Consider the following 60,000-nt stretch of genomic DNA (forward strand, 5'->3'; position numbering starts at 1 on the left):
GGATCTTGTTATATAATATATATGATCTCTAAAGAAGACTTGTTGATTGTTTATTTTGGCATCTGTTAGGAAATTCCTATTTAATTAGATAAATCTCCTTAGCTAACTCTTAAATAAAAATAGATGCAAATATAGTATGTTTCATATCATTCATTTTAGACCTCTAAGAGTTGGAAAAGCTCAACCTGGAGAAGAAACTAGTTTTATTGAGGGAAGAAACTACTTTCCAGTTTAGAAGAGGAGGGATTATCCCATTTCTGTAGAGGAAGCAATCAGGAAGATACAAAAAGAATGGTCCTTGCCTAGTGCTAAGGCCAGAACTACTGTGAATATTGTACCAGATCTTGTAAAAACAGCCACTGTGCTGGCACTCACAGGCCCGGGTCATGGTGTGTTCAACGATAAAGCTTTGTTCCAAAGGATGGAACTCCTTTGGGCCAAAAAGCTTTCACCTGCATTATTCCATTAACCTCACTGTTTTGTTATGGGAAATGTGTTTATTTTTTGAAATGACATTGAAATATATCCTTAAAAGAACACTTTAGGTCTCAACAAGATTCTCTTCTCTTTCAGCCAACATAATGTACCTTTTAGAAATCAGCAGTCTACTTCTTTCTTTAAATCATCACATTTCAAAGCTGTAGCAGCTAATAAATGTTAATATAATTTTTCTAAAACTGCAATCTCCCTAAATTTCTATGCTGTCTTCTTTATCCTGTCTTTTCAAGGTAAAGGTATCTTTCCAGTTTTCTTAGCATTATCAGGATTATGGATTTTGTTCATTGTTAAAGTTCGTTATTTATGGACATAAGTTAATGTAAATGCAAAAATATCTTGTATTATTCACAAGCTGGCTGACTTAAATCACTCGCTCTTAAAACAAGTTTACTGCTCTCCGCTCTGTTCAAATGCACGGAAATATAAATTCAGGATGATGTGGCTTTTCTGCAATGCTTTCTTTTCAGGCTGCAGTCTACATGACAGCGTTATATTTTATCCTTGCTGCTGTTGTTGTTCAATCTATAAAATCTCTCTTGAAGACCCCCAAAACAGCTTGTAATTTACTTTTACTTTTGGTGATTCACTGTTTTCAAATTGCCATCTCTGACCATATCCCCCTTCCAGGGGAATTTATGCAGACTCTTTTTTTTTTTTTTCTTCTACATACTGATTTACGCTAACCTGAGCAATTTACCACTTCTACATCCATGTAGTAGCTCAAATAAAATGAGTTCCTGTGTTAATCCCACGGTAAACCTCGGTAATTCTCACATCACAGGAGTTGTAAACGTTTGTTAACAGAAAAAGAATGTTTTTCCCAAAATAGCTACATAACTCTTAAGACTACTCAAATTCCTAAATAATCCTTTTTACAAGACTCCCGCCAACCTTATTTTGATACATAAAACATGTGAAGCCTATTTTAAAAGGTATTTAACAGTGACTTCATCAAAACAGCTTCCTAGTTGTTCTCATAATGTCTTTTTTCTAAAGTTTTCAAACTGTTTTTAAGCCAACTTGAATAGTGATGAATGTGAGCCGCTATCAAAACGCTTAAGAAGCATTCTGCCAGACAAGATGGGCAAAAATGTTCTAGATCTGCTCAATCTGACATTAGAGGTCATGCAACTTGAAAAAATGAAATAACTATTTCCAACACTCATTGAGCCCTTCATTTTAAAAATAACTTCAGGGCTATTTCCACACTCTACATTTAATAATACAATTTTTTAAAAAGGATGTTAGGCTCGGTGAAATCAGAAACTGATCTGCCACTTAAAGCTGGTGAGTCTATTCTTAATGGGCCTCTGGTAGATTTGGGATACTGACGATAGCAGTTTCATTTAAGAACTTCACTAAAAAGAATGACATCCGAAAAGGACTGCTGGGGAAGACAGGGAAGAGAAGACCGGAGTCTCCTGAGAAGAAAAAGAGAAACGATTTAAATAAAGTCGCTAAGGAGGAAGGAGGTGGTGAGACGCGTAGACAGAAGAGCGAGAAAGAAGACTGAACGAAGAAGTGAAATGGAGCGCAGAGGAAGGCAGAAGCTAATGAGGAAACAAATGGGAAAAGGTAGTGTTTTCAAACAGGCATGCACCAGGAAGGGACGAGTTACGGCCTGGAGTAGCCCGAGTGCTTTCAGGTGAAAGAGATGCTCGCAGAGAACAGGGACAAGCAGTTTACTTCCAGGCTTTGGAGCAAACTAAAATTCCCTGCCCCGAGCCTCTCCCAGCCTCGGCTGAGCGCGGAGGCGGCGGCTGGGGAAGGGGCCTAGCCAGGAGCCAGGCCCGGCGTCCCGCTCCTCTGGGCTCCGCGGCCGAGGGAAAGAGGCGAGGATTAAGCGGGAAGAGGTCCCGGCCGCAGCTCGGCGGCACCCCGAAAACGGTCCGGGGCCTCGGAGGTGCCCGCGAGCCGTACCCCCTGCGGCGGGGCGCCCAGCGGCCTTACCTGGGGCGAGGGAGGGAGGCGAGGTCTAGGGCGTCCGCTCGCGCCCGCCGCAGAACCCCTCTGCTGCACTCAGCCCAGGCTTCCAAAGGAGGCGCGACCCTGGCTCAGCCGCCGCTTTCCCCTCGGGGTCTTGGCCACCGCCTCCGCCGCCTCCGGGGCTGTTTACACCGTTGGGCCCCGCACGCCGCCGCCGCTGCCGCCTTCTCTCCACCCTAGCGCCGTTGCCGATTCGGCCGCCGCCACCTCCTCCGCCGCAGCCTCGTCACTCTGGAGCATCTTCCAGCCACCGAACCCTGAGAAACAAGAGACTCCAGCCGCGCCGGCAGGAAACTCCCCCGCAACTGCTAGGGGGACGAAGCGGTCAGAACACCGGCGGCTTTTCCGCCATTGAGCAGCAGCCGCTCCGCTCCTTCTGCCTATGCAGACTCTTAACCCATAATTGCTTTACTCTTTACCTCCATTTCTGGGTTCTTAAATTAACTGTTACATCAGTGTTCTTCATTACTCAAATTATTTTTTCTTAGGAACTTTTCCTGGAAGTAAGTTCATGCTATTTTTGACAAGCAAACATTTGACTTCTGAAAGAATTCTTACAGAAATGGGTTTATATCCCAAATGCACCACCAAAAATCTCTGTGACCTTGCATAAACGTCCCTTACCATTTCAGGTGCTATCTTTGCTTGACTCCAAAGTGAACTGATTAAAACTATGAGCATCTAGCTGTTATGTACTTTTGTCTCAGTTTGGTCAATGAAACTCTCAAAAATCCATCAGATTTTCATTATTTTTATCATTAGCCTGTTTGTATAAAATAAGTTACCATTTATGGAGCCAGTGTTCTCCTTTATTCCGGCATCCAATCATTGTAAATATTTCTCATGGACACATTCTTAGAAGGCCTATGAATAACCTGGCCTCTTACTGACTCTCCCTTTTGGAGTCTTACTAGCCAGACTTCCCCAATAACTTTCAGAGAGAGTTTTCCCCCTTTCCGGGTCTTCTTTTTGACTTCTATACGCCATAGAACTTTGAAAAGTCATCACACCAATACTAATATTACCACATACCCTCCAAAAAGCTCCAAGCTGTTTATGCCTATTCATTAATACTTTATCAAAACTTGTCCAATTGAGTAGTTTTAGCACAGATATTTTACACATTTTAGCACAGACATGCTCTGTTTAAGGCTGACAGATCCATTAGGAATTAACTTTCTGGTACATTTTCCCTCTGACATTTTCCTCACAACTGCGTTTCCTCATAACTGAGCCATCAGTTATCTCTTGCCTATAGAAAGGCAGATAAGAGAAAAGAAAGCTAAGTGAGAAAAGATATGTAAATAGACTAGCACAATATTGGACACATAATAAGTATTCAATAAATGATAGCAAGTATTCTTACCCTCATCCTCACATTAGTTTATATGTATTAAAAACTGATTACTGGACTCAACTCTTACTTCCATTTCTCATTAGATCCTCACAGAAACCTTGGAGGAAGCGAGGTTTTATCCCCATTTGACAGGTTGGGAGACTGCAGCCTAGAGGGCTTAAGTACCTTAACTGAAGTCATATAGTCAAGAAATAAGCCTATATTTGTCACAATCACTTGCCCATGCTTTGACGTGACACCGCCACCCATCATTTACCCAGCTTCACCAAGGTACTACTAAATTTTTTACTCTTATTCTCCTCTCTTTGCTTCATACTACCATTGCCACCAACCCAGTCAAATTCACTTTTAATTTTCCAATGTTAGTGAAGGGAGTAGAAGGTGGAAATTGAGGTTAAAGGAGGAAACTTTAATGTTATTCAAGGATGACTTCATCTTAACTTCCAGCCTTCGTCTACCCATTCTCTGCTCCAGTCACACGCAGAGTATTTGCTATCTCTTCTGTAAGTCTTGACTTTTCTTGTCTTTATGCCACTTTTCTTTTCTCCATTTGCAATGAATCTCCCTTTCCCTTGGTTCTTCACCATTCCTTACTCCATACTCTCCATTAAAATTCAAATCTACCTTTAAAGCCCAACTCATATACCAGTTCTGTCCTGCAGTCTCCTGGATCTGCCAAGTCAGAACTAACCACTTGCTCCTCCGTGCTCCTGCAATGGCAATGATGTTAGAAGGGCGAGTGATTTTACAGCTCGCTCACCACCTGCGGGAAATACGTCCTATTTGCCCTTCCACATCCTTTCTCCACCCAACTCTATATGGATGGCTTGCACGGCCTGTCTTAGTAAGTGTCCTTGCTCTGGCTTCCGTTTGGCTCACCAATGAAGAGTACCAATAGAAGATTGTAGGGAACGAAGGAGGGGAGTGAAGTTAGGGTATTAATTCTTGCCAAATTGTTGGGAGTTGGCTGCATCCCCCAACTAACATACAGTGCTTCTCTGTGGGGCGTCACAGCATCTTTGGGGAGGACTCTCTCTCCAGCAAGCCTTCCTTTCTCTTTCATCTCCTATAAAGTAGCCACACTTTTACTGAACCCAGGGCACTACACTATCTCTTGATTCTCTACATTGGGCTCAATTTATCCTTATTGATGTACCCCTGATTTCCTGCTGAGACCCTGTCTGATGAACTTCACAATATGCTCTTCTAAGCTGTTAATTTCACAAACCACATTATTACACTTATTAGAAGAATGTCTTCAGGATGTGTCAGTAAGCTCTGATTGGTGATAATGGTAAACAGCTAGAATTTATGGAACATAAAGCATGCTTTGGTTACTCTCTTGAGTACACCGTGTGCATTATTCTAATTAATTTAAATCACTATTAGCTAAGCAAGGCACACAGATGCTAAGAGGTTCCCAGAAGTAACTTGCTCATGGTCACTCCAGTGTCTCAGTAGTGTTTAGGACTCAGATCTGTCCAAAGCCTAAACCTTAAGTTCTAGGTCTAAGCAGTGGGTCTCAAACTTGAGTATGCATCAGCGTCACCAAGAGAGCTTGCTGAAACAGGTAGTGGGCCCCACCCCCAGAGTGTCCGAGTCTGTAGGTCTGGAGCAGGGCCCAAGACTTTCACTTCTAAAAATTCCTACGTGCAGCTGATGTGCTGGTCTGGGTACCAGACTTTGAGAACCACTAGTCCAGGCATTTTAGGTCCAGAATTTCAGGTGTTAGAATAATTTTCTGGTGATAAATGTCGAAAAAAAAAGCACTGCATTTTCCTGTTTGTAAGGAGGTAATAAGTTCAATCTTAAAGAGTCAATAATGGGGCTAAGTGTTTAAGAAAGAAGAGTTATTCTCCAGGAAGATGGGAGGAGATGGACATTCTAAGGACAGGAATGCCCTTTCAGGAAACTTGCAAAGGGAACAGAAAAATAACATAGTAAGATTCTGCTATCCAGTGTTCACAGAACATGAGTGGGCTACTCTTGACTGTAAAATGGGAAGCCAACTTTTGCTCACCATATACATACCTTATTCAGTACAAATGTTTATTAAGAATCTCCAAAAGCTAGACACTAGGCATCAGGGCTACACTGATAGAGCAGATAAAGTGCCTGGCCTCAGGGAGCTTGTGCTTCAGATGATGTACATCAGCTAGACAGACTGAATGATGGATACTATATTGGGTTCACACTTCGTCTCAAGAAAAAAATATATCCATAGACGTGATCCAGGAGTCAAATGGCAAAAGAGCTAGCCTCAAAGTGAGTGTTAATTTCATTAAATGGTAGGTAAAAATTATTTTATATGCCGAGATAGGCTCTGCTTAAAAGACACACTATTCCTCCAAACGTATTATACAAGCCAGCTTATGAACCTGTGACTTTTTCTAGGAGAAATGTTGCCTTCTTTCCCAAGAAGGGAGCGGTAGGGGTCGGGGTGGAAATAGTTTCATCATCAGAGGCACAGTCTCACTGCTACTGCTCAGCTCCAATTCGCAACCTTCTGAATGGTTTCCAGACTAAGTCATTTAGCAAAGTGATGAAGAAAAAATGGCCCATTAATCTTATGATGCGTGTTATAACTTAACTCTGGGTTTAGCATAGGAAAAATATTATTTGCATTGATTAGAAATATGCTTTACCGCTGCATATATTATTCACTCTGAACATTCTAAAATTATTAGCTGGGTTGACATGATGAACTGCACAGGAGTACTTCTAGATGACATCTCAATGTCATCTGTTACTCACATCATATAGGTCTAGGAATCAATATGTATTTTACTCAATATGAGATCTTATTCCAAACACCAAAATATGCCTGTTTTTATTCGATGGTTATCATCATGAAACTACCAGCTAAACATCATTTAGAAAATTCAAAGCAAGTAAATTACTGTATTAACTCTCCAACTATGATTATGACTTTTCTCCACTTATAGCTGAACCTAATATAATGATCTGGTCAGTCTGACTAGGAGGATTTATTCATTAATTTACTCAAATGTTCTGAGGTATATTTTGAAGGACTTAAATTATGGTCTGCTTTGTAGGATCCAACAGTAAGGGTGCAGGTTTATCTCTTACAAGCTCTGTGACCTTGCCCAAGTGACTTAGCATCTCTGAGCCTCACTTTCCTAATCTGTAAAATGGAAACAATAATAGAACCCAAGTTGTAAAGCTGAAGGAAAAAAAAAGTAATATGGTAATGTATTTTGGCACAAAAGAGCAGTTACGCTGATGGTCATTATTTGTGAATACTGTTGCTAAGATTATTGAAAACCTGTTGTGTGTTAGGTGCTGTTCAAGGACTAGAATTTTAAGCCTGTTCTTCACCTTTATCCCAGTTTTACCTGCAAAGTTCTGCCATGCACTGGAAAAACATACTGGTATTTCTAGGGAAGGGGACCACTCAGGTGACATTTTTGTTTCACCAGGTATATAAAGTATACAAAGGTTATAGTGTATCTTTCAAGTCCTTTGGACGTCTAGTTACCTTTCACTAGAATGATTCTAGTAGATCCTGATAGATAACCTGAGACAAGGTCAGGTCAGTGATGTTGGTACCTTTTCTGGCTTAAGAGCATAGGGCAGAAACACAAGAAGAGAGGTCTTCCTTTTCCACTCCTGTTACTAAGAACCCTCTCGAATAATGACAATCTGAAACAGATCACTACATTGTTGCATGTTGTAGAATCAAAGCAGCGTACAAAGCAAAGAGCACTGGCCTCCATTATACTTGCATTTCACTCGAGATTCACTTTTCTAGACCGTGGAGAAAGCAGATGTTCCAACACTTTCCAGGTACTGGAATATTACAATCTGGCAATCTCCACCACTGCATGTTTGATCACACTATTCCCTGCACATGGAATGCTGTTCCATCAAGGTCAGATTGACCAGTGCAAATACCTGATTTTATCGTACGGTCAGAACCAAATTAACTTACTGAAATTCTGCCCAGCTCAGGGTCTACCTTCTCTGTGAAACCTCCTGTGAGATCCCAAGTTACAAACAACTCTATCTTCTTCAGAAGACATTGTATACTATATAAATAGTAATTTACATATATATATGTATATGTGTGTGTATTTCTTTGTTACATTAAGTTATAACTGCTGTGGTTTCTCTTCTTAACTAAACTGGACCCCCTTATCATCACAGTGGCCATGTACTTCATTGAATCCTCCAAAAAATCCAGATAATAATATCATGGATTCAGTATATAGTTGTTTAATAGAAAACAATTAACTAACCACTGCAGAATACTAGTGTCTCTCAAGGTGTGTTCAGTGGATCATAAATCCTATGAGACAGTCCATGAAGGAAAAGATTTCAAATAAATTTGGGATCTGTTGTCCACTACATCTCCTTATCAGAGACTCATAATTCACAAGACTCGTAAAAAGCTCTGTAGCAAAGAAACTGTTGACTTAGTTTGACCCAGTATTTCTCTTACAAGAGTATCAGTTCTGGAGGTCAAGGACATTTTCCACCTCTAATACAACATCTCTACTGCCTAGTAGAGTGCCTGGCACTTAGTAGACACCTAATAAATATTTGAATAAGTTTCCACATACATTCCCCTTTTAAGCTATAGAAGAAAAACACAGTATATAGTAGATTTTGATTTACTTGGGGAGAATAATAATATGAATAGATAAATTTACACAAATCATTTTAAAGTATATCTATTTGATAATACTTTTTTCCACAAATCTACACAATTGCACATTTAGTGGTGATAGTAAACGAACTACATTTGCTTCTGAAAACTTGCTAAGAAGGATGGCTACTAAAAACTACAACTTGAACCCAGAACAATTGATTTAGTTCATTGGTCCCCACTCCTTAGCACTTTTAATATAGAAGAAAATAGACGCATATATTTCTTTTCTGCCATAATATGACATCATATAAGGAATGTGATTTTATTAGCTAGAAATAAGATTTGCTTTTGTTATTTTAGTACATTTGATCACATAAGAATAATTCTAGATTTTTTCCCCTCCTGTGACTCTCATAGCATCCCCATCTAAAATAGACTTTGGAGATTTAGATCAAATGTCATATCAATTGTCCTAGACTGCTTACTATGTGCTTTCACTATAGATTTTAATGTCAATAGAGAAAGGAGAAGGAAAAGTCAGAGGGAAATGAAACAGGTGTATGCAACACCCCTCTCTACTACCGACATTTCTCAGAATTCTGGGGGAAGTTGCAGCTATAAGTGGAAAGTTTTTCACCATGGAACTCACGGTGGTTGAACTTCTCATGAAGAATTTTTTTTTTCACTACTGAAGAAAAATATGTTTGATTTTACCATAACTGAAAAGTTCTCCTGTTTCTACTTCTGAGGTTTGCCCTCAAGACTACTGTTTACCTAATGGAAGGGACTCCTATGCATGGAGGAAAAAGTGCACCATTTGAAGGAAAAGCCAAAGGAGTGGTATTCAGGTAGCTCCTCATTCCACCAATGAAAACATACACATAGATTTTCCACTTTACACCTCATTTTCCACCTTATTTTCATGATTTTGAAATGAATATGTAGGGTCTGATGAGTTTGTCAATAGTCTATAATTATTAGTGTTATTAAAATAGAATACAAATGATAAGCCATATGTAAAAATGCTGTGTGAATAAACTGCTATACCCCAAATAATACAAATGAGTGGATGGCAGTAAATGCTAAGAGGGATTAACAACATAAAGGATATTAAAAAAATGATGACCGTATTTCATATTTATGTGTCTTTTTCTCTCTCACTCTTTTTTTTTTTTTTTTTTTTTTGCGGTCCGCGGGCCTCTCACTGTTGTGGCCTCTCCCGTTGCGGAGCACAGGCTCCGGACGCGCAAGCTCAGTGGCCATGGCTCACGGGCCCAGCCGCTCCGTGGCATGTGGGATCTTCCCGGACCGGGGCACGAACCCGCGTCCCCTGCATCGGCAGGCAGAACACTCAACCACTGCGCCACCAGGGAAGCCCTTCTCTCTCACTCTTACTCAACTCCTAAATAACTAAGAGAATATGCTCACAAATGGTAAGCATGTTTTGGATGTTCGATGTGTGTTTGTGGGAAAGAACAAAAAAAAACTGCCTCAATTAGGTCAAATATCATACAAGAGATGAATGAGATTAGAGATGGGATTGGGATTTGTGTTAGTTACTCAATAGCTAACCAATCACAGATATGACAGTGTAGTGCAATATGCAAATATACTTTTAAACAACTTCTCTTAAGTTATCTACTGTCTGTAAAGACAATCACACTCAACTGCTCTGCACTTAACCCCAGAGCTTCTGAGTTAGAATCTGTTAGAAATAGGTACACGTTTCATTGCTTTGGCAACATTTACATGGCTCTGCATCAGGCAATACAACTGCTAAGATCACACTCTGGGAATTCAGGAAAGGCTAGTGTCCAGTTCTGGTCGTTCTACCACCCAACTGTGATCTAGGGTAAATTCCTGATGAAAAAAAAAAGAAAAAGAAAAACCCTGAAGATGCTGAAACAGTATTTCCTACTTCACAGGGTCGTCATGGGGATAAAAGGTCATTAGGATAAAGTGCCTCTCACCCAGGAAACACTGATAAATGCTACTGATGCTACCATCATCATCATCATGACTGATCAAGAACATATTGCCACATGGAAATTCAACATTCCCTGGGCCATTCACAACTCTCCTTTAAAGGACTCATATTCTATGTGGGGTCTTAACACCTTCAAATAACAGAAAATACAAGTCGTTACGCCTTTTTTTCTGTAGCTAATTTTGGCATCTTTCACCTCTGTCCACTTAAGTGTTGGTTTAGCATATTCTTGTCACACAAAGAAGCTACTTCCCAAAGAGAGGAACAATGTGTCAAGTGACAAAGACATTGAGTGAAGTCTTTCACATCCTAGACTGTCCACGGTACAGCTCAGCTGGTCTCTGGGTTGGAAGGCCTGGGTCTACTTTGCTCGTCTGTTACAGGGGAAGGGACATGGTCCTTAGCATGTGGTCTGTGAAACAGAGGCAGCTGCGGGTAGAATTATAACACAAGCAGAACTGGCTTCAATTCTTCCTTCTTAGGTCTTTTTCTTCTTGTTCAGCTGTTCAAGGAACTTGCCTGCCCTCTGTCCCTGCCAGGACGATGTTACATCTGCCTGGATAAGTAGGTCACCATTGTGTATCAGGAAAGGTCTTATTTGTAATCATCAGGAACCAGATACGGCTAATTTGAGCAGAAAAGGAAACTTCTGGAAGTTTATGGTTAGGTCTCAGTAACTAGAAGCAGACTAAACAACCGAAAGCCAAGGCTATGCTATTGCAATTATAGGATCAGGCCAAAGTGATGTTATAAGTCCTAGCTGGCCTTGCTACCAAGCAGGAACAGGAAACAGGAGGTTGACCCAGCACTGCTGGCCTTGCTTCTTTACATCATTTATTTGTAATTCAAAATCCAAGAGAGGGGTGCAGTTGGCCAACCTGAGGTCGCCCGACTGTTTTCCATCTGTAAGGGAGACTGAGCATGTGAGTAAACAGTGTATCTGACATGTTCAGCTTGTATAACGAGAGGAAGGCTCTGTTTCTCACCAAGACCCACAAAGTGGAAAATTCCCCAAAGAGAAAGGAATTTCAGATCAGATGCTTGGAAAGTTAAAAACAACAACAACAAACAAATGCAGATGTGGAATTAAAGACATGGAGTCATTAAGAACCTATATGTGGAGTGATTCAGACCTGAGTTCACATCTGGAGCAAGCTACTCTATCTTGTTGAGCTTCAATTTTCTTTAAAGGAAACAACGTGGAAGATGATATCCACATGTAACCTGTGGTACACATGAAGGAGGGTAGTACAGTATATGATGCCTGGCACATCCTATGCATTTTCTAAAACTACTAGTAGTACTATTATTATTGTTACTTATTATACAATTTATTGTAGAAATTAACAGGGAGAGTATTAATAAATGTTAATACAGTGCTAAGTGTCACATTATTTGTTGATTCAACAAACATTCCACATATCAGAAAATAACCTGTTAGTATATATACATATATATATATATTTTTTTTTTACAGAAGAAAAGAAACCCTGAGGCTTAGAAAATGTAAACAATGTACCAAAAGTCACTCATTTAAGAAGTAATGGAATATTATTCAGCCTTAAAAAAAATGAAGGAGATCCTTTCATTTGTGACAATATAGAGGAAACAGGAGTGCATTATGCTGATGAAATAAGCCAGACAGGATAAATACGAATGATATCATTTATATATGGAATCTAAAAAGAAAAAAAGCCACACTCATAGAAACAGAGTAGAAAACTGGTTGCCAGGGGCTGGGGTGTGGGTGGGGAAAAGGGGGGAAGACTGGTAAAAGGGTACAAACTTTCAGCTGCAGGATGAATAAGGTCTGAGGATCTACTGTATAACATAGTTACTACAGTCAATAATACTGTATTGTATAACTAACATTTTCTGAGAGAATAGAACTTAAGTGTTCTCACCAAAAAAAGAAAAAAAGGAAAAAGGTGTCATGAGCTGTTAGATGTATTAATTAACGTGATGGGAAGGATCCTTTTACAACAGATATGTATATCAAATCATCATGATATACTCTTTGACTATCTTACAATTTTGTCAATTATACCTCAATAAAACAGAAAAAAAAGAGGTAATAAAGATGAGACTCCAATCCAGGATTATCCAGCTCAAAAAACTACACTCCTAACCATTACAATATAGTATCCATCCATATGTTGTAACCGTAAAATGCTTAACACAAAGGAAACGTTAAATAAATGGTATTTATTCTAACTCTAATGCTTACTAGATATTAGTTATGTGGTATGCTTTACATCTAACTACAAGGGTATAAGGTGCAAATTCTTGCTACAGAACATAAAAGCCCCTGTGGTACCCTGCAGGATAAACACAGTACCTGTAAATCTCTCATCTCTCAACCCAGAGTCTCCTCAAGTTGGAGGTCTTTACCCCCTTTATAATGTGGGAATAATGCCTTTCCCACATTTGCACTGGGCATGAAAATCCATACTTCCAGGTGTATACTGAACCTCCACTTAGCTCCCCGTCACCTTGGAATCACCAGACCAAAGACCATTTATTCCATTAATATAAATGATGTAGGGATAGAAGTACAGAATATACAGAGAGTGTTGGAGGAATCCAAACAACAAGTCCTCCACTCTCAAAACCAATTTTAGAGTTCCAAAAGTAAAGAGCAATGTTTGGAAATAAAACTAAAAATGAAACTAACATCTACAATTAGCCAAGTATTTATTATGGGCCAGGCTACTTACTAGGCACTTGATAAACATTACAGCTCATCTTCCTGCAGTCCTTCAAAGCATATAATATTGTTTCTATTTCATAGAGAAGAAAATTGTATCTAAGCAGGTTAGTGATTAGCCCAAGACCACAGGGCTAGGCTGTAAGAAAAGAAGGCCAAGTTTCAGTGGTCAAAATGGTGATGGATGTTATAACTAGAAGATTACGGCTAATCAAATAAAAATATTCAAAACGGTCCTAATGTATTATTAGGATTTCTTTAGAATAACTTGGGTGCCTTAGTGAATACAGTAGTGGTAGGCACTACAGTCTCTTTAATTTGCTAATCATACAAATCTACTTTAACATTCTTGGTGACAAGGAGCTAACTACTGATAAGACAGCTTCTTCAGTTTTGGGGCTACTCCAGGGTGAAATGCCGGAACGTCTTACTGCCTGCAATGTTACCTAGTTCTACCAGGGGGAATAAAGCAGAACAAGTAGCCACTGTTCTTGACAAATGGATACAGTTTCAGTTTTTCAAAATATGCGTGTCAGATTCATTCACTGTATCAGATAGATCTGTCAAATGGCTTTGCCCCTTTACTAATGGATGGCACACTGCAGACACACGTTGGGTCAAAGGACTCAATGTCACCACCTCATTGATACTGTCATCAATATAATTTGTATTGGCATTTTGTCTCACCCTGACTTTAAGGACTATGTGAGAAGATCCAAGTCTCCAGACCATGGACTGATCACCTCTGCTTGACACAGTATTCTCTGCTCATTTCCAGAGGGGACCAAGGATGAGCTCTTGTACTTCTGAGTCTATTCACCCTACCTGGCAACACATACTACCTGGGCTGATTGGATCAAGCAGGAGCCCCAGAGTTTAAATTTCCAGCTCCATTGGAGGAAACAGAGGCTATGCCCCAATCCCATAACCCCTCACTTCTTACTGCTAGCCTATCCTAGGCTGTTCTTGCTGATAGGAGTACTTCATGCTAAAAATTAATTTTGCTTACCTGATGGCAGTCACACAACCTCAAATGCCATTTTTATAAATAAGGCAACCACCAATGGAGTGTGATTTAGGGTTTTTTCTTCTGTAGACCCTGCCCACCCTATAAAATCTCCCATTACTGCATCATGGAGACTATAATCCCTTTCCGAGGGAAGAGATTCTTTCCAACCATAAGATGAAATAAGAACTTACATTTCTGTACTGCCCAAAAGGAAATAAATTGATTACAAAATGCAGGAGAATGACTGATTTTCCACATTTGTTGTGTTCATTAAAGGGTTTTTGAATAGACTTGACAGTATTAAAGAAGTTCAACACACACAAAATAAAAATTAATAAATGAAGAGAAAAAAATTGCATTTACAACAAACAAAATAAACACATTGATATATAAAAGGTTGTTATACATCGATGAAAAATGGATGTCATAAAGTCACAAACTAAAAAGTATTAACAGCCAATAAAGATATGAAAATATGTTCAACCTTGCTATTATTAATCAAAGAAATACAAATAAAATAATTCAGGTGCCATATTTTACTGACTAGAATGACAAAATTTTAAAAAACTTGATAATACTGGTATTGTTATTGATAATACTGGTACTGATGAGTGTGTGTAAGAAACCACACTGGATGTTAAATTCTTGGTAGAAATAAAAAGCACGGTAACCTTTCTGGAAGACAATATGTCAGTATGTACCAGAACTGACAACCAGCCATTCAAGTTCTAGAAGTCCATTCTAAGGAAATAAACAAATGCTCAAAGACATATGAACAAGGATGCTTGTCTCATTGTTTAGCAAAGCAAAACAGGAATAATCTAAATGTTGAACAGTAGGGACTGGTTAAATAAATAACAGAATGCTGTTCAACCATTAAAAATGATGCTGCAGATTTTTATTAGGTGATGAGTAATCATACTTATATTACTAAATAAAAATGTTATAGAACTGTTTTGTAGTTTGATATAATAATTAAAGGTATTTTATACTTGCATTGTATTTATATGCACCCCATCACAAAAAAGTTTCAAAAGATACCCTCAAAAATGTTACAGAGATGATTTATCAGAAATGGGATTTTGAGTTATTTTTCCTTTTTTCTTTAAATCCTTTCAATTTTGGAGTTTCTGCAATGAGCCTGTATTATTTTTACAATTAAAAATATTTAAATTTACAACAAAAGGATCTAAATTCCTCCAGTTTTCCATTTATTTTCCACCCTGGCTCAGGGTATTTGTGTAAAAAAAAAAAAAAATCAGCTTATTTTCTCTTTTGTATCAATCTAAATTTACTTTTCATAAGTTAACTATTTTAGTCTGGCAAAAGTTTCACACAGGAAAATTGTTAAGGTCTGAGTATTCTATTACCTTTAAAAGCACTGGAAACTTTGAAATTATTTCTTTCAGAATTTTCATATAATACTGAAAGGCGGGGGGGAGGTAGCAAAATGAAGGGAAATAGATAGTAGCAGTCAACTTCAATTAAGAAAAAGCAAAAAGAGGCAGTTTGTACTCTTTTGGTACGGCAGAAGCCCCATGTGTCAACTCATGCTAAAAAATGTATATATACACACACATATATATGTTTGTGTGTATTATATGTATATGTGACACACACACATAATTAATCCACAGTCTTAGGCTAATCACTCATTGTGGCAGAAACAACGAGCTGTTGACTACACTTTAATTAGCTCCTCCAGCCTGTAGAGGCATCACTAGGACCAAGATAGGAACAGCATTCTCCATCTCCGCTTGCATCTGGGTATGGTTCTATCCCAAAGAATGTGACCAGAGGTGATCTGAAGAGTTTATGTCTGAAGGATAACGAGTTGATAATTGTAGCTTGCAGCTTCCTCTCTCCTTTCCTTTTTAGGACAAACGTAGAGCCACTTGATGAAGGTGGTGGGTCCCTGAATAACTGAGCAGAAAACTGACCCTCAGACCACCAAAGTCCATACTACACTCCTGAGTGAGTGAGAAATGAACTGTCCATGTGTTGCTCCACTGAGGTTTAAGGTTTATTATTTAGTGTTTAACTAACGCAGTTTTTCTTTAAACCTCAGTTGCCTTCTCTGTAAAATAAAGTCTTTGAAAAGGATCCACTGTAAGTTTTTTCCATTGCTTATGTTTTTATCTTAGTTTTTAATTCTCAGAAACATTGCGCGCATTTTACCTTTTAAGTTAGTAAGTCTACTTTTTTTCCCACAAAGACGGGTTCTTCAAGTTATGGAGAAGTCATAGCATACTGTTGCCTCAGTTTAAGATACGCATTCACATATGAGATGAGAAGGGTGAGGACCCAGAGAAACGCCTTTCACCGAGGGGAGTGAGAGCATACTGAAGAATGTTTAGTAATAAAGAATTCAGATGGGAGAAACGGATGGGTTACATCTGACAGATTTGCTCAAAGGAATTCTGGAAAGGCAAATATGTGAAAATGTATAGCAAAGACATGAAATGCCTTTTGGTCCCTAAATGGATTTCATTTCAAAGACGTGCATATTGCAAATACATGTACCATAACACTTCTCTGTCCACTTCTAGAATTTTCTAAAGCCTGATAGAACATCTGCAGAGAGAGGATGTCATTCCAAGATAATCGACTGCAAGTTACTAAATTAAGATAAAAATGTCCTTAACCTTGAACAGTTTTTAAAGAGATTTTAGAAGAAAGGAGCCCTCCAGAGGGTTGTATAACTGTATAATTGTACCCTTTCTAAAAGGCTATTTACAGATACATAATGTTTCCCCTCCATTCTTTAAAGTAAAATATAGGATAAAAAAAATAGTTTGAAAAAAAAAATAGTTTGGGGATATTTGTTTGGGACAGCAGGCACTGCTAATCAGTACCACTCTCTCCTTATTCCTTACTATCAGAGCCCTGGTTTAGGAGACCCCATTATCCTTAAGGCTAAGGTGGCCAGTTTAAAATCCGAGCTGATGAGATCTAAGTGCAAGTCTGCTGACCATCTGTGGTAAAAAATTTGCTCTCTGAGTTAGACACTGCCTTTTTTTTCTTACTTAATTTCTTTTTTTTTTTCCTTTTCTTTCTTCCTGCCCAAATTGTTGGAACACTATTGGAGATTCTGGGGTCACTTTGAAGCTATGTGGACATGCTAGAGATGTGGAAGCTGGAAGAGCGAAGCAACCCAGTCCCCTGGTGATGCCCTTCAGCAGCTGGACTAACGCTAGAGGGACTATCTCCAAACTTCCTGCTACCCGTGGAAAGTAAGGTAAATCACTCATTCACTTTCTGTTACCTACTAACTGATCCAGAACTCTAACCTCAGGGTTCTAGAACCCTTCTCAGTATCCCATAGTCATACTCATGTTCCGGACTCCTGATCATCAGACTTGCTTATAGCAGATGTATGGGGAGGGCGGGCTCTTCTGGAAGCCCTCATACTTCCTCCCCTACCCCCACCACACACAAATAATGATCTTTATGTCCACTCATCCTTCTATCTACACTCAGAGGCCAGGGCCCCCAGGAAGGCTTCACTGACAACCCTTTACTCCTCTCTACATGCAGAAAGGGTAGAGGTGTGGGCTCTGGAATCAGACTTCCTAGACTTGAATTCTTAATCTGTTACTTACCAGTTTAGGACGTGGGCAAAGTAGTTACCTTCTCTGGACACCCCTGTAAAAGAGGAACACTAAGTAGCACCTATGTACCTCACTGAAAGGATTAAATGAGCAAATGCAGGTAAAGTTCTTATAATTTTTTCTTGGGTCAATCAACTCTAGCTGCTATTGTTACCTTTGACTAATTTAGGGCAGAGTCCCTTTGCCCTCCTTTGGTTCTCTGGGCCCGTCTCATTCACAACACACACAACCGCATACTGCAGAGTTTTGAAAGGTGGTTCTCAAAATGTGGTCCCTGGGCCAGCAATATCAGCCACACCTGGGAACTGGTTAGAACTCTGGCACTGGAGCCCAGCAATCTGTGTTTTAACAATATTCTCAGGCAAATCTGATGCACACTAAAGGTTGACGACAACTGAGAACATCTGTCTCAGACTCTCCTGGAGGCATTCACCAAAAATAGAGTTACAGGACCTTACACCTGACCAGCTGGAGAAGGGGTCTAGTAATTGCCCTGGTTATCATGCTTGTCATGATTTTTCAGCACATAAATGTTTGAGAATCACTGCCATTTTGAATGTGTGTTTCACTTGTCTGTTTTTCCAGTGGACTTTACTTCCTTGCAAGGAAGGTTTGTGAAGATTTGTTGCTGTTGCTTGCATTATTAGTTTTATTATGCTAATTCTAGAATCTCTGGTGCATAGTGCAATCTCAGGCAGGAAGTGGTGGCTCATTAAAACAGGTATCCCAAAAGTCTTAGTAGAACTTCAAGATTAATTCCTTCAGGAAGAGGTAAGATTGTCATTAGATGCAGATGATACGATACTATATATAGAAAACCCTAAAGACTCTACATGAAAACTACTACAACTGATAAACGAATTCAGCAAGGTAGCAGAATACAAGATTAACATACAGAAATTGGTTGCATTTCTTTATACCAACAATGAAATATCGGAAAGGGAATGTAAAAACACAATGCCTTTTAAAATCACAACCCCAAAAATAAAATACTTAGGAATAAACCTCACCAAGAAGGCAAAAGACTTATACGCTGAGAACTGTAAGACATTAATAAAGGAAAGTGAAGATGATTCAAAGAAATGGAAAGACATCTCATGTTCTTGGGTTGGAGGAATTAATATTGTTAAAATGCTAATACTACCCAAAGCAATCTACAGATTTAATGCGATCCCTATCAAATTATCCATGACATTTTTCACGCAATTATAACAAATAATCCTAAAATTCATACAGAACCATAAAAGACCCAGAATTGCCAAAGCAATCCTGAAGAAAAAGAACAACGTTGGAGGCATAGCCACCCCAGACTCAGACAGTACTCCAAAGTCACAGTAATCAAAACAGCATGGTATTGGCACAAAAACAGACATATGGATCAATGGAACAGAATACAGAGCCCAGAAATAAACCCACACACCTCAGTTAATCTTTGACAATTAATCTTTGACAAAGGAGGCAAGAATATATAATGGGAAAGAGACAGGCTCTTCCGCAAGTGGTGTTGGTAAAGTTGGACAGCCTTATATAAACCAGTGAAGTTAGAACACATCCTTTCACCATACACGAAAATAAACTCAAAATGTCTTAAAGACTTAAACATAAGACATGACACCATAAAACTTCTAGAAGAGAACACAGGCAAAATATTCTCTGACATAAATCATACCAATGTTTTCTTAGGTCAGTCTCCCAAAACAATAGGAATAAAAATGAAAATAAACAAAGGGGACCGAATCAAACTTACAAGCTTTTGCACAGCAAAGGAAACCATAAACAAAATGAAAAGACAACCTACAGAATGGGAGAAAATATTTGCAAATGATGCGACCAGCAAGGGCTTCATTTCCAAAATATACAAACAGCTCATACAACTTGATGACAATAAAAGCAAACAACCCAATGAAAAAAATAGGCAGAAGACTTAAAGAGACATTTCTCCAAAGAAGAAATACAGATGGCCAATAGGCACATGAAAAGATGCTCAACACTGCCAATTATTAAAGAAATGCAAATCAAAACTACCATGAGGTACCACCTCACACCAGTCAGAATGGCCATCATTAAAAAGTCTACAAATAACATATGCTGGAGAGGGTGTGGAGAAAAGGGAACCCTCCTACAACACTGTTGGTGGGAATGTAAGTTGGTGCAGCCACTGTGGAAAACAGTATGGAGGTTCCTCAGAAAACTAAAAATAGACCTACCATATGATCCAGCAATCCCACTCCTGGGCGTATATCCAGACCAAACTATAATTCAAAAAGACACATTCACCCTGATCTTCACAGCAGCAATATTCACAATAGCCAAGACATGGAAACAACCTAAATGTCCATCAACAGATGAATGGATAAAGACGATGTGGTACATATATACAATGAAATACTACTCAGCCATAAAAAAAGAATGAAATAATGCCATTTGCAGCAGCAACATGGATGCAACTAGAGATTATCATACTAAGCAAAGTAAGTCAGAAAGAGAAAGACAAATACCATGATACCACTTATATGTGGAATCTAAAATATGACACAAATGAACCTATCTATGAAACAGAAACAGAATCAGAGACATAGAGAATAGACTGGTGGCTGCCAAGGGGGAAGCAGGTGGGAGAGGGATGAACTGGGAGTTTGGGATTAGCAGATGCAAACTGGTGTATATAGACTGGCTAAACAACAAGGTCCTACTATATAGCACAGGGAACTATATTCAATATCCTGTGATAAACCATAATGGAAAAGAATATGAAAAAGAATGTATATACATATGTATAACAGAGTCACTTTGCTGTACAGCAGTAATTAACACAACGCTGTAAACCAAGTATACTTCAATAAAAAATAAGTTAATTACATTTTTAAAAAGATTAATTCCTTCAGAAGAGCAAGTACTACACATTCACAAAAAAAGCACCCTTTTAAAGTTTAAATTTTTGAATTTCTTTGCCACTTCCTTAGTTTTGATCATCTTGGACAATATATTTTTAATATTGACTTTTAAAAAGAATTGTGTTTCAGTGTTTGCTATCCTTAGAGAGACAGAAACAGATAAGTACAACTAAATACTCATTTTTCAAAAGTCTCAAAAGTATAAGGGAAATGAAAGTAATTATATCTTCAAATGATTTTGGGGTATGTTTCTAATTCCATACTTCTGATGCGATTAAAGATTAAAACTGTATTAAGACATTTGAGACATGCCGCATTGGTATTAAATGAATTTAATTTTGTGTAAAGTGGTAGAAATATTTTCTTCAGCAAACATACCTGCAGATATAAAATCACAACCATAAATCTACAAAAAAGCAAGCTATTGAATGAAATCTGATTGGTTATTTCCCTGCAGTATGGATCTGCTAATAATTTAATTTGCTAACAGAAGCCAAAATTTAAATATACATATATATATGTGTGTGTATATATATAATCTCTTCAATTTTAAATCATTCATACATATGAACAAGTATACATACACATATATAACAATTGTTCATATATATATATATATATATATATATGTAAACAATTTAAATTAAAGACAGTACATCTGGTGGCCTATTCCCCCCCCCCCCCGATTTCTAAAGAACACCATATTCTATTCTAGGCAGTGGAATGTCAATCCACCTTAAGGGCTGTTCAATGAGCATATCTGAGAAACCACTGGTTTAGCCAATGATGTACTTATTGAGGGAGGCCCTAGTGCCACTGTCAAGAGCTTATCCACAGGAGAGATAAGAAGGTACTTGTTTGGTTTGTGAAAAGAAGGAGTAGTGAGGAATGGCAGGTAGCTGCAGGCTGATGACACGTGATGTCCATATATATGTAGAACCAACACACCCATAATTGCACCCATTTTCCATACCCAAATCCAAAGCCTTTATATCATTAATCCCAGGCAAAAATGGTAAGATTCATGTGTGTTACTATCCCACGGCTTCAAGATGCCTATAAACTCATATGAGTATGTCTTAGTTTTATCAGTGGAGGACAAACCAGGCTTCTATCACCAAGCCCCATTCCATAACAGGCAAACCAGTCCAAGACTTCTCTGAGTGCTGCAGGAGAGTCTATGGAAGGGGCGCTCACTCCACTGTGATGCCTAAAATGCCTTTGCACAGAGCAAAATTCAATACATGCTGAGTGAATGAATGAGTGAACTGGTGTCATAAAACAGGCTTATTTCAGGGAAATTCCATTCAACAGGCTGGCATTCCTTCCTACCCATCGTAACTGTTAAGCTTGCCATCAGACAAAAATTTAATTATAAAACGTTAGAGCTGAGGAAATTTTAGAAACTATCTACTCTCCAGAGGTATACAACTTTAATTTAGTGGTAAAAATCACTAGGAGTGACTTAGGAGTCTATCAGACCTGAGTCCAAATTCCACATCTACCATATTTTGGTGAGCAAATAACTACTTCTGAGGCTCTGTTCCATGTATGCATTATGGGATATCATAATAATACATACATTAATTGTATGACTATCAGGGGATGAAATGACACAATCCATTTGCCATGGTCGGCTAAGTAATTTGCACCAAGTAAGCACTCAAGACATTAGCCAATATTAATAGTGGAGAGATGAAAACAAAACTCTGGGACTGATGCCTACCCTAGTGGCCCCAGTGGTCATAATGACTTTCTTCCATTCAGCCTGCTCTCTTCTCACTAAGACTAAGGAAGAGAAGATGAACGAATTAGGAATAACAATTTGAAAATGGTGTTATACTCCCTGAATGAACGGAATTATAATAAAATGATTCATGAGTTCTGCAGAAATATGATGAGACTTTAGATCTTTATGTTAGTTCTCTACAAAACCAATTTATGGCCCTAAGATGTACCTTCCCACCCAGCCCCATCCTTACCAGGATCAAATATCATTGTAAATGGAAAAGTCAACAACACATAATCAACAAGCTAACTTACAAGCCAGTGAAGTCTTGGAGGTTTGATAGAGAAAATTCAGATTTATCATTATATGTAAAAATAAGATGATATGAAGAACTCAATCTAAAAAATATTACCTGGAGATCTATAATCTCTACAATAGTGCTATAAAAAGTAAAGAGCTAGAAATCTATTTAGACGGTTTTCCTTATAAGAAAGCACTTTCTGTATAACTTTTAATGTACTATTGATGAGAACAATTCAACAAAATTCAAATAAATATCTGCAGATGTCCTACAAGAAGAAACGAACAGAGTTAGATGTGACAGGGGATAACTGGACTTCAGGATGAGTAAGACCCTATACTTGACCTCAATAAATTAACGTGAAATACAGTGGATGAGTCACGTACAGAATGTCAGAATTCTAAAAGGCCAAGCTAAGTACCAAAAGGAACATGTGGGGACTCTTAAGAAGGAAATAAAATATTGGTTAGTTGATTATGAAAAGGCAGAAGGGAGTAGGTTCCCTTTGGCTGCTCTTTGAAGAGATCACTTCCTTTCCCCCCTAGTCCTGAGGCTAGGGTGGCATGGGCAATAGAGGAATGTGGGGACTGAGAATCATTTCTACTCTCACCAGAGTGGCTGGAAGCAGATTTTCTTACCAGGATGTAGTAGTATGCTAATATTTAAGGGTTCTTGAGGTCAGAGAGAAGGGTTTGAATACTCCGGCTCCATCTCTTGCTGTGGGTCAAGTTTCTTACCTTTCCAACACCTCGGCGTCTTTATCTGAAAATTGGGGATGATGATAATGTCTCCCACCTGAGTGTGAGAACTATATGATATAGTGCATACGCAGGGCTAAATTTGGTGCCTGGCAAACAGAAAGTGCTCAGTACGGCAGGCCAGTGTAGTGACAATAAAGGCAAAGATGACGGGGGTAGTGCCGGTGTTGCTTCTGCCCCCAGAACAGGCTCTGACTGGGAGAGAGTTAAAGCACCTTTGGGTTCATGGGCGTTTATATATAAGCAACGGTTGATCAATGTGAGCTGGTTGTCCAAATGATTATGTGCAATCTAAGAAAAAAATGGGCCTCGGATCTGCTCAGCTACTTAATAATATTAGCAGCGGTAGTAGTCAAAGAAGCTAAATTTTATTAAGTGTTTATATGCCAAACAACGTGCTGAACGTTTTAAAAGGATTTACTCACTTATTACAACGAGGCTATACGCTAGGTCCTGATAATGTTATTCGTCTCTTTCAGATGTTGACTGAGCCTCAGACGGGTTACAAAAGCACCTAAGATCCCGTTGTCAGTACATGACGGAAATGAGTTCAAATCCAGCCTGTCTGACTTGTTCTTAATCACTAAGGTATGAAATTAAGCATGTTGCCCTTTGCCTGATTCTCCTTCTGAGGCCTGAATATTTCACTTAGCTCTCTGAGTGCAGAAGAGAGAAAATTCTCTCTCCTTGACCCAACTTGGCATCAATATCCAACTCCCCTTCTCAAAATGGGTTGCTTCAACGAGCAGCAATGAATGCCGGGTCGTGGACCAGTCACCTTGATGACTAAGAGTCAGACACTAGGGAAAGAAAATGCTCTGTGACAAACCTACCCTTGTACAGAAACAAGACAGAAATGGAGGGACAGGGCAGAAGATAATGGAATAAGGCATAGGAAAAATAGCACCTGGCATCGTGATAGTAATAATAATAATAGTAGTAGTAGTAGTAATAGTAATAATAATAGACTTTACTATGCTCTAGGCATTGTATTAAGTGCTTGGTGTAAGTGACTTCATTTTAACATTGAAAACAAGTCTATGGGGATGAAATATTATTAACATCATTTTATAGGCAGGAGTATTGAGGTTCAGGTAATCAGGTAAATTGCCCAAGCTCATATGGTTAGCAAGTGGAAAGCAGAGATTTGAACCAGCACCTACACTCCTAACCATTATGCTATAACCATTACGCTGAAGACATAAGAATTCCAATGGTCTTTCCCCATAACCCACTCCTGCACTCCAGACTTAAACAGTCCAAGATCAAGAGAGAGCAAGCTTGGAGTTGCCACTCTTCAGTGAGTGTCAATCATTTCAAAACAGTGTATTTGCTAACAAGATGCAGTTCCTGTGATAATCTTCTCAACCAGGTATCAAGAAACAGGAAGCAAAGATTCAAGTAACAGTATGTTCCTACTTACGAGGAAGGTGGGACAGCATAGTTGACACTGGGCTTAACTGTTCTGGAAAACATGGTCCCAGTAGGCATACACGCTGGTACATTTTCCCCACCTACCAAATACAAAAGAAGTATTTCATTTCCATGTTGCTCTTCAAAGTTCCACCTCATTCGTTCCTGTCATTCATCCTCTGGCCTCTTCCTGTCTCCATTTCTGTACAGAAAGGTGCTGAGTCTCTGCTCTCGGATACGAAAAGGGTGTGTTAGGAGGGGGAGCCGTGGTACCTCAATGTCTTTTTTTTTTTCATCTTAATTCTATTATGCCAACTCCACTGAACTTAATTAGAGTGAATACAGAATTACACAATTACCCTCTGTTCTATTCTTCAGATGTTATATTTTGATAAGATTTACGACATGCTGCTCTCCCCTTGAACGCCAGATGAACACCAGAAATGGATGTGTGTTGACATAAAATCTGTTATAATTACAAATAAAGTATAGCTTACATAATGATAGTGTTAACATAAAATTATAGATGTGTAGAGACAACGTGGTCATGCATTTTTTAGTATAAGTACATGCTTAGACCAATATCTGTTAGCGGAATGAAGATGGAAGAGAATTTTGGTTAAGCCACAAAGGCTGTTCAAGGACTTGCAGATAGCTAAGGGGAACTCAAAGACCAGTAAGATAATATTTCCCCTGCCATGTTTTCGATTGCAAAGTGAAGGGAAGATGTGAAAGTAAGTACCCCTATGGAAATTACAAGACAAGTACATTTTTTTCCTTGAATACCTGGGCAAATGCTTAAATTCTAATGTGTATCAGTGATGCAAATTTTCAACTGAGTTTGATAAATCATAAAATAATAATTATACATATATGTATATAAAACTGCATGGAACCAGACAGTTCAGAATTACTTCTAATTAAAGAGGTACCCTATGACAACTAACTTAAACCTTACAAAATATGGTTCCAAGTACCCTATCAGAGTGAAAAGTAGGAGACTGAAAGGTTTATTGTAAATGTTTGTAGTCATGGTGTCTTAACTAAAACTACTGTGTCACAAATACTATTAAAATAATTGTGACATTTTATTCACTTTTACTGCAAACAACAAAACAAACTATAGGTATTTTTTCATTTCAGGTAATTATTTTAGCTAACAGTTATTAAATGTTTTGAGAAGACAGAGTGCTAATTGCATTACTTCATTTTATCTTTAAAATAGCGCTTCCATGTAATTATTCTTAATATCTCCATTGTATTAAAGTGTATCTCTAGTTTAGACCTTTCTTCAGAACTGCAGACTTGTGTATCCAACTGTGTACTCAGCATCTCTACTTGGACGTCACGAAAACATCTCAAATCTTATACCTCCAAAACTGGTCTTTAATCCCCCAAACATGCTCTACCCCAAACTTTTTCCATCTTAGGTGACAGTAACCACACCTTTCCAGTTCCCCAGGCCCTAAGTCTCAAATTCACCCTTGACCCCCTCTTCCTTTCCATTCTTGCATTCAAGCTACCACGAAATGCTGTCACAACCTTCCCACTGTGCCACTTCTGAGAATTACCAGCCGCTAGCAGCCTGGTGCAGGCCACCAACATAGACCTCGAGGATCCTGTAGTCGCCTCCCGAGATTCTCCCTGACTCCACTCTCTCCCCACATCCTCAAGGCCACAGATGGAGTTATGCTTTTCAAACAAGAGACAGTTCATGCCACACCTCGGCTAAAATCCTGCCCCTGGCTGCCTACATTTAGAGTAAAAGACACAATGCATGTGATGGCCTCCCAGGGCTTACCCAATCCATCCCATCACATATCCGACCTCCAGCCCTCCTGCTGTCTCTTCCTCCCCACTGACTAAGTCAGCCACGGTGGCCTCCTTGATATTCCTCCAAGCTGCCCGGCATATTTCTGCCTTAGAGTTTTGGGACTGGTTATTCTTGCTCCCAGGGAGTGGTCTCCCCATCATACATTCTGACAACTCCCTCACTTCAAGTCTTTGCTCAAATGTCAACTTATAAAATCCACCCTGACTACCCTATTTAAAATCAGAACCTACCTGTACACTCCTCCAGCACTCCCAACCCAAGCCTCTTCAGTGAACTTCACATCCTTTTCCTTAACCCGTAGCGCCCATCAACTTGTGACAAAGCATAGAATTTATTTATAACATCCGTTTCCACACGGGAGTGTAAGGAGGGAGAAAGCATGCAAGAAGAAGCACGCAGGCAAAGGCTCTTGTCTAACTTATTCATTGATAGTCCAAGCATAGAGAACAGGAAGACGCTTGATAAATAGTCCTGAAAAAGATACAGATGAGGAAACTAGTAGTAAAGCTCAGAAAGTTTAAGTAACTTCCTCAAGGTTCTAGAGCTAGAAGAGGGTCACAGTAGAATTCACACTTGGGGATGTCTAACTTCAAATCTCTTAGCCTCTCTGCTATCTTTTTTTTTTTTTTTTTTTCCTCTCTCTCTTCTTTGCAGTACGCGGGCCTCTCACTGTTGCAGCCTCTCCCGTTGCGGAGCACAGGCTCCGGACGCGCAGGCTCAGCAGCCATGGCTCACAGGCCCAGCCGCTCCGCAGCATGTGGGATCTTCCCGGATCGGGTCACGAACTCTCAACCACTGCACCACCAGGGAAGCCCCTCTCTGCTATCTTAAGTCCATGCAATTCAGGATTTGTTTTAATCAGTGCCATGGAAATTCTCACTCCACTGAATAGGATCACTAAAGTGTTCTCTGTCTAGATTTATATATATATTTTCCATTTAAACAAAGGAAACAGAAGAGGGGAATTCATCATGGGTTATTGCGGTAGTTTTACAGCAATTTTAGCAATAATGACATTTAAGTAATAGTGATATTTAATGATAGCATAATAATAATAAAATAATAGCTCTTAAATGTATTGAAGACAAATCGCATGCTAAACTCGGTGCTAAAATATTTCCATGTATATTTTGTGCAAAATCCTTATGAATATTCTATCAGATGAGCTTTATGTGTAACTCCACCAGGCATACTTCTCTTATTCCGCTTTCAAAGATAAGGAAATTGATGAGAAGTGTGGTAACTGTTTGATCAAGATGAGACTGGTAATAAGTTGTGAGTATGAATTTAAATTCAGGTCTAACTCCAGAATTTGATTCTCAATCCATACATGAAAATTCTGATAATTCCTTTGATAAGGGTATGTTCTCTCCTGGAAAACATCCCCCATTATGTCTGCCTGTGCTCACACCTTCAGAACACAGTCAAGTTTGAAACATGATAAAAATGTTTAAATAGTGTGCTTTAATAAATGGAAATATCTTCATCTAAACAATAACACAAAAAGGCAGGCTGAGCCCTTTGAAGTGGCTTCGTTGCTATCTTCCATCCAGAACAAGAGAAGGAATCGACAGCTGCAGAGTAAAGAAAGCATGAAACCCAGAGATGGAGGATTCTGTAAATGACCAATTACAAGACTATTAAGCCACACTTTCATAGCAAGAGGCAAAATATTCCATTAAACTGAAAATTCTTCTACCCCTCACTCCAAGGCCCACACAAACATTAATGTTGCATGTATTAGGATCTATTTCCTGTGCTCTATCAACTTGACTTTCAGCAACTGTATTAATACAGTCCTTTCGCTTTGCACATATATCTGAATGATGGATTCCATTACTGGAGTTTTGTAGAAAGAGTGGAGTGAATGAAGTAAAGTTTGGGAAGAGCCATCATAATCCATAATGATGGGCACTGAATCAGGACAAGAAGAAACCTCTCTTCTCATTTATTTGAATGAAAATTCTACTATATATTTATTGCCTCTGTACAGGGCCATCTGTTGAATAGTGGAAAACAAGCATCTTTCATTTGGAGGTAGGATTTGTGTGCTCAAGTTTCTATGGGCCTGCAGAATTAATCTTGTTTTAGAAATGAAATAAAATGTAATTTCTTACTGTAAGCAGATGTGGTTAAGCAACTGGCAACTTTGATGTCTTTAAATCACTGCAGTTTCAGGGTAGGCAAATCTATAATTATTTCAAGCACTTCTTTATTGGTGCAACAATTGAGCAGTGTACATAGTGGTCAACAACCTGGGCATTGTCAGACGACTCTAAGTTTGAATCTAGACTTTGCCACTCACCAGCTATGTGACTTTCAGCTATGAGAAGCACTTTCTTCAGCTTTACAGTGTGGATTATTATATGCCCTTTGCAGAACTACTGTAAGAACTAAATGTATATGGGCACAGGGGCTCATAGTAAGGGCTCAAATTAGTACTGTGGTCACTACTAGTAGTATTGAAAAGAAATTAGAACTTCTATTCTCATAAAGTGGGATATGTGTCCCTTTTCATTGTAATTTCATATCATTTTACTTTTGACCTTATAATTTAATAGCTTGATCCAAGAAACATTTAGCAGTAAATATAATTGAAAGAAGATTACCTGTCAAACATGAAATACTGTAGCATCAAGTGTGCTGGCACAATACTCTTCTCAGATAATTAACCTGTAAAAATATGTTATTGTCTTCTTTTTAATTAAGCACATTGAACATATATATTTACTGTGCCAATTGGCGAAAGGTCCATTAATTAATCAGTCTAACTATATGTTGCATAAACGTCTTCTAAACATAATCGTATATGTATTTTATTTGTTGGGAAAATGTGTTTGAGATTGTTCTTTTCTGCCTATTTAAAGTAAAAGAGGGTGAGAAGTAGAGTTAGGCTTAATGTACTTTGTACTCGATTATGCCATGAAAATGCTTCTGTGCCCTGGAGACAACAACAAAAGATTTGCTTTAATGACAAGAATCAAGTATGTTCTAAAGCTTCCAGGTAGGAGGCGTATAGGTTGCAGTTTATATCAGAAGTCTTTGCTCTCTCTCTCAACTGCGTCTAGATGGGAAAGATGTGGTCACAAATGCTTCAAGGTGATACAGTAAATGTTGGAAAGAGGGGGGTAGGAGGCAGAGTTTTGAATATCTCAAACCTGAGCTAGAAGGATTTTATTTAAAGAAAATAGCGGATATGATTTTTCACTTAAGGAATGCCAGTCAGCAAACCTGACATTAATGTAGGAAATTAGCTCTTTTAGCTATGATGCTTTCAAATGCACATTACTGAAAACAAATTCAAAATAGTCAAAGGAAATTTAAAAACAAAAACCCAACAACAACAACAACCTCAACAAACAAGTACTAGAAATTCAGGGATGCAGCCATATTCAGATACAGTTGGATCTGGAAGTTCCAGAGTATCAGCAGGGTTCCAGCTCTCTCTCCATCGCTCAGCCCTGCTTACCTCTGCAAGACTTTATTTTACAGAAAGTCTCTTCTTGTGCTGGATGCTAACTGGGAGTCCCAGAGTCGTATCTCCCCAGCTTAGAAATTCCAGAGAGAAAAGACAATTCTTCCATTTTTCTCTGAGAGAAAAGTCCTGGGGAGAAGTCTGATAGACTTAGCCGAGGTCAGATGCCTACGCATGAGCCAATCACCTGCTTTACTGGAGTTCAGTCCCTGGGAGACTCATCCCCGGGGCCCGTGAGGAGGCAGGATGGCATTATCTGGCAGTTCTCCAAGAAAAGCCTGCTGTTTTTGTAAGATGAAAGGGGAGAGGACATGGATAATGAAACCTGTATCTGCTTCTGTAAAATCCACAGAATCTTACTCCCTGCCCTGTGTCGATGACCATGCAGTAAGCTGACCCAGGAGGTCTTTTTTCCCACAACAGTCTTTATATATATGACTAAGGAACACACTGGTAAAAGAATATGGGAGAAAGTCTGAGTATGACAAGTCAGCTAGACTGATATTAACTTAAAAAGCTGTGTGAAAATATCCTTAAAGAGTTGCCCCCAACTCACTCAAAGTCCAAAGTTGGAGCTGGAAATACAATGTCATGGAGTTTGGATAAGAACAGGTTTTCTCCAAGCTGAACTATGACACAGAGAGTAGAGACTTCTAGAAACTATACTTTTTCAAAGAAAAAACATCACATGAGAAAAATGAGGCCTAGAAAAATTAAATGACTTAAGGTAACATAGCTAATTAATGGCAGGACTGAGACTAGAGTATACTTTGTGTAATTGGCTATGGTCTTTTTTGTTTGTTTTTGTTATCACTTCAAAACGAGACAAACTTAAAGAAAGGAAACACAACCAAGGCTCAGTGGTTGGAAAAGGGATGGATGCGAACGCCCACTTGTTTCTTACGTATAAAGTTACCCCTCGCAGTGTTTTGGAGGAGAAAACGCTGGCTCTTCCCAACGTTGGTTACATACACAAAGATTCCAACGACAAGACAAGTGCTTTGCAAACAAAGTAACTAGAACCAGCTCAGGCTTCCCCGCGCCGGGTCCTACGTTCCACGGTCAGAACCACCAACTGTATCCCCCCGGGTAACAAAGTGATTCAGAAAAGCTAGCGTCTTCAGAGAAGAGAGAAAACTTAGCCGGGAAGAGAGTCAGGAGAAAATTGCTCAGCTTCTTGCTGGGGTCTGAAACGATCCCAACAGAGTCCTTAAACCCCTCAGGTTTCCCCAATCAAGCACCCTCGCCTCCAACCTGGGCCACCCCAGATCTGACTATCAGAGGAAAGAAGTCTGCGGACGCACGGAGAGCTGACCACCCCACGAGAAGGACCTACGCGCGGCCGCACCCACTCACCTGCCGCTCCCCGGGAGACTGGAGACCAGCCCGGGGTCCAAGTCCTGGGCTTGGCAGACTCGTCCCTCTCCGGGCCCAGCTCCAGCTCACCTCGGCGCCGCCCGCCTGGACGCCGCCATCTTGACCAGAAAGGGGGCCTCGCGCCGGAGGCCCCTGAGCGGGCGCCCTGAGCGGAGCCGGAGCGCCGGGGAGCCCCAGGTCGGCGCCCTACGTCCCCCGCGCGCTCGCGCCCCGTCCACGAGCGACGAGAGTCCCGCACGCAGCGCCCTACCCAGGCTTCCGCGGAACCGACGCCCCACGCAGCCCGCACCACGGCTCAGGCGGCGCCGAGGGCGGCCCGGGCGGAAGAGCGGGCGCGGGGCACGCTCTCGGTAACCTGGCAACGCGGAGCAACCCGGCGTCTCCGGCGAACCCCAGCCCTCCACCACGCGGAAGCACGGACCCCCGCACCCGCCGCCCAGCCCGCGCCGCCCCTCGGTCGTTCCGCCCGCCGCTGCCCGCTGGCTATGGTCTTTTAAATCCATGATACAACGTCTATATGTAACAAATCTGTTAAACCCTAAATGTTTATGATATTCAAGTAATCCATTATCTGAATTATTCTTGAAGATAAAACATCCAAAGACTTCTTAATTGTATGGGTATACATACATAAAATACACGTGGAGGTAACTTCAAATATAGTATGTGCCTGTCTCTAATTCCTTCCCTCTCCGCTCTTTTAAAAAAATGCCCCTTTACAAATTGCCCACTCACCATCTGTTAGGTAAATCTGCTGAAACACAGTAAATGTGGAGACAAATTGTTATAGAGACTATTCCAAATGGCACCGACACCTGTATTTATGAAATTTTTAAAAGGGTAAGTTAGAGTTGATTTAAAAAAAAAAAAAATCCCACTATAGTAACACCACATCATCCTAGGTGCCCAGTTCTATCCAATTACATAAGATGGAGAAAGAGAGAGAGAGAGAGAGAGAAACAGAGAGAGGAGAAAGAGAAAGAAAAAAGGAAGAAAACCAAGTACTTATGTATAAAGTGTTGCTCCCAAAGTTTGAGATTATACTCAAGCATCAATGAACAGAAGGAAAACACTTACAAATTTACAAATGTATTTCATTTATGGTATGAGGGACACAGGTTTAGATTTGCAACACGCTCCCACAGGGGTCAAATTGACCACTTTTTTCTATCTAGTTGCTCTTGAGAGAACAAAACAATTGAAACAGATGCCATTCAATTCCAAGTCTATAGCTTAGACCATGTCACTGCACATGAAATATTGTTCATTCAGAGTCAGCACATAGCAAGAGTAATTTATACTCTCAGAGTGTTTGCTCTCAAGTCAATCGCAGAGAAGCCTTGACTAAAAACGTTCCCATTAATTTCCATTGTAATATATCTTACTTATATAGCCCATGAAACAGTGGTCAGGGGAGATTTATTCTTTGGAGATTTATTTTGGAGATTTATTCATATTATATAATCTCTCCACTTTAAGCCATCCCCCACTCGGCGATTATTTTTTAAATATGTTACTCGTAGTCAATATTAATTTACATTTAATCTTTCTTAGCTTTAGGAGAGTATTATTTTGTACAGGCTCAGAAACAAATCTCCCGAAATTCCTCCCTGATGCTCCCTTCAGGCTGAAAATGCATTGCAGGGTGGCTGCAGTGACTTAATTCTAGTTGGCAGAGCCCTGGCCACACACTAATTTCATTAGCCTCAAACTCCTGGATTTGAAAGATCCACTGAATATGATTCTTGTCCTCTGACATGTCACTTACTAACCAGTTCAGTGTGCATACAGGAGAGAAAGGACTTGCTCAGCTCTGGCCCACCGGCAGGCAGATGAGAATTCCCAGTCAGAGACACTGTTTACATCTGAGTGGTCATTCTTGCCCAGGTCCTCATTTTCAGGAAGGAAGTTCAATCCAGGCTTTGCTGGCAGCTGCAGCATTTGTTACATCCATTACTATCTCCTTGTTCCTTCTTGCCCCCCAGTGCTTAGCATCCCCCATTTCAGTCACTAAGTCTTCCTTCCCCCAGCCTAGAAGCTTACCTCACCATAAATTTCTATCTCAAATGATAGGTTTGGCACATTCCCCACAGCAACCCACAGGGACTGGGGAAAAGAAAACTCAGATCTCTGGAGAGCTAAGAATTCAACCATTTAGAGGAGTTTCTTTTATACAGGACAGTCTTCATTGAGCTGAACCCTGCAATCCCAGAGAAGATTCACCTACCCGTTCTTTTCTTCTTTCCCTAAAGTGACTGTGTCTTTGAACAATGGGTCTGTGTTCCACTATTCTCTCTATTCATTTTGCAGGTTTACAGAGGCTGGGAAACTGGGGACTGGACTTACATGCCAGGAGCTTCTAAGATCACACGCAAAAATAAGGCTATGGGAAGAGACTGTTGGAATCTATCTCTGTATATTTGAACATGGGCAGTGGTTAACCAGGATGCTCACACCAAGCTTATATCCAGCTTGCAGCACAAGCTACAAGTTGGTGCATCCCTCCTACTACCAGCCTCTTCTCAATAAATGCAGGTGAAAACTGGGGGCTCTTTCCCCTCAGCTGTTCAATCCAACATGAATAGCTGCAATTTGCAAATTAGAGGAAAATGACAGTGTTTTCTCTGAATGGTTTTGGTCCCAACCCACACTGCTAATGTTGGCATTCAGTTCCTTTCCTTCCCAGCCCAGGGAACGGGGGAACTAAGCATAAGGCAAGCGCTCTCTTTTCTTGCAAGTGCCTCAGATCCACACACCAGAGAAGGAAGCAGCTCCCCCTGGAATCTTTTTCAGCAAACACAATCCTTCAGCCTAGTCGGCAAGCTGTCTCTTGACTTTAAGATTTCACTCTTTTTTCGACAGGCAGGCCCATCTGCAGTACTGCCCAAGCTCCAAGTGAAGGCACCAAAATAATTTTTAAAATGTCAAACAGCAAATGTGCCTCCAACCCCCAGAGCTCCAGTAAAACTACTGTGAGTTGCCCCTGTGGTTCTCAGGTGACCTCTGGCCTCATCCTCCCTGCAGCGCTGCCTCCTCAGGTTCTCTAGTTTAAGCTCAGAGGTAACGGAAGTGCTTCTGGGTTTTGCTTACAACAACCCAGGCTCTTCCTGAAAGCATTACCTCAAAGTGAAGGCTGCCCAGAAGCACTTTTGGCCTTGCAAACATCTAGAGATCTCCATGGTGGCATACTCAAGAGGTGTTAGAGATGCTCAGAGGCTCAGAGGGGCCATACCAGGCTGCAGCTTTAGACAGGCACCCCTCCTTCTGGCACAAACACAAACTTCATACTCCTGGGTGCTGATGTAGTGACAGCTTGAATCACAAGGAGTCCCCTCCAGAAAACCAACATGTTTCAGGAAAGGCACTTGAGAGGGAGCCAACTTTTTAGCTACGGGGAGCATAAGGGTCAGCCAGAACATCTGGAGAAGGGACAAACTGAGCTTGGGTCCTACCAGGCAGGGAGAGAGCTGTGCATTAGGAAAGGATCACTTCAAGACAGAGATGAACAAAAACCTTGGATATAGGGGTAGAGAAGGAAAAGAGAGGCAGAAATTGAAAGGGAGAACATAAAAACAGAGAGGCAAAAAAATAAAAAATAAAAAACAGCAGGGAGAAAGAGACACAAGGAGAGAGACACACAGGAAGAAAGACAGAGAAACAAGAGAACCCATAGTCACGCAGACCCTGAAACTCAATTTCTTCATCCAGAAGCCATCCATCTATACCCAGGGCGGCACAGGAGCCGTGGGGCCGAGGCTGCGGGAGCAGGCGGTGAGAGAGCACTGCAGCACCGCCCACGGCTCACCTGGCCCGATCCGCCGTCCTCGCATCTTCCGCCGTTGCCCGCCTGCACCCGGAGCTAGAGGACCGCCCGGCCTTGCTCAGCGCACCCTACTGCCTCCCTCCAGGCGCCTTCTTGTCTGGCTCTGAGAATCGTCCTCAAAACCCAGGACTGGGGTTGGGGGCTGCGTTAGGGAGGTCGTGGGAAAGGATGGGCACAGGGTGGGTGCAGAGAAAGCGATTGTGTTTCGCAGTTAGCATGAGCTCACCTCCGGGCTCTGAGCTGGCAGGAGTAGAAAGCTGATCGCCCGGCTCCTGCCAGTGGCCAGATCGCAAAGGCAGTTTAGACGGTGCAAACAACTGCCCAGAGCAAATCACCTGGGGGCACGTCTGCGGGTGGCTTCTCCCCGCTTGAGGACAGTCCCCACGCCTTTCGCCCCATGCCCTCGCAGAGACAGGTTACAGGCCGGGAAATCCAACCCGAGCGAAATGGGCAATTCACGTCCAAATGTAGGTGAAGACCTAGCCTTCGGTTTAAGAACTGCCTCCCTAAGCTCTTCTCGAAATTTTCCAAGGCAGCTGCAGCTTGTCGGGCGGCTTGGGGCAGGGAAGTTGGGGAGTTGAGAAATGCCTAGTTTCTAGGCGTCTTCTCATCTTTCATATTCCTTGCGCCTAGGTGGCTCTCACAGGAGCCCGGCACTTTTACAAGCCTGTTTTGGAACCATATTTCACTCGAATGCAAACCCATTTAAATCATCGCCTTGTTTTTCGGAGACTGTTTCTTCTAAATGGGGCCATAAATCCAGAATGTCAAGCCGGATGGAGTGGAGCGCGGACAGGGGAGAGATGGAAGGGAAATGAATCAAGCAGGGAAAGTACCTCCTCGGGTGAGGTGGGAGGGATTCGGCAGGATCTCCAGGGTGGAAATGAGCGAAGGCTGACCAGACCCCGCACCCCTGGAGTCCAAGCCAGCCTTCAGGATAATGAGCGCGGGGAGCTACGGCGCGCTCTGCCCCGGAGGGAGCGCCCCCCTACCTGGAAAAGCCTCAGGATGTTGGCTACCATGATGGAGACCGAACTCCCCGAAGCCCCAATCACTCCAACTACTTTCTCGGGCTTGACGAAAACCGGAGGCTCGCCGTTGGTGCAGCGCACTTCGGAGGTGTCCTTCTGGATGAGCACCTGGACGAAAGTGAGCGACTGTTCGAGCGCATAAGTGTCCCTGGAACAAGTGTCCAGGATCCGCGCTCCCAGCGTCACGTTGGGCAGCAGGTTGGGATCGCTGTTGATCTGGTCCAGGGCGTAGAGCATCGCTTCCAGCCTGTGGATCCCGTTCTCCCTCTTGATGTCGCCGCAGGGCACTCCGCTGGGACCCTTCGCGTGCACCGGGAACAGCCCCCCGAGGGTGACGTCCCCCTCGATCCGAATGGAGTGCGGGGCGTACATCTCCTGGCCGCGCGCCGCCGCCGCCAGCGCGCACAGAAGCACCTCCAGCACGCAGCAGGGAAACTTCATCAAAGTCAGGCCGCGGAGCAGCTTCCCCAGCTGGACCATGCTGCTCCCGCGGCTGCGGCGGTGGCGGCGGCACTGGAGGGGACGGTGGCGGGCCCGCCGGAGTCCTGGCCCCTTGGGGTGAGCTCCTCCGATGAAGCCCAGGGTCTCCTGCGGGCGAGGAGGGTAGGGGCGCCCGGGGAAGGGCAGCCGGCGAGGGTGGGGGGGTCCCGCGGCGCCTGCCAGCTTGGGGCGCCGTGCGCTCTTGGGTTCCCCGGCCAGCGCGCCGCGCTCGAGCTCGCGCTCGGTGGCTTGCAGCTCGAGCTCTCCAACAGCCCAGCACTGGGGAGAGAGCGAGGACGGCTGTCGCTTTAAATGCGCGTTCGGCTCCCTCTCCTCCTCCGCCCACTCCCTCCCACCCTCGCTCTCTCTCAGTCTCTCCCCACCCTTCCCAGCGCCCACCCTCCCCGCGGTTTTGCAACATCACGCAGGGAGGGGCTGCGTGCTGAGGTAAGGGGGGAGGGAATGGGTGGGCGGCTGTGGGGGGGGAGTACCTCCGATTGGGAGTTTCGAGGTCCCCAGGGAATCTGGGGATTGCAGGTCGCAGGCGAAGGCTGAGCTCCTGCTTCGGTCTAACTGTAGAAGCCGCTCGCTCGCCCGCCTGCACCCACACGCACATTCTAGGCGCAGGGTGGCATCAGCCCGGGACAGGGCGGTTCTAGCTGGGGCTGACTGCTTCCAACCCTGAGGTCCGGAGCCGGGGCTGTCAGCGCCGGGAGAATGCGAGGTAGTCGAAGGTGATGCTGCCAAGCATGAAGGGTAGTAGGGAGACCCCAGTCTCTACTGCTAATTCGTCTGTGCCAGTTTTTCCTAAGAAAAACACACATACACACAGGAGCCTGATTTATGACCTAAAGAACCTTTACGCAGAGACTTCCCCGGGGCCAGGCACTGGGCTAGCCTGTAGGGAAAGACGCCAACAAGAAATGCTGGGAAGGGACATGCATCTTTGGTCTTCAGGGGTTACTGTGGCCGGAGCCGGATGAAGTAACCCTGGTCTCCAGTAAATCTGTGGCGGATTCGCTCCTTTTCTTCCTTTCATCGCAAGAGACGGAACAACTGAGAACTCTGCAGAGCGCACTTTCTTCTCTGGCGCTGACAGGTGTAAGGCTCCCTCCTACCCATTTCCAGAGAGGCCTTTGGGCTGATGTCAGGTTTCCTCGGGCAGGAAATAGCAAGAAAGAGGTGACAGTAGGAGGAGCAGACAGAAATCTCCCCATCGATCCAGTGATCCAGTGATCCATTCTTTTTTTTTTTTTTTTTTTCTGGCTGAAGATTTGGGGGGTTTGGGGAGTGGAATCAGGATGCCAGAGCAGGTTGTAGTGCAGTTAGGAAGCTGTTTTTCAAAGGTGTCCCCTCCTGCAGGTCCAGCCCAAACTTGGCCCATTAAAGCAACAAGTGGCCCTAGTTCCTACACAAGGAAGGGCAATGTATCTGCCCTTGGTGCCCACGTGTACTGCTTATGGTGGTCTCTACTCTTGCTGAGCCTTTCTGTTGGAGTGCAGCGAAACTGTCTTATACAGAATTGAGGGCGCAGAGAAAACCAAAACAAGACTATACTTTCTGTTGCAATGTTAGTGTACTAAAGAAAACAACACACACACACACACCCCCCTAAAAAGTCAGAAGTTGGGAAGTTGGTTGTCTCTTCCACCAACCACCTGTATGACCTTGGCACTTCTGTTCCTGTGCCTGAGTTTTACTTTGCCCATCTGTAAAATGATGAAATTGAATTGAATGTTTTGCAGGTTAACTTTTTTTTTTTTTTTTTTTTTTTTTTGCGGTATACGGGCCTCTCACTGTTGTGGCCTCTCCCGTTGCGGAGCACAGGCTCCGGACGCGCAGGTTCAGCGGCCATGGCTCACGGGCCCAGCCGCTCCGCGGCATGTGGGATCCCCCCGGACCGGGGCGCGAACCCGTGTCCCCCGCATCAGCAGGCGGACCCCCAACCACTGCGCCACCAGGGAAGCCCTGCAGGTTAACTTTTAACTTTCAAATCCTCTGTTGAAATAGGCCATGCACCTTTGGCCATGGTGTTCTTTTTAGACCAATATCCTTTGTTGCTTTATGTGTAGGGCACCCGTTTTTTGATACCCAAACAACACTTCAAACATTTCCTGGTACAGAGGATTTTATTTTTTTTCTTGTTGGCCACCCATTTATCTTCCTTCTAGGGAGAGTCCAGTCCATCATTTTCTTTTCAGACATGCCCCTCCTCCAGGTTTCAATACTTAAGGTTTGAGGAGGAAAAAAACCTTCTGGCTACAGTGTTCAAGGAAGGGAATAGAGGCTAACAAGAGCTATGCAGGGCTAATCCCTGGACTTCTGCTGGAGTAACGAGGTTGATGACATAGGGTTACCACTGTCCAATAGACAATCCGTGCCGGAGTTAAAAGAAAAAGGAGCTTCCTTCCTCTAAATGCTTTATGTATATCTTTTGGACAATGTTACACTATTTGATTTTGTAAAAACATACCATTTTACTGCCATCTTCAAGAAAAGTGATGTAAAAGCTATGCGAAGCTACCCCTGTATACAATGTGATCATCCATCACTCATAGATGTGATGCCCTGCTATATAAGTGCACACCTTGTGCAACCTTATGCTGTGATGCGCCCGCCCCTTCCAGCCAGCCCTGGAGCTGCGAGCGTATAAGCCCGCAGCTGTGCCAGAAGCTCCCACATAAACAGGGAAATATTTGAATCCCATAATGAGAGATAACAGAGAGGAGAAAAGGCAGAGAGAAGAAGGGGTGGGGAAGAGAGAAAGGGACCTGGTTAAAACATGTGAACTCCAGGATCCACATGTGCCTGAAAGATTGCCTCTTTTTTTTCAATTATATAGTATTTTATTTCTGTTGTTTGAAGTCAAAATATCCTCTTGTAACTCACCTATTCTGCTATTCAATACATTGGATCAAAAAGGCTGGAACAAGTGAAATAGATATCCTGTTAAGGCAGCATTAGCTAATTTGGAAAGGGGGAAAGAAGCAAAGCAATAGAAAGGCATCCTTGGGAACACAAATACTGTGATCCTAGTATTTAGGCATCAGTACCTCAGGCTATATTTGATAGAGACTGTATCCTTATTTAGTTTTTAATTGAAGGCTATTTAGTAGGCACTTGGTGCCAAAAAATATATTTGAAGAGCTGTGTTACAAGTAATAACACTTGATTTTTCACCTGCCCATGTGAAGATCTATGTTCTCCTCTTCCATTTCCAGGTCACAGCTTGCAACTGCTCAACAAATAGTTCTTGGCTGACTGTTGAATGTTGCCTTATTCTGTGTTCTCTCTTTGCTCTACTCATTCTCCCCAAACATCTGGCAGCAATCATTATCTTCTTTTTGTTGCAGTCATCTGTGTGCATGTTTTATTTCCCTTGCTAAGCTGGAAGATCCTTGAGGGTTAGGGGCTAGGTATTATAAGGGGCTAGGTATTATTTATCTTTTTACCTCGGACAATGTTCAGAATGGTGTTTTGTACCTAAGAAGCACTCATGTGTTGAATGAATCAGAATTGGTTAGCCATTCCCCACTGTCTTTATCTCACAATAACAGAAACATAAAGTGGGCAGAGCAGAAACGACGGCAAATAAATTGTCCTCTCAGTCACAGAATGCAGTTTCTAGAACTTAAAGAATAATTAGTAGATTTTGAAATAATTTTGTTTTACAAAAATTTCATAAGATTGAAATACTCTAACCTTAAAGCTCTCGATCAACTCTAAAGGAGGGCTTTAATTGGCTCTTCCTGAGTCAAGTGTTTATTCCTGGGCCGATAACTGGGGCCATTGTCATAATAGAAAGTGTGATTTGTTACCAGAGAAAGAGGAAAGTGACGCTGGGCTTGCAAGATATTTATATCTTCAGCCAGAGTGCATAGGATCTGGAACTTAATTGGTGACGCAGTTTTGTTTGAGATTATGTGAATGAAAAATCTTTGTGTAAGAGTGATTAATCTAAAACTTGGCCAGTCATTGTCCTAGTGTCATATTAAATTGCAGGAGAATCTAGTTTTAGGCACAAAGGTCATAAATATAAAATGTGTTCCCAGGCTTGGTTCTGTGTAGTCAGTAATCTATACTCACCCAGTCATTAATAAAAATGAAAGTTAAGGACTCAGTCCTAACTTATATGCTGAGCATTGTATTTTGTTAACAATCTCAGTTTTATTTTCTTTGTTCTCCCCTGTCCATCATCTTCTGCAGAAAATAATGTCTCCACTTTCAATTCCCTGTCTATTTAAATCCAATTTGTAATTTATAAAGTTGTCCTCCTTAAGGGCTGCTGCTTCTGCCACAGTAATGTACTCTGGCCATTATTATACTCTTCCATCTTTCATGTAGGTCTCCATCCATAGGTTTTGTTTTCATAGCTTTTTTTTTTTTTTTTTGGCGGTACGCGGGCCTCTCACTGTTGTGGCCTCTCCCGACGCGGAGCACAGGCTCCGGACGCGCAGGCTCAGTGGCCATGGCTCACGGGCCCAGCTGCTCCGCGGCATGTGGCATCTTCCCAGACTGGGGCACGAACCCGTGTCCCCTGCATCGGCAGGGGGACTTTCAACCACTGCGCCACCAGGGAAGCACTATACTTATGATTTTATATTTGCTTATTTACTTTCGTCTCCCCCCTCAGCTCAAGAGAGACTATATTCATCTGTGTTAATCACTGCTGGATTTCCTGAACATGCCTATAAATCATACTGAAGAATGGTGCCTGAAATTTGGTAAGGGATCAATCAATTTTCTTGGCTGGATGAAGAAATGTGTTCATAAATTAATGAACAGATCTTCGGGGCTTCTGACTTGAGGACTAATGGGAAGAGGATGGCAAATGGTTGGGGACAGGGTACTGCAAGAAGTAGTATCCTAACAGATAAGATTGTGTTCATTTAAGTAGTTTTAATGAGAGAGCTGGGAACTAGGGACACACAGCATTAAGGTTTTTATAATGCATTCTGTAGAGTTCTTTTTAAGTCTGTACAAATATCATTGAAAATATATGCATACATATACACCTCTGTTACTTTACTTAGTGCTTTACAAGAGCCCCTCAAGGAAGGGGTAGTAGCAACTCTCAGTATCCTTCCTTTATGATGAGCTTAATTTATTCAAAGTTACATCATAAGTTATTTGTAACTGTGAAACTAGACTTAGTTATTGAATAGACCCTCCCTAGAAATGTATGACATGAATAAAACCAACAAAAATTTGTTCAGTTTCCAATGATAGACACACTACAGACTCAATTATGGGCCATCCAGTTTAATGAAGGGAAGAAGTGATTTAACAAATACAGAGCAAACAGAATATGAAGTTTTATCCTCCATTAATATTAGTAACGGATAGTGTGGGCTCCAATGCCTTCAAGATAGCTTGAGACCATCATCTCTGTGTCATGGGCAGGGGGATGTTCAGCCAGGATGTCTTTCACTGTCACTGAGAAAAATTTCCATAATATATAATGATACCTACTGAAACTGATATGGGGCATTCGGGTAATAAGGAATCCATTAGCATATTTTTCCAGAAGCCTTGACTACAAAACGAAGACAGTAGATTTGGACACTTTCAGCCATGAAGAAGTTGTTTGGATATTCATCTTTATGCCGAATGCAGTAAGCTTATTTCATCTCTGCAGCTTCCCATATACCATTTTCCCACCTCTGTTTTATGTTTGGAAAGACTTTTAGAAATTGAAAGTCAAGTTAAAAAGTGAGTGACAACTTAAATGATGTATGGAATATTTTTCTGACTTACAAGAGCATGCAGAATTAAATATGACCCAGTTCAAATGTTCATTCTAACGTGTATGTTGAGGTGGAGTTTTCAAGGTGCCAGAAAATGAGAATTCACCTTCCAGTGTGTGTTACCAGTTCTGTTCATTGCACAGAATCATCTTCATGAAACATACTGTTTTCTATGTACCTGGTATATATCTCAATTAGTTCGAAGAATTTCTCAGATACCCCTTAATATGTAATGCTCCAATTCCAATCTTGCCATGTCCTGTACCAGTGACACAGCACACAGGAGTTTTATTTCTCTTTATTTCTCTGGGTTGTTCAGAACCCAATGAAAGAACAATGGAATGAGATCAAAGAGATCAGGGTTCTTGTCCCAGATTTGCCATAAAATAATTGTGTCCTCTTGGGAAAATTATAGTCATTCTAGGTCCCTTTTCTTTACTTTGACAGAGCTGCACTAGATGACCCCAAATAATATAGCACTCTTTCAGTAGTAGCTTAGATGTTATTGGTATTCTGAAACAAATGAAGACAATGACACGTGCAGCTGTGCAACATCTCTGTAACTCTGTTGTCTTAGAGTTGCCTCCATTTTACAGATGATAAGATGACTGTGCATAGAAGTAGATGTTTGGAACCAGCGGTTCCAAAGTAAGTGGAGGTAAACCACAAATTTCCTTCCTTCCTGAAGCTCACTTAGCCAAAACATAGGCTTCTGAATATTAAGCTGTAAAGCATATTATCAGTACATTTTAAAAGAAGCTATTCTTCTAGGATTTCCAATTAATAGCAGGAGGTTTTGAAATTCTTAAAAGATCATCTAATTTTGTGAGATTTACAGCTCTATTTTCCTGTCAAGCAAGTTGTATTAGTGCCAGACAGTCATCTGAGCTTCTGGATGCTTCTCTGAACCTCTTGAAGTTTTCTTCTTGCTATCTGAAATTCATGCCAGACAAGCCTTTTTCTAGAGCGTATGTACAGACTTGTGTATTTTTATATAGGAAAGCGATGCAGTGAGTCAAGTCGGGGGTTAAGCCCTCATTCTCAGAGTGGTATTGAGCTCCTGGTGAAATATAATCATCATTTCCTCAGAATCGAAAAGCAGTTATCTCAGGTGTATAATCCCATTAACTATTTATACATTTACGTATGATACATGTATTTATTGTACCTACGAGGTGTGTTCTCTTTGGGAAGTACAAAGCTCTTAGAGACATAGGTTGTTCAGTTTTTTGTTTTCCCACAAATACTGTGACCCTTTGAGCAGGAAGGTCTATATTTTACTAACATCTAGAACCAGCAGTTAACACGGTGTCTAAGATGTAGTCAATAAATATGAAATAGATAAATGAACACAGTTTTATGTAAGGGCCAGGACATGGACAAATAGAAATTTTTCATTTTCAGTCACAAAGCAACAACAGACATAAAAATGATACCGACAACAAGTGCTACGGTCATTCAAAGAAGGCATAGAATAGATAGAAGGATCTCCTCTATGGCACAGGGAACTATACTCAATATTTTGTAATAACATCTGTATGGGGCACCTGCTCCACACCAGGCCCTAAGACAGGTGCTTACATACTTTCCCTCTCCCCCATCCTATGGGGAAAGTACCTCTGCTATAGATTTAACATTTGCCTCCCCCATTAATAACTTTTATAAACCTTATTCACATTGCATCAAAGGGATGCTTTGATGCACTGCTGAGGTCTTCTCAACAAAGCTCATGGGAATTTGGTATATGAGGATCCACAATAGCGATCCATTTCATCGGTGTCAATCTTTCTGGACAGTTTGGGTGGAAAGGACAATTCCTGAAGGTGCGATACCTTCACCGCATGTACTAGCATTGGGTCTTGCTTGTGTGTGTGTCACCGACTTCAGCCTTGCTGTAGCAATAATAGCTAAGATACTGTAGAGCTGAGAGGCTATTTAAGTATTTATAGATATATACATAAGATAAAAGCACCTAACTTTTTTCTACCTATTGCTTACTTTCCACAGCGGTGTACACACCACACTTTAGGAAACAGTGATGTTGTCCAATTTGTCTTCTCATTTGAAGATGAGAAATGAAGGTCTGGAGACCTTTCATTGCTCAAGGTCATTCGAGTGTTTAAGGGCAGGGTGCTGGGGTTCCTGACTTCCAGGGAACCTAACTTTTCTCTGAAATTATACTGCCCCTTAATCTCTTAGCAGTACATAAAACAAATATTGGTGACCTCGTGACATGCCAGCCCTTGGGTGAAATGGAGATCTGTGACTGGCTCTCAAACTTTTAAGAAATGGGAGTCTAGAAAAAAAAACCCAAAACAGTCATGCAAAGACTCACTGGGCTGGAAGGGGAGCCCATGGTCGTCTAGCTCAGTGCTGGGCTGAACCGTGGATCGTCCAAGGAGGGTCTTGGAGGCCTCTCTGCAGGCCAAGTAGTCAAGGCATAAGGGGGAATCAGGCAGGTTTGCTTCTGTTTCTTCATGTTATTTTCATGTAAGATAGCACTGAAAACTTCAAAAGTAACACTGGAAATGTGCTGTGCTTGTCCATTTTCATCTTATAGGTAATGACATGAAGGCTCAAAGGGGGATCATGTTTTTCTAGTTGATAACAGACAACATTCCTCACCCAGCATTCCTATAGCTTAAAAAAGCAATAGAGGCAAGTGGGTCCATGAACGTGGGTTTTGTGGTCACGCAGATTTGAACTTGCATCCCAGCAGGGCTTGAATGGAGTTTTTCTCTCCAAATTAGGCAAATTGCTTCTCCAAGGCTCATGGGGTGGTCAGTGTTGTTATAGGGGAGTGAGGTAAAAGCATTTTCTTCACCATATCCTGCCCCAGACATGTTATCTGAAAGGAAGGAAGGAAAAATGGGAGGGATATATGGAGAAAGAGGGAGGAAACTAAGGTGGCAGAGAACATTCCTAAAATCCTCCATGTTACTTCTGCTGTGCTTCCACACGCTCCTTGGGACCTCGCTTGCCAACAGAAATGTTGATTAAGCACTCTGGTTCTTATGTACTTTCTGCATTGGGAACACTTATAGTTAGGTTTCAGGGCTCTGAACTCCCCAAACTGGGGAACTTGTCATTAAAAGGTCCTTTTAAAAAGCACAAGTGCCCCAAAGTTTAATGGCATTAGATTTTGGCAATGATTTCTTGAATATGACACTGAAGGCACAGGCAACAAAAGGAAAATAGAGAAATTGGACTTGATGAAAATTTTTAAAACTCTGTGCATCAAGACCCTATCAACAGAGGAAAAGGGCAATCACAGAATGAGAGGAGATGTTTGGAAATCATATATCTGATAAGGGATTAATATCTAGAGTGTACAGAGAACTCCTAAAACTCAACCACAAAGCAAACAACCTGGCTAAAGAATGGGCAAAGGACTTGATTAGACATTTCTGCTAAGAAGATGCATAAATGGCCCATAAACACATCAAAAGATGCTCAGCATCCCTGATCATTAGGAAAATGCAAGTCAAGACTACAGTGAGACACCACCTTACACACATTAGGGTGGCTACTATGAAAACAAAAAATAACAAGGGTTGATGAGGATGTAGGAAATTGGAACCCTGTGCACTACTGGTGAGAATGTAAAATGGTACAGCCATTGTGCAAAGTATCATGGTGGTTCCTCAAAATTAAAAGTAGGATTACCATATGGTCCTGTTCCACTTCTGGGTATATACCCAACACAACTGAAAGCAGGTTTTCCAAGATACTTTGTATACCTATGTTCATAGCAGCATTGTTCACAATAACTAAACTGTGGAAGCAACCCAACTGCCCACTGACAGATGAATAGATAAGCAAAACGGGGTGTATACACAACGGAATATTATTCAGCCTTAAAGAGGAAGTTCTGACACAGGCTACAACATGGATGAATCTTGAGGACATGATGCTAACCTACCAGTCACAGAAAGACAAATGCTCTCGATTCCACTTGTATGAGGCACCTAGAGTGGTCAAGTTCATACAGACAGAAATTCGAGGTGGGTGCCAGGGGCTGGGGGTAGCAGTTGCTGGAGGGCAGAGAGTTCCAGTTTTTCCAGAAGAAAAGAGTTCTGGAGATTGGCTGCCGCACAACGTGAATCTCCTGAACGTTTCTAAACTCTACACTCATAAGTGATACGATGATACAATTTTATGTGCATTTCACTACAATTAAAAATCAAACATGGACTTCCCTGGTGGCGCAGTGGTTAAGAATCCGCCTGCCAATGCAGGAGACACGGGTTCGAGCCCTGGTCCGGGAAGATCCCACGTGCCGCGGAACAACTAAGCCCGTGCGCCACAACTACTGAGCCTGCACTCTAGAGCCTGCGAGCCACAGCTACTGAAGCCCGTGTGCCACAACTACTGAAGTGCATGCACCTAGAGCCCGTGCTCCGCAACAAGAGAAGCCACCACAGTGAGAAGCCCACACACCGCAACGAGGAGTAGCCCCTGCTCGCTGCAACTAGAGAAAGCCCGCGCACAGCAACGAAGACCCAATGCAGCCAAAAATAAATAAATTAATTAATTTAAAAATTATTTTAAAAAACTATTAAAAAAATAAAACACCAAACACAAGTGGCCCTCGGAGACACAGTAAATATTTTTGTCATTCACAGTTTAGAGCTGCCTCATTGTCAGGGTGCTAGTCTTCAGTCAACTAGCTGAGAACTGGTACGGAGGGGATGGGAACTTCCATGAAAGAGCTTCTGAAGCTAAGTAGTCTGGTCCATTTCCTAATTTCTTCAACGAATATCTGAGTGCTTGCTGGAGCCAGTCACTGTACTTGGTCCTCGAGATAGACAGCTGTGAAAACATTATACAGAGAGCCTTGCAATCTGGGAGTGAGAGGTGGGGGAGGGAAGGACCCGCAAATGAAAGCATGGAAGTTTTCAGCATGTTACCAGATGATTCCGGTTATGGGAACAATAAAGCATCAAAGGGAAAGAGGGCTACCCTAATTAGAAGGGGACATGTGGACGGACCAGAGAGAGCAGCCCCTGTAGATATGGAGAGAAAGAACATTCTAGGCAGAGAGAATAGTAAGTGCAGGAGGCTATGGGGAGGGAGCTGCTAGGAACAGCCAGGGACAGCATGCCAGTGTGTCTGGAAGGGCTTGAGGGAAGGGGAGGGACGGTGTGTGTGTGTGTGTGTGTGTGTGTGTGTGTGTGAGAGAGAGAGAGAGAGAGAGAGACACGGGGGGGGGGAGGGGGAGAGAGGGAGAAGACTGCTTTTATTCGAATCCAGATTGGAGCCTCTGAAGGGTTTTGAGCTCCGAGCAAGGATCACCGTGACCACTGTACCTAGAACGTATTGAATGGGAGGGGGCAAAGCAGAAAAACGCATTTGAAAGGGGTGCACAGAAGGGGAGAGCAGGGCTGGTGGGACCTGAGGGGAGAGGTTTTCTGTCTCTTGCAGGGTGCCGGCTAGGGTCTAGTCTGGGAGTGGCGCCCCGCTCCCCGTCTGCAGCACTCTGCCCTCCTCACCTCCTGTAAACGGAGGCTAAGTGCATCCTTGAGGCTCTCCCAGAGAGTTGATGGCCTGCCTGGGACAGTCCTGAGTCACAGCCCCTTGGCTGTCACCAGCTCCAGGGATGCTCCTGTCCTGAGCATTAACCTCCCTCAGGGGGAGTCCTCATTCTCCAGGGAGGAAATGGGTATCTCACTGCTGCGCACTCTTAACTCCTGTAAAGCTGCAGGACAAATGACTTCGCTGAACATGCTTCATGCAGGGAAGAATGGGTAACTCAGAGAAGGGAATAAAACTTCTCAAAACTCCGAACCAGGGGATTGCAGAGAAGCTCGCTGTCTTCTCTCTTGGGTGCGTGTGTGTGAATCGGGGAAGGAGAAGGCAGGCACCGACTTGGGTCTCGGTTCGCCCCCGCGGACCATTCTTCCAGGGCAAGTTTTTCTTAGCATCACTCGATTTCCTGAAGTGGGAGAATGAATACCCAGTGTAGAAAAGGGGGAAGAAAAGCGTGTTAGTTAGCATGAAATATGGTCATCTGATGACTTGTCCATTATGTATTTGAGGAAGCAAAGATTCTGAAGACCTTCACCTACTCAAGGAGAGGAAATTGCCTCTGTCTACACCAGGACCTCTTACTTTTGCCACTGGTGACATTTTGTGTCCGATAATTCTTTGCTGTGGGCTGTCCTGGGCATTGTGGGATACTCCTACAGTATCCCTGGCCTCTGCCCAGCGGACGCCAGCAATCCTTCCCCAGCTGTGACAGCAGAAATGGCTCCTGAACTTGTCAATTGTCCGGGGGGCGGGGAGCTGGGGGGAGGGGGGCAGAGTTGCTCTGGGTTGAGAGCCCCTGACCCAGGCTCAGCAGGCCATGGGTGAAGTCAGGACTGTGTATGTCATGTCCTCTCTGGCTAACAATAATCGATGGAGTTAAAACTAATAGTGGCTTCTGCTTGATCACTGGGACAGCAGAGCATTCACTGTTCTGCCTTGAGAGAACAATTTTCCTGTGTTTTAACTAATAAGGCCCTTGTGATGGCTGGATTCTGGGCACCCCAACTAATAAGCGTGCCTATAAGGCAAAGAAACCAAAACCAACGTCCTCCCTGATTGCCAGGGAAGGGGCATGTTTTCTTTCCCCTCCCTCTCCTGGATCCATGCAGTAATTAGCCAAAGTAAAATGAATATTAGCTCATGCTTAATTGCCTTTACAGTGTACTCGCCAGCACTGATGCAGTAGTGCTAAAGCAATGTTTTTTAATAAATTTTTTAAAATTTATTTTTATTTTTGGCTACATTAGGTCTTTGTTGCTGCGTGTGGGCTTTCTCTAGTTGTGGTGAGCAGGGGTTACTCTTCGTTGCGGTTCACGGGCTTCTCACTGGGGTGACTTCTCTTGTTGCAGAGCACGGGCTTTAGGCGCGTGGGCTTCAGTAGCTGTGGCACACAGGCTCCGTAGTTGTGGCACACGGGCTTAGTTGCTCCACGGCATGTGGGATCTTCCCGGACCAGGGCTCGAACCCGTGTTCCCTGCACTGGCAGGAGGATTCTTAACCACTGCACCACAAGGGAAGTCCCTAAAGCAATTATTTCTTTAACTTTACGGCTTTAAATAATCCTTGGCTCTGAAATTCCCTGTACCCCTCAGCTACATAACCACAGGCCCCTCTGCCCTAAATCCTTTTCTTATACTTTGTAGCTTTCTAAGCAACGCCCCTCTTTAGGAAGACATAATCCCTTCTCTGTAGAAAACATGAAAGACCTGAACAAATCAAGATTTCTCCATGGAGAATTCAGCTAGTCCTGTGCTTAGCTCCGAACAAGGAAATCCATCTCTACACCAAGCACGCCATTACCCGGACTAATGCCTGACTTGAATAACAAGCAAATTATTGTGCTTTTAATTGTACCCTGCTCGGTCACAAAGCACGTGTGAGAGAGGAATGTGCCCAGCTTCTCCAGGAGAAACAGGTCAGGCCTCTAATCCTCCTTTTCTGTCACCCTCCCCTCCCCCTTTCCAATCCTTTCTCTTCTCAGCAGAGCAGAGAGAAAAAAAAGAGACAGCTAAATTATGTTTAAAATGGAAGAGTCTCAAAGAGGAAAAACGGCGGTCAGTACTGACTTGGGAGAGGATGCATTAGCTATCCACAGCCTCTGCAGTGTGGGCCATTTGAGGACAATCAGTGTTCTAACCGGCTTGCTGGAGGGCGATATCTGCGAGCCTAAACCAGGCTTTCTCAGCCTCAGCACGACTGCTGGGTGGGGTTGGATGCTTCTTTGCTGTGGGCCTGTCCTGTGATGGAAGGACTTTTAGCCTCCCCTAAGCTGTGACCATCCAAAGTGTCCCAAGACACTTTCAAATGTCTCCTGGGTGCAAAATTGCCCCTGGTTGAGAACCACGGCCCCAAGCCCTTCCATATTGGGATGTACTTGCTCTCTCTCCCATTCTCGCCCCCCCCCCCCGCATACACAAAATCCAGGAAAATCATGGTTCCCGTGTTAAAACTGGGGAGATCAACGTGCTCTTCATGTAGGTAGAATGAGCGGAAAGGAAAAAGACACTGACTTGTGTGTAGTCAGGGGACAGAGTGGGAACCCCCTCAACGCCAAGACTGAAAAGAGTCTTAGGATGTGGGTGTGTTTTTGGCTCCCTCTGGGAAGTGGCAATGCCCCTGGTTGAACAAGCCAACTTTCGAACGCCTCTACCCTGTGCACTTTGGAATCGGGCTTGCTGTGGGCGAGATGAGGAGTGATGGCGAGGCTGCAGAGATGAAGGCGTTGTGAAGGTGCTGACTGTCTCCTCCCACACTACTTGGGACAGGGGAGAACTACCCAGCTTCGGAGAGATACCCATTGCTCAGACAATGACGATCCTGTCTTGGACCTAAACATCGGGATGAAAGAGGGCTACTGACAAGACAGACGTTGTGCAAGTACGGGATTGCACTTTTATTACAGACATTGAGGCAAACATTTCACTCCTGGTGATATAAGACCTCCCCTATTTTTAGGAACTTACAAGAAGCATTATTGCTTGTTCTTACCGGCCAGAAGGAAAGGCGGGAGAACGAGCACACTGCAGTGAGCCCCCATCTCCACTAGACGGCGGTGTACATCTTCCTCAGAAGCCAGGCGGGCAGCGCTCTGGGCAGCTCGTTGGCCTAAGCAAGACAAGGGCCACTCTTCTTTCGGGAGACAGGCGTCTCCTGTCATTGTCGGCACAAACAGCCCCAAACAATTGCACTGACCACACAGCTCTAAGCCACGTTCCAGGGCACTGCCGTCTGTTCAGGAGTGAATACTGGGAAAATGAACCACGCTGCTAATTTGCTTGATTGGGGGGAAAATAAGATCTCAAGTGACAGTGGGTGTAATTTATTTTTCCAACAAGAATAGGGGCAAAGCCATTTCCTCCCCCCCACCCCAACTGCTACCATAAATGAAAGCAATCACCTAATTAGTCCTGAATTACTAACTGGCAGGGTAAAGATCTGCTGGAAGTGGGGAGTCTGGAGAAAGGGATGTGATTTCTGCAGGGGAGGAGGGGAGGGGTAGGGCGGGGTGGGAGGGGCGGAAGGGGAGGGGAAGGCCTGAAGCCCATTGTGAGACCCTGCGCCCCTGTGGTCTGGGGGCCGTGCTGGCCCTGACCCTGGGAGAAAAAGAGGCTCAGTCATGTCTTCAGGCCGTTTATTTTGTGCAGGAGAATGACTTTATAAACTGAAGGAAAAAGAACCTGTTGGAGAAAACCTATCCGAGAGTTTCTCTGAAAATGCTACAGATGGAGATGAACTGGCTTGGGAAGGAGAGCACAGCCCTGTGGCGCCTGGCCACCCCGCTGCTGGTGGACCCCCCAGGAAGGTTCTGTCACGGAAACGACAGGCAGATCTGAAACCAAGTTGGGCTTTACGTCATTAAGAAATCCCCCAAAGGAATGGAATAAAGGCCTCCTTTCACACTTTGGGTTTTGCATGTGTCCTGAGGAAGCGCCTCTTCCCCAGCTGAGACAGCGCGCTGTCCCCGCGACCCGGTGAGCGGCCCTCGTCCTGCGGGGAAAGCAAAACAGCAGCGGGGTGGGTGCGCGCCCAGAGCTGCCCCTCTCGCAATTGATTTGTTCAGGGATGACTTCTTGCGTTCTAGTTAGATGTGACTTTAATCGAAGTGCTTTCCTAAGGCGATTTATCACAACTGTGAACCGTCAGTTTGCACAGTTGCTGCTCTTTTAGGGAAACGCACAGGCTCGGGAGGCGGAGGGGCCGGCGCGGCTCCCCTCTTTCCCACGGACCGGCCCGCGTGCCCCTCGCCCACCAGAAATATGTGCGCCGCGTCCTCAGAGGCCGCCGCTTCTGTGCTCGGCCTCCTCTGCTGTTTCTGGCTGCTGAACAGCCATCTCCTCTCTCCTGGGAGGGGCAGCTGGTTTCCTTTTGGGGCGCTCCCCTTCTCCCCGTCTCAGTCCTGCAGCGGAGACGAGGCTGCCCCTCTCTCCCTGCACGCTGTGGGCTGGGTGTGCAACCCGGCTCGGGCCACAGTCCCCCACCGTCCCCGCCGACCCCGCTCGGCGCCCACCACAGCCGGCAAAGCCCACACGGGGCGCCCAGTTAAAGCTGAACCGCAGATGAAAACCACGACTTTTTAGGGTGTCTTCAACATTGCATGCAACATACTTCTACTAAAAAAATTACTGTTTATCTGAAGTTCAGCTTTAACGAGGCAGGCATCCTGTATTTTGTCTGGCAGCCTTCTTGGTTCTAAAGAACATGTTTGTCCAGAGCAGGTCAAATTGGAATCAGCCTAGGACTTTTAACTGGAGCTTTGGGGAAAAAATACTTAAAAGGTATCTGTTGGAACTGCTAGGCTGGTAGGATTCATGCTTGCAACTGCTGGGAGCCAGCTTTGCTATCATGTGGGGAGAGCTGCTTGAACTAGAAGCCAACACCACAGAGAGCAGACCTGTTTCATTTGAACAGGTGGATCCAGCTGTTCTTGAAGCTGGCCCGGTGGGTGGTAGAGGTCAGGGTGCTGATGGCCAGGAGGGATAATAATTTCCTACCCCTCAAATCTGGGAAGTGAAAACAGCAGGGCTGAATGTGCCCACGGGGCATGGCTTCTGTTCAACTGGAAGAGTGGTGAATGGCTATTGGGTGACAAAGACAGTCGGTCTACTATATTCTTACTTTGTTTGCTAATTGTTTTGCTGCATGTAAACTCTTTGTTGCATTAGCTCTCGTTCATGACATCATGTCTGGAGACAGGGTCTGATAGACTTACATGTGGAATTGGAGATTTAAATTTCAAATCTGCCTCTGCCTGGTTGAGTGGCTTTAGGATCCTTGTAACCTCTACAAAGTTGAGTTTCTGGGTCTGAAACTTAAGGACAGAGGTTATCATAATCCATCTGGGCTGCTATAACAAAATACCAGAGCCTGGGTAGCTTATGAACAACAGAAATTTATTTCTCATAGTTCTGGAGGTTGGCAGTCTAAGATCAGGGTGCGAGCAAATTCACAGTCCGGTGAGTATCCTCCTCCTGGGTCACAGTTGGCGTGTTTTCTCTGTAACCTCCCATGGCAGAAAGGTCGAGGGACCTCTGCGGGGTCTCCTTTATGAGGGCACTAATTTTGTTCATGAGGGCTCTACCCTTATGACCTTATCACCTCCCAAATGCCACACCTCCTGATACCATCACTTTGGGGGTTAGGATTTCAACATATGAATTTTGGGGGAGGCAAATGTTAAATCTATAGCAGAGGTACTTTCCCCATAGGATGGGGGAGAGGGAAAGTATGTAAGCACCTGTCTTAGGGCCTGGTGTGGAGCAGGTGCCCCATACAGATGTTATTACAAAATATTGAGTATAGTTCCCTGTGCCATAGAGGAGATCCTTCTATCTATTCTATGCCTTCTTTGAATGACCGTAGCACTTGTTGTCGGTATCATTTTTATGTCTGTTGTTGCTTTGTGACTGAAAATGAAAAATTTCTATTTGTCCATGTCCTGGCCCTTACATAAAACTGTGTTCATTTATCTATTTCATATTTATTGACTACATCTTAGACACCGTGTTAACTGCTGGTTCTAGATGTTAGTAAAATATAGACCTTCCTGCTCAAAGGGTCACAGTATTTGTGGGAAAACAAAAAACTGAACAACCTATGTCTCTAAGAGCTTTGTACTTCCCAAAGAGAACACACCTCGTAGGTACAATAAATACATGTATCATACGTAAATGTATAAATAGTTAATGGGATTATACACCTGAGATAACTGCTTTTCGATTCTGAGGAAATGATGATTATATTTCACCAGGAGCTCAATACCACTCTGAGAATGAGGGCTTAACCCCCGACTTGACTCACTGCATCGCTTTCCTATATAAAAATACACAAGTCTGTACATACGCTCTAGAAAAAGGCTTGTCTGGCATGAATTTCAGATAGCAAGAAGAAAACTTCAAGAGGTTCAGAGAAGCATCCAGAAGCTCAGATGACTGTCTGGCACTAATACAACTTGCTTGACAGGAAAATAGAGCTGTAAATCTCACAAAATTAGATGATCTTTTAAGAATTTCAAAACCTCCTGCTATTAATTGGAAATCCTAGAAGAATAGCTTCTTTTAAAATGTACTGATAATATGCTTTACAGCTTAATATTCAGAAGCCTATGTTTTGGCTAAGTGAGCTTCAGGAAGGAAGGAAATTTGTGGTTTACCTCCACTTACTTTGGAACCGCTGGTTCCAAACATCTACTTCTATGCACAGTCATCTTATCATCTGTAAAATGGAGGCAACTCTAAGACAACAGAGTTACAGAGATGTTGCACAGCTGCACGTGTCATTGTCTTCATTTGTTTCAGAATACCAATAACATCTAAGCTACTACTGAAAGAGTGCTATATTATTTGGGGTCATCTAGTGCAGCTCTGTCAAAGTAAAGAAAAGGGACCTAGAATGACTATAATTTTCCCAAGAGGACACAATTATTTTATGGCAAATCTGGGACAAGAACCCTGATCTCTTTGATCTCATTCCATTGTTCTTTCATTGGGTTCTGAACAACCCAGAGAAATAAAGAGAAATAAAACTCCTGTGTGCTGTGTCACTGGTACAGGACATGGCAAGATTGGAATTGGAGCATTACATATTAAGGGGTATCTGAGAAATTCTTCGAACTAATTGAGATATATACCAGGTACATAGAAAACAGTATGTTTCATGAAGATGATTCTGTGCAATGAACAGAACTGGTAACACACACTGGAAGGTGAATTCTCATTTTCTGGCACCTTGAAAACTCCACCTCAACATACACGTTAGAATGAACATTTGAACTGGGTCATATTTAATTCTGCATGCTCTTGTAAGTCAGAAAAATATTCCATACATCATTTAAGTTGTCACTCACTTTTTAACTTGACTTTCAATTTCTAAAAGTCTTTCCAAACATAAAACAGAGGTGGGAAAATGGTATATGGGAAGCTGCAGAGATGAAATAAGCTTACTGCATTCGGCATAAAGATGAATATCCAAACAACTTCTTCATGGCTGAAAGTGTCCAAATCTACTGTCTTCGTTTTGTAGTCAAGGCTTCTGGAAAAATATGCTAATGGATTCCTTATTACCCGAATGCCCCATATCAGTTTCAGTAGGTATCATTATATATTATGGAAATTTTTCTCAGTGACAGTGAAAGACATCCTGGCTGAACATCCCCCTGCCCATGACACAGAGATGATGGTCTCAAGCTATCTTGAAGGCATTGGAGCCCACACTATCCGTTACTAATATTAATGGAGGATAAAACTTCATATTCTGTTTGCTCTGTATTTGTTAAATCACTTCTTCCCTTCATTAAACTGGATGGCCCATAATTGAGTCTGTAGTGTGTCTATCATTGGAAACTGAACAAATTTTTGTTGGTTTTATTCATGTCATACATTTCTAGGGAGGGTCTATTCAATAACTAAGTCTAGTTTCACAGTTACAAATAACTTATGATGTAACTTTGAATAAATTAAGCTCATCATAAAGGAAGGATACTGAGAGTTGCTACTACCCCTTCCTTGAGGGGCTCTTGTAAAGCACTAAGTAAAGTAACAGAGGTGTATATGTATGCATATATTTTCAATGATATTTGTACAGACTTAAAAAGAACTCTACAGAATGCATTATAAAAACCTTAATGCTGTGTGTCCCTAGTTCCCAGCTCTCTCATTAAAACTACTTAAATGAACACAATCTTATCTGTTAGGATACTACTTCTTGCAGTACCCTGTCCCCAACCATTTGCCATCCTCTTCCCATTAGTCCTCAAGTCAGAAGCCCCGAAGATCTGTTCATTAATTTATGAACACATTTCTTCATCCAGCCAAGAAAATTGATTGATCCCTTACCAAATTTCAGGCACCATTCTTCAGTATGATTTATAGGCATGTTCAGGAAATCCAGCAGTGATTAACACAGATGAATATAGTCTCTCTTGAGCTGAGGGGGGAGACGAAAGTAAATAAGCAAATATAAAATCATAAGTATAGTGCTTCCCTGGTGGCGCAGTGGTTGAAAGTCCCCCTGCCGATGCAGGGGACACGGGTTCGTGCCCCAGTCTGGGAAGATGCCACATGCCGCGGAGCAGCTGGGCCCGTGAGCCATGGCCACTGAGCCTGCGCGTCCGGAGCCTGTGCTCCGCGTCGGGAGAGGCCACAACAGTGAGAGGCCCGCGTACCGCCAAAAAAAAAAAAAAAAAGCTATGAAAACAAAACCTATGGATGGAGACCTACATGAAAGATGGAAGAGTATAATAATGGCCAGAGTACATTACTGTGGCAGAAGCAGCAGCCCTTAAGGAGGACAACTTTATAAATTACAAATTGGATTTAAATAGACAGGGAATTGAAAGTGGAGACATTATTTTCTGCAGAAGATGATGGACAGGGGAGAACAAAGAAAATAAAACTGAGATTGTTAACAAAATACAATGCTCAGCATATAAGTTAGGACTGAGTCCTTAACTTTCATTTTTATTAATGACTGGGTGAGTATAGATTACTGACTACACAGAACCAAGCCTGGGAACACATTTTATATTTATGACCTTTGTGCCTAAAACTAGATTCTCCTGCAATTTAATATGACACTAGGACAATGACTGGCCAAGTTTTAGATTAATCACTCTTACACAAAGATTTTTCATTCACATAATCTCAAACAAAACTGCGTCACCAATTAAGTTCCAGATCCTATGCACTCTGGCTGAAGATATAAATATCTTGCAAGCCCAGCGTCACTTTCCTCTTTCTCTGGTAACAAATCACACTTTCTATTATGACAATGGCCCCAGTTATCGGCCCAGGAATAAACACTTGACTCAGGAAGAGCCAATTAAAGCCCTCCTTTAGAGTTGATCGAGAGCTTTAAGGTTAGAGTATTTCAATCTTATGAAATTTTTGTAAAACAAAATTATTTCAAAATCTACTAATTATTCTTTAAGTTCTAGAAACTGCATTCTGTGACTGAGAGGACAATTTATTTGCCGTCGTTTCTGCTCTGCCCACTTTATGTTTCTGTTATTGTGAGATAAAGACAGTGGGGAATGGCTAACCAATTCTGATTCATTCAACACATGAGTGCTTCTTAGGTACAAAACACCATTCTGAACATTGTCCGAGGTAAAAAGATAAATAATACCTAGCCCCTTATAATACCTAGCCCCTAACCCTCAAGGATCTTCCAGCTTAGCAAGGGAAATAAAACATGCACACAGATGACTGCAACAAAAAGAAGATAATGATTGCTGCCAGATGTTTGGGGAGAATGAGTAGAGCAAAGAGAGAACACAGAATAAGGCAACATTCAACAGTCAGCCAAGAACTATTTGTTGAGCAGTTGCAAGCTGTGACCTGGAAATGGAAGAGGAGAACATAGATCTTCACATGGGCAGGTGAAAAATCAAGTGTTATTACTTGTAACACAGCTCTTCAAATATATTTTTTGGCACCAAGTGCCTACTAAATAGCCTTCAATTAAAAACTAAATAAGGATACAGTCTCTATCAAATATAGCCTGAGGTACTGATGCCTAAATACTAGGATCACAGTATTTGTGTTCCCAAGGATGCCTTTCTATTGCTTTGCTTCTTTCCCCCTTTCCAAATTAGCTAATGCTGCCTTAACAGGATATCTATTTCACTTGTTCCAGCCTTTTTGATCCAATGTATTGAATAGCAGAATAGGTGAGTTACAAGAGGATATTTTGACTTCAAACAACAGAAATAAAATACTATATAATTGAAAAAAAAGAGGCAATCTTTCAGGCACATGTGGATCCTGGAGTTCACATGTTTTAACCAGGTCCCTTTCTCTCTTCCCCACCCCTTCTTCTCTCTGCCTTTTCTCCTCTCTGTTATCTCTCATTATGGGATTCAAATATTTCCCTGTTTATGTGGGAGCTTCTGGCACAGCTGCGGGCTTATACGCTCGCAGCTCCAGGGCTGGCTGGAAGGGGCGGGCGCATCACAGCATAAGGTTGCACAAGGTGTGCACTTATATAGCAGGGCATCACATCTATGAGTGATGGATGATCACATTGTATACAGGGGTAGCTTCGCATAGCTTTTACATCACTTTTCTTGAAGATGGCAGTAAAATGGTATGTTTTTACAAAATCAAATAGTGTAACATTGTCCAAAAGATATACATAAAGCATTTAGAGGAAGGAAGCTCCTTTTTCTTTTAACTCCGGCACGGATTGTCTATTGGACAGTGGTAACCCTATGTCATCAACCTCGTTACTCCAGCAGAAGTCCAGGGATTAGCCCTGCATAGCTCTTGTTAGCCTCTATTCCCTTCCTTGAACACTGTAGCCAGAAGGTTTTTTTCCTCCTCAAACCTTAAGTATTGAAACCTGGAGGAGGGGCATGTCTGAAAAGAAAATGATGGACTGGACTCTCCCTAGAAGGAAGATAAATGGGTGGCCAACAAGAAAAAAAATAAAATCCTCTGTACCAGGAAATGTTTGAAGTGTTGTTTGGGTATCAAAAAACGGGTGCCCTACACATAAAGCAACAAAGGATATTGGTCTAAAAAGAACACCATGGCCAAAGGTGCATGGCCTATTTCAACAGAGGATTTGAAAGTTAAAAGTTAACCTGCAGGGCTTCCCTGGTGGCGCAGTGGTTGGGGGTCCGCCTGCTGATGCGGGGGACACGGGTTCGCGCCCCGGTCCGGGGGGATCCCACATGCCGCGGAGCGGCTGGGCCCGTGAGCCATGGCCGCTGAACCTGCGCGTCCGGAGCCTGTGCTCCGCAACGGGAGAGGCCACAACAGTGAGAGGCCCGTATACCGCAAAAAAAAAAAAAAAAAAAAAAAAAAGTTAACCTGCAAAACATTCAATTCAATTTCATCATTTTACAGATGGGCAAAGTAAAACTCAGGCACAGGAACAGAAGTGCCAAGGTCATACAGGTGGTTGGTGGAAGAGACAACCAACTTCCCAACTTCTGACTTTTTAGGGGGGTGTGTGTGTGTGTGTTGTTTTCTTTAGTACACTAACATTGCAACAGAAAGTATAGTCTTGTTTTGGTTTTCTCTGCGCCCTCAATTCTGTATAAGACAGTTTCGCTGCACTCCAACAGAAAGGCTCAGCAAGAGTAGAGACCACCATAAGCAGTACACGTGGGCACCAAGGGCAGATACATTGCCCTTCCTTGTGTAGGAACTAGGGCCACTTGTTGCTTTAATGGGCCAAGTTTGGGCTGGACCTGCAGGAGGGGACACCTTTGAAAAACAGCTTCCTAACTGCACTACAACCTGCTCTGGCATCCTGATTCCACTCCCCAAACCCCCCAAATCTTCAGCCAGAAAAAAAAAAAAAAAAAAAGAATGGATCACTGGATCACTGGATCGATGGG

General features: G+C 42.5%; 1 protein-coding gene and 1 long non-coding RNA gene across 2 annotated transcripts; both read right to left on the minus strand.

Annotated features, from left to right (window-relative positions):
* Positions 1 to 2,444: 2,444 nt before the first annotated feature.
* Positions 2,445 to 37,498, minus strand: LOC115850909 (uncharacterized). The gene is made up of 5 exons (XM_070044831.1): positions 37,374 to 37,498; positions 36,364 to 37,282; positions 24,873 to 24,963; positions 17,759 to 17,801; positions 2,445 to 2,792 (listed from the first exon to the last, which is right to left on the minus strand). The coding sequence occupies exons 1-5, from the start codon at positions 37,496 to 37,498 to the stop codon at positions 2,711 to 2,713; spliced, it is 1,260 nt and encodes a 419-aa protein (XP_069900932.1). The 3' UTR covers positions 2,445 to 2,710.
* On the minus strand, positions 27,804 to 31,755 carry LOC132595936 (uncharacterized). The gene is made up of 3 exons (XR_009562044.1): positions 31,528 to 31,755; positions 29,306 to 29,369; positions 27,804 to 28,270 (listed from the first exon to the last, which is right to left on the minus strand). It is a non-coding gene; the product is annotated as an uncharacterized lncRNA (long non-coding RNA).
* Positions 37,499 to 60,000: the final 22,502 nt, after the last annotated feature.

The sequence above is a fragment of the Globicephala melas genome, unplaced genomic scaffold (assembly GCF_963455315.2).
Source record: "Globicephala melas unplaced genomic scaffold, mGloMel1.2 SCAFFOLD_753, whole genome shotgun sequence".
Classification (NCBI taxonomy): domain Eukaryota; kingdom Metazoa; phylum Chordata; class Mammalia; order Artiodactyla; family Delphinidae; genus Globicephala; species Globicephala melas.

Bases quoted from the DNA above. Each gene is read 5' to 3' on its own strand.
- LOC115850909 (XM_070044831.1), bottom strand. From the start codon at position 37,498: ATGTGCGTGTGGGTGCAGGCGGGCGAGCGAGCGGCTTCTACAGTTAGA. The intron at 37,283-37,373 runs GTACTCCCCCCC...AACCGCGGGGAG, and splicing joins CTCGAAACTCCCAATCGGAG to GGTGGGCGCTGGGAAGGGTG. The intron at 24,964-36,363 runs GTAGGGGGGCGC...TGTATTTGGTAG, and splicing joins ACATCCTGAGGCTTTTCCAG to GTGGGGAAAATGTACCAGCG.